Below are 60,860 nucleotides of genomic sequence, written 5' to 3'. Positions count from 1 at the left end.
CATTTTCTGTTAACCCATTACTTCATATACACGCCTTTTAACGCCTTTTTCACCCCCCCCCCCTTTTTTGTTGTCTCAAATGGTGAAAAAATGCATTATTTAGGCCCTTAACACTTGTTTTCGTTTGAGAAATGTTGTTAAAAAAAGTGACCAGTTTTTCGGCGCGGCCCCCAACCAAAAGATACATCAGGGGGTTGCCAGAAGGGGGATGTGCCCCCTTCTGTTTGGGGGGGTTTGAAGGGGGGCGGAGTCCCCCTCATCGCCAAGAAAATTTTGGACTTGTGAGAGGCTATAAATGACCCCAGATTGATCATTAGGTAACGTGTAACCAACGCTGAAAAGCATTTGACTTTATCTCAATCCATTGAGAAGTTGCAGCACTTTGAAATCAATTTTGATGGAAAAAATCAACGCAAAATAGTGATTTTTGGCAATTTTGAGATGACCCCTCGTTGCCATGGTAACAGAAAATTTAAGCCTGAGCATGTTGTTGCAAGGACAATGGTCCAGTCAACATTTGTGCCAAGTTTGATTAGTGTTGAAGCAGTTTTTATAGTATTATAGCAATTTGAACTTGTAACGGGACACTTTTCAATGAAAACAGCCATTTTTCACAAAATGCTCATGAAGCAATGGGTTAAGCAATTAGTTACTTTCATTCTCTTTTCTTTTCATAATACGTACATGCTTCAGAAACCTTTTTGGGAGCATTCGTCACTTGGGTGACAGCTCTTAATTAAGTTGAGTGGTTAGGATAACTGCAAGTTTTGCTTCCGTGTCTCTTTTATATTTTACGTTGTTACTAGAGAAAAATAGCTAAAGGTTGAGTGCCCTCAAGCTCAAATAGAGAAAAACAGAATCTCTAGTAAAATCCCAACACGGCAAAATTGTTAAATGTTGCAGGCTCGGTTTGATTGAGTCTGTTCATGGACGGTACTGGAAAGTGCAAAGTTACCGTCCACGCCCTCTAGCAACATTTAAACACAAAAATGGTGTATTTTTTTTATTTTAAAACATCCGTAGATGTCAAAGACTTTTTTAAATCATGCTCCGTTAGTGTGTTTCTATGGAGATTATAATTTTTGTAAGCTTTTTATTGATAATAAAATCAATTTATCAATTGTGATTAAAATGTTTTCATATAAAGCTGTCAAACGTTTGAGCCAAAAACTATGACACAAAAATGCCTAAGCACAGTCCCGCTGATTTTAAAACAACCCTCGAATAGTGTTTGTTTAAATTGTACGTAATTTTATTTCCATTTTAACATTTAAACAGGTGTTGACCGCTACACTGTCTTGTATATATAAATATATATATACTTTGTTAACAATTTTACTTCCATGTGGATGTAAACAGCAGGTTTAACAACACGCATCGTCTGCTACATCTGTGAATATTTCGGTGAGAATTTTTGTAATTTAACTTTCACACAAAATTTAAAGATCCTGTAACACAGTTTTGTTCATGGTTTTATTTCATAAATATGATGCTTAAATTAAGATAAATTTGTCAATATTGTAAGTTCCAATAAGCATTATCTATAAAGATATTCTCGAATTTAACATTTTATGTAAATAAAGGGGGGTCATTAGAAATTTATTTTCTATAAATTCTAAGTCAAATTTTCCAACAAGAAATGAATGCATATAATGTATTGATTAAATATAATGTGCACAAATATTTGCAGTACACATTTTACATATTCTTCGATGTTTGAAAATTGTTTTATTTGCATAATTATATACATAATATTTGTTTACAAGTGTGGTATACACACAGTAACAATATCAATCACAAAACATACAGGATCTTTAAACCTTCACAAAACCTGCAAAATTCACATGACAAACACGTTTCGTCTGCTACACTCGTAGGAATCAGAATTTGTGTGTTTATTTAATTAGCAAATGAATCGTTGGAAATATATAATTAGATAAATACATGTGGATATTGCTATATATCTCAATAGTAAGATCTGTTCAAAGTTAGTGGAGACATTTTAAGATTAGCTTCCCCATGAATTTCTTAGTTTAAGTATTGAATTGATTTTCTCCTGCGACCATATCCAAATGCCTCCTCAAATAATAAGTGTTAATTGTTTTCTTCAAAACTGACATTGACCATATTCATTTTCTTTTATTATAAATAAGTAAAATATAATAATCAGATGGTTCAATATTTCATTGATTTGTTTTGTTTAGTTTTAAGGCGCACCATCACAATTAATCTCATACGGCACCAAAACAGGAAAGATTATTTTAGTGAACTTCAGGTGTTACAAACTTTGTAACAATACCAGGGGGCAAAACTACTCCACCTACTGGAGCTAAGAGTAATATAGACTCCAGTAATTCGAACTTATTTAGTCGCCTGTTACGATCACGGAGGGATAAATGTTCTACAAACCCTTAAAGGCAAAATCTTTGCCTTAAAAATTATGCAGAACTCATTTTTCGTGTAATACCAGACTATATCGTTCAATAACTGAACAATGGCCGACCCTAGACCATTTCTACTATTGTAGCATTGACCTGCATGATGTTGTCTTGGCAAAAGGGCAACTTCACAGTATGTGGAGAATACGGTTTAAGGACACTCAATCGGTTTTCTTAAAAATAAGAAAACCCTAAAAACATCAACAAACTAACCAAGTAGCTCATTTGTTTTCAGGAGCGTTGTCTTGAAGAAATACGGGCATTTCATACCAGCCCAATGACGAATTAAATTCAAGTTATTTGTATCAATTTTTCAAAAAACGATGTCTCTGTTAAACTTGAATTTTATAAAACGCGTACGGTCACTGCAATTTGACAACAGTTTCACGCGTTTTGTAAACAAAATAACTTACCTTATCAGCTTGACACTTGTCATCCACTTGACAATTCATGGTCAACTAACATTTTGCTGGCTCAAATCGTAACATAAAGGTGCGTAAAATACTAAAACTAGCTTTCCATCACCAGTCACAATATTAGAGAAACGGCGACTGTCATATTTTGGAAGCATTTTCGGCAATTTTCGAGATATCAATACCCGTATTTGGGATATCAATTTGGAAGTTGTTTAAAGTGAAGTTTAACAATCGTATAAATTAACTCTTTTGATATCCGTTCGATGTGCGCTTTATTGTTTAGTGAAATTCTGACAATTTTTTGTCAATAATTAGTTTATGAATGATTTTATCAGGTGACAAACGATTATTTATCGAATAAGGAACAGAAGAAGATACCAAAGGAATGACACCAGTTACAATTATTTTTGATAAATCGCAAATGCTTTATGGTGTATTTTGTTGATGTCTCTATGTCAACATTCCTTTTTTCTGAATATCTTTATAATTGAGATTTCGCAAAACATCAGGTATTGCACCTCAACCACAAATATTTCTATATCACAGATCGAAAATAAATTAGTAGTCAATAAGTAAGCAGAACTCAGTTGAGACCTTCAGAACATTGGAACCCAAAGTGCGTTGATATGTAGCATATTTACGCACTTTGATGTCAATTTCTCGATTTTGACACTAAAGTGCGTTTTATCTCCAAAGTGCGGTGTGAAGTTTACCGCACGACCCCAAAGTGTGGTGTTACAATGCACAACCTGTTCATAGCTTATTACTACCTACATCACGATACCAACTAAAATATGAATGTGAAATTAGATTTCTCAATAATCTAAGTTAAAAATATTGCCCTACTGACTGACACTTATTATAGCAAAGTTATACATGCCTATGTATAGTTTGATTAATACAACATAGACATTTTAGAAATATTACTTAAAACACTTTCTTAATCCATATTAAATGTTGAATTCGGTTTAAACCGATGCTTGGAGCGTAGAAGGTAGCTTGCATTTTCAAAGACCAAGCATGAACAGGTTCAATCAAACCGAGCATGTTACATTTTCATTTTCGCTGTTTTGCACGTTCTTAAGGTATTATTCTTTTCTCTTTATCGTTATTGTACCGCTGGGATACTGTTAGTTAAGAGGTAAACAAGATCAACAAGGATAGGTGGCGTTCAATGAACGCAACCCCCACATGACCTACCAACAAAGACAAGCGGCCAGGAGCACCCCAAACAAAAACAGGACAGGACACAGGGCAGAGCACGGACAGGATAATCACTTGATAATAAATTAAATCCCATGTTGTAAATAGAACGCATAGTTAAGATTTTACAATCTCTAAATGCTGATAAAAATTTAAAGTCTAAAATGTAATTAGAACTTTGTATGACTTAACTAGAAGTTTTAGAAATTTAGTTTTGTACTGCCTACACGAATGGTCCGTGCACGTTGGACAAATATGGAATACGGCAGTATTCTATGTAAATAAAATAATGATATTTTAGACATATATAAAATGCAACAAAAAGAGATCAGTTTTTAAAGGATAGGATCTACATATTTTTAAAGCATAATTATAATTAATAAGGAACAGCAACTCTTAATAAAGATTGTTTGTGAATATACTTAGTCACCTCCCGTGATAACAGGTTACAGTTCTATAATTAGGCATTATCCACAGTTTATTTATAAAAAACAGATTATAGGTTTCCATCTAAGTTGTTTGACTTAGGCCATCCTTAAAAAAATGTTTGTTTGCAGTAACGCGACCGACTCACAAAATTTGCCCCTACTCAAAAAATTTTTTTTATGGTCTGGATAAAAAATTATTTTTTTTGATTCAGAAAATTATGCCTTGTGCTTTGTTTTGGTTCTTTTAAAAGTTAATAGAAGAAATAAAATGTAGGTCTTATTAAATTAGAATTCAGTTATCATTTTATTAATTGTTACCAGATTATCAAAGCATATATTGTCCAGCATTTTGAAATTCCATGTTTATTTGGGAGTACAAGTCAATAATAAAAAAAACGACCTGCCTACCCACCTTGAAAATTCTGGGTCGGGTTACTGCAAACAAACATTTTTTTAAGGATGGCCTTATTTTTAACTTTATTTGAGGACATAATGTTTGAAAGATTAGATATGAATGCAAACCGTACTGTTTATAGTGTTGAGAAATACATGATGTAAAGATAAAGCTAAATTGATTTTTATCTAAAGTAAATGTCTTTTCTGTAGCCCATGTAGATAGTGTTACGAAACTGGTTAATTGTTAAATAACAACCGGGGTAAATCCATTTGATAATATTATAGTTTATCAGGCACATGACTTGTCTAAAGCTACAGTCTCACTTACATCCCGGCAGAGCCCCGGCAGAGCCCCGGTAGACGTCCGGGGTGATCCGGGAACGACCGGGGTACGACCGGGAACAACCGGGGTACATCCGTAACTCTGCCGGCAACGTCCTGGATGATCCGGGATGATCCGGGAACATCCGGCATTCGACCCCGGATGGAATAAAATATTTAATATCACCGGGGTGGTCCGGGATGATCCGGGAAGGTATAGCTTTGCCGGCTTCATCCTTAGCTCTGCCGGGAACGACCGGGGTTATATCGGAAAAGCACCGTACCTCTGCCGGCACAAACCGGGGATGATCCGGGGTATGATATAGCCGGTAGAGCTACGGTAGAGCCCCGGTATATGCCGGCAGAGCCCCGGTAACTACAGGCAGAGCCCCGGAGGATAAAGGTAGAGCTACGGTTGATCCCGGTAGAGCCCCGGCAAAGCCCGGATCATTTCAAAAGAATAACGACAATTTGTGATGATTGCACTTGTTTGTATTAAAAGCCTTCCCATTTCCCTTCTATCCAGTATGGCATAAGGATTTTTCAGAAAATCATCATGAATTACTATTCTGAAACAATAGATATTATATTAAATAAAAATTATGTATCAATGTTATCATTTTCGGGCGTTTTCAATCCACCGGGGTTCTACCGGGGCTCTGCCTGGATCGTCCTGGGCTCTGCCGGGGCTCTGCCTGGATCGACCGGGGCTCTGCCTGGGTGAACCGGGGCTCTTCCGGCGTCATCCGGGAACGACCGAGGAAGCACCGGCATGAACCGTAGCTTCACCTGGGCTCTGCCTGGATGATCCGGAGCGCATCCTGGGTGGTTAGTAGGGAACTACCGTAGTGCTGCCGGGGTAAGTGTGACCGCAACAATAATTTCATCCCGGATCGTCCCGGATCATCACGGTAACTTACCGGGATGGTCCTGGGCTCTGCCGGGAGTAAGTGAGACTGAGGCTTAAAGTTACCCACTTTTCTGATCTCTACAATAAGCGGTTATTTCTTGTATGTTAAAGCGTGATGCGTCGATTAAAAATATAGATGTAACAATGTTACACGCGTCGATCACGGAGGGTAAACTATCACCATCACTACCACGAAGCTCGAACCCAGTGTATAGGCTCGACTAGCAACTTTTCGGGCCTTTCCGTCAGTCTTCGGATAAGGGTTATAATTGATAAAAGCACAGATGTTCCGCTGCGGAGTAAACAGTTTCGGAATATTTCTTTTAATAAAGTAGCTAAAGAAGAAACTTTAGCTCTATCGTTCAGGCGGGAATGAGTCAATTTCACGATATTTCTTTCGAATGCGCGGCCAAACGGTGCTTCCTTGTTTTCTGGGTGTTGTTCTTTTTTTCTTCTATTTTTTGTGGGGTAAGGGTGGTTCGATAGAGTTAACTTGCATTGCGCTCTGTTACCGTTCTGCTAAGCGCCCTCTGGCCGTCTCTGATAATATGAACTTTGAATCATGATAGCCAACCTAACATCAAATTTTAAGTTTTCAAGTACAATAAGAGGTAATTTGAACTGGTGCATAAAAGCGGCTTTTATATTTTCGATGACTCATCATAAATATTTTCTGTCACATTTCTGTATGACATTTCATTATTCTTTAATGTTATATGATGCATCTAACAATCGGAACATCTCGGTTATTATCAATAAAAATTTCTTATCTGAAGTATGACGAAAAAGGCCGAGACGATGCCATAGTGTCACTAATATATTCCAATAATATGTAATACAAAGTGTTTGCGGTTTTTCACGTGTTTTTTTTTTTTTTTCTTTCTCTACATTTTTCAAAGTGGGTCATAATCTTTGTAATTGATAACGAACTAATACGTATCAGTAACTCATACACCAAATCGTTACATTTATCAATTAGATGTAAAGAATTGAATGATAATAAATGTTTCATTTAAAAGTCCCTATGTTTTTACGTAGTAAAGTTTACTCTCCGAAACTAAACCTGTATAAAGAGAACATTTTGTTGAAGTATTTGAGTAAGATTGTCCGTGGCACCAAGATGACCTATGTATTTATTTATTAATCTCGTGCGCACGAGATAACTAAGTCGTACGTATTCGTAAAGCCTCAACAGACGGTAGGATTTAGTTGTACAGCACTAATTAGAGATAAGATGCACAATTTTACAAAGCTATACAACACTTGCCTTCAGACGGTAATTCTACACTGTAAGAATCATCTGAGGTTTCCCCTAAAAAGGATCCCTTTACATTGATTCTTTACATACTTTACTCACTCAATACTTCTTTCAACATGAGTAATGATTGAAACACCTCCATTTAAAAAAATATATATATATATACATATTTTTAATGTGAAGCCTGATCGAGACTCAAACCTGGGACCCTCGGAATACCGTACTGCGGCTCTACTGACTAAGCTATCTGGCCGCCTACAAACTACTACCTCCCCTCCCCTAATTATTAGAGAACAATTCAATACCGTGACAAAATCATTTTCGGAATAATTTGGGATTCAAACATAGCACAACGTTGGGTCTCCTGAAGAGTTTTTCAACATCATTTTTACCCCATCTTACTACTATGTTTACCTTTTAGCCCTAATTGTTCTGGAATTTCATTCATTACACCCATTATCAAGAGATAATTTGGTTATCTGTTACTTGTCATTGTGGGAGGTCTGTAAAAATCGGTACGACAAGATTTTCAAAATAGAACATGTCCTATCCCTTACATCTAGACATAAGGTGTCCGAAATCAAGAAATAGTAGCCTTCACACATTAAGAATTGTCTGTACATCTTAGTTTTAATTGGTGTTGTACTTCAAAATCCTACCGTCTGTTGAGGCCTTAACGATATCTTACGCACAGCTGAATTATATAGTATCTCGTGCGCCTTAATTATGTCGTGCGCATGACATAGTATCTCGTGCGCACGACACAATAACTCATGCGTAAGACTTCATTCTCTCGTGTGCGTGACTAAGTAATTCGTGCGCACGACATATCTCATGCGCACGGCAGGGTATTTCGCGCGCACAAGATAAGTAAAAACACAAACGTCACTTCTTAGCCACCATACAAATTTCCTTTATCATTATATGTCGTAATCTTTATCATCTTAAAACCTTGAAGTAAAAGATACTTAGCGAACTTCAAAGGGACATTTTTTGTTGAATTTCACTTCGTAATGTTTAAAAATGGCTTTGGTTTACCACTTTATAATTTGATATTGGATAAATAATAAATGCGTATGCTGCAGTATATATATAGACATAAATAGGCCAAATACATGTATATTATGTATACCATATAATGTTCATGATCTAAGAATATGAGTACGTAAACATTTAAATCGAAAGTAATCAAGGGTCACCAAGGTAATCATCGAGTTATCTGTCCTAGACTTAAACGAGTTTACTTACATGTATTTCATGGGCAGACAAAGGGTATGATATTTCTGTTTTTATTATCATTTTTATTATTATTATTATTATTTTCATATTTACTATTATCATCATCATTGTTTTTATTATTATTATTATTATTATTATTATTCTCATATTTACTATTATTATTATTATCATCGTCATCATCATCATCATTAGCATCATTATCATTATCATTATTATTATTATCATTATCAATATCATCATCATCATCATCATCATTATCATCATCATCATTATCATCATCATCATCATTATTATTATTATCATTATTTATTATTATGTTTATCTGTTATTGTTGTTGTTGTTGGTGGTGGTGGTTGTGGTGTTTTTGTTGTTCGAGCTTTTTGATGTTTATTTATTTATTTTTTTTTTTGATTAATTAATCAAATGACCTTGGTCATCAAGGTCAAATAATTTAATTTGCATTAGCTTATGTTACTTATCTTATTTTTTTAATTCTCATAACTTCTGTTATCAATTTAAGGCTTTTAATTCATATCTCAAAATTAGATACTCAACTCAACAACTCAAATAATTTTATTGGCATAAAACAAATAACAAGTTTATAGACATACAAAATATAACCAGTTCAGTGATAATAGAAAGACATGCATGTAATTTATATCATTTACATAAGATTACTGTAAAGACAAATACATAGTATTTTTTTCTAAACATTTTACGAAGGATTAAAGCAAAAAAGGGTATATCTTCGTTTCTATGAAGACTTTCAGATAATAATTTTCACTGAAGACTTGTGGGCATCTGTTTTAGGTTAGAATGCACAAAGCGTCACCAGAATCGACGTTTTCAATATTAAATTAGGTCCAAAGAGAAGTTGTCTCCAGTTTTCCTGCTACCCCGAGTGACTGCGTCGCACGATATTTCCATCAAATTGTCCATCAACAGGCAATATCTTTACATGTGCATACTCAGAAAACACATCGCTAGCTAACTGCATTTCGATATTCTAACATAAATGTCTGTAATCTTCAAAAATTATGAAAAGCTCACCTTGTTTATCTTGTCACACGTCAAAGATGGGTGCTCACAACGAGGAACGGAAGTTGCTCACAACATTTTTACCGATGGACATTTTTCTCTCGTTGTGAGTTAAACGGGCGTGATATCGGATTGTTGCAACCACACATAGATAAACCCGTGTTTTTGCAAAATACTCTTTATTTGAAATGCCCAGTTACCCTCGTAAACATTACCTAGCTCGCAATCAGTTTTCAACATTATGTAAACCTTTTTTCTGAAGTGACGACTCATCTTGATGTAACAGGGTAGAATTTATAATAAACTCCTGGCGTACGTTCGTCAATTTAATATAATACGAAAATAACGCCTAAAAACATAAATACATGATTATAATACAAGTTAATTACAACATTCATAAAATACAACAATACAACAATTGAACGATGCAAATAAGAATTATTTCAAGTAAATGAATAAAATGAAAATTATCTTACCATACAAAAAGTAAATAACTTTATAATAAGTTATTTCCTATCAAAAATTCTATGAAAAAAACTTATATAATCAATGAAAGTACAACTGTTTATCTAAACTCGTAAGAGAATAAAGTCGAAGTGAAGTGGAGAAGGAAAGTTCGCGGGAATTTGGAAGAAAGAAATTGTTAAAAACCAATCTAAAACTTTCTGTCAAAACTCTTTCATACAACGTACAAAACGATTGGACATACAAAAACAGATTACAAAATTGCACGAGATACAGATATAGTTGAATTGTTTCGGCCGTTTCCGTGAATTTCCGCTAATAAGCGTACGCTACGGAACCATCCGATACAATACAATAGCAGACGATAACAGACGCCACGGAGACAAACGATAATCGACGCATGCGCAGACATTAAGAATACTTTTCCCGCGACTAAATTACGAACAGTACACGGCAAAATGAACAATTAATATAATAAATAAAACGACCCGTGACATTAATGTAATATTATCACCCAGTATTCAATCATATTAATCTTACGAATTACGGACATAAGTATTCTAGCTAATTCTCCATAGAGTGCATTTAAGTTTGTAGATTTTTTACACTTAACATACGGCGCAGGAATTTCGTGTGTACATGCTCGATATCGTGAGCAAGGTGCATACCCCATAATTCCGATCCAAAATTTAAGATGGGCGATACCAATGAATCAAATAGCTTACATTTCTGATATATTGGCAGTTCTACGTTATTTAATATTGTAAAAAGATTGTGTAGCGCAGAGCCAGCATGCTGCGCAATATTTTTCTGTGATCGATACAAATTTCCATTTTTTAAAAAGTTAAGCCAAGATATTTAAAAGAATTAACTATTTCTATAACTTCATTATTTACATAAAAATTATAGGTAGTATGTCTCCTCTTTTCAAATAGCCTTTGTTTTAGATTTGTTTATTTTTAAACCCCATGTTTACCCCAAAATTAGATAAAAGAACCGACATCTGGATAATTTGACCCTGTCCTTGAAAAGACATTGACCGTCAAGGTCAAACTATTGAATTTTGCTGAAATTGTATAACTTTATGTGTTATATATCCAAGGATGAAACTTCTTTATCTAATTCGTGGAAACGAGATAGCATCTTGTAGGAACGAGAAAATATCTCGTTGGAACGAGATAATTGTGTTGTGGGAACGAGATAATTATGGTGTGGGAACGAGATATAATATCATTAAAATCAGATCATCGTTTTTGCTTCGTAAAGTGTAATGAAGGGTCATTTAGAATATGATTTAAATTGAGATTTGAACGAGATAATATCTGGTAGGAACGAGATAATATCCTGCGTGAGTGAGGCAATTATGTCGTGGGAGCGTTATATTATCTCCCGACTACAAGTGAACATGTCACCTCTGTGCCACCGTAGTAAATATCGTCGCAACATATTTATAAATAAGTACATGTGCATTGGAAATTCTAATGCGCAAATACTCAACAATTTCCCATTTTTCTATTTTTAGAATCTGGGTTTACAATAAGTATGTGTGAGATGCGAAGTTCAGTTATACACTTCTTACAGACTCCGGATTGTTCACACGTCATGCATGAGTCTCCGAATACCTGATCTATAAAGGTAATTTGATTAATATAAAATTTCTAGCAGTAGTAGCCTCTGTAGTAATGATTTGATGTGTGTTTATAATATATTTATTATGTCGGTAATGTACGTAGATATTATATATACTATTAAATTAGGTGATCATTTTCGCTTGGTTACTCAACCTTCCAAATTCACTACTTTCCATTTATCATCGAACACCCAGAACGGACGGACTAACCTGGGCTAGAAACTAAGCATGTAAACAAATAGAATTTTAAATGCTTACTTTTTTCCATTATTTCGTGTTAAAGTCTACCTAAATTGAGTAAATTTCGCGGGGGAAGATTACAAACATTTCGTGAAAGACCAAAAATTGCTCAAAAGTTAACTTTTGTATTAATAAATTAATTTTAATTTAAATTGTTTTGAAAAGATGTTGTTTTTTTTCATATGCAATCAAAATAAATATTGCTTTACTTTTTAGAATTATAATCATTGAGTACAAACATATTTGGACGGATTATACAGTGACGCATTCTTAACATTTTGTACATACATGTAATCTAAAATCTTGAAAAGCGTACTTTTAAAAAAAAATCTAACATGCATATATGTATAATGTCCCTTTCAATCTCAATCTTCAAATATGTATTAAAAGATTTATTGTGTACTTTAAAGATAAACTATGCTCAAATATGATGTTAGAAAATATTGATAATTGATACACAGTCTCTTTGTAAATATAACTTATCAGATAAACACGTTTTGACTTCACACGGAGTAGATATGTTATGATTTAAAACTGTACACTTTATAGGTCGTCACAATAGTCATTAAATAAACCTTGCTTTTTTTTTTAAAGAAAGTACCAACTTTGCTCGATCCGTGATAGGGAACGCAGCGTCCCTTAAATTTCATTTACAGTATTATCTAAATACTTCTATGGCTGTTTGCATATACCATAGACTTTCCTGTGTACATAGTATTAACTGAAGCAGGTGAATCATTAAACGCTGACTCTGAATATTATGCTCACGTTTAATGGCAGATATTTTCAGTCTATGTATCATATTCAAAACCTTTAATGAGAGGTGCCCGTACACCCCCACCCCTGGATGATAGAATGTCAGGGTGAGAAATACGTGCAGCCTGACCGTGACTCGATCCCGAGTTGTTGTACATATTTTTCATCGGAAATCAACATATCTATTTAACGATGCACATTTCACTGAAGAATATAAAGTTGAGACCCCACCCATCCCGTGATTTATTTATATACGGTACTTATTATAAAACCGGCACTTTATGAGAAAAGAATTTCCAATATTCAATGTCTCACTCAACTAGTCGATCATATGGTAGATTAACCTTCCAACCATATATACTCCTAGATTATTATGAGTTATTGTAGATGTGTTCCGTTAAGGGAAGTGGACCATCAATTAAGATGTGAGTATAGTAGGAACGAGTTAACATCTTGTGGGGACGAGATAATTATGTCATTGGAGCGAGATATTACCTCGTGACCAAGAGACAAATACAAATGTGCACATGTCACCTCTGTGCCACCATAGTTAAGATGGTTGCTCTTTTATTACGTGGCAGTCTGTAGCTATAAACAAAATTATAAATAAATATGATAAGGTTAATTTGAACGTCTCCAAATATTGTGAAATACTGAAGGACTTTCCATGTTCTATTTTTAGAAACAGGGATTTCACTTAAAATGTATATTATCTGAAATATTCCGTTCAATACCCACCATATAGTTCACTATCCGACAACCTACTTAATATAATCCAGTGCGTGTGTATTTATATTCTTATTGATATTATAAGACCGATGAAGTAGATATAAAGTTGATTATTGGAAATGGATTTCATACAAATCAGGTTATCGTTGTTGCTCCGTAAGCGACGGGTACAGTCGAAACAACTCGACGATTATTAATCCTTTTCCACGGTATAGGAAGGTACACCGGATATAACCGTGTTTTGAGTCAAAACTAAGTCGGAGGAATTTACCGGAGGTAAGAAAAAAAATCTAATTCTCAGCTCGTATGACACAAATTTAACTTGAGTTTAATTTTATATTTCCCTTAATACATGCCAGATATGATATACGTACAAATATGAACAATTTGACGTTCTATTGTTTCACGGAAGAAATTATTTCCAAAGTACATGTACTAAAAAATCTAGTTTCTTTATTAATCTCGTCCAAATATAAAAATTCTGAATCGGCAGTACTGGGTGTAGTACTTTAATGTACTGGGTCTAAAAAATACTGTAAATGTATTGTATTGGGATTAAGGCGTTGATATTTTTTGCTAATTCATAACATTCTAATTCATACTCGATCGTGTTTTGATAATGCCGAACAGAAGCACATAAAAAATCGGCAGACTAGAACAACGATAACAAAATAAAAACAAACAAAATAAAATCAAATTCTAACTTATTCTTGATACTTGTAAATATTCAATATCTGGGAAATATAAAATCAAACTCGGGTCAAATTAGTGTCATGTGAGCTAAGAATTAGATTGTTACTCAAAACACAATTGTATCCGGTGTACGATCTTATACCGTGTTTTTTTTTTTGAAATTGGCGGAAAGTTGCGATTGGCAAAGGGTAGTGGAGCGTCAGTTAGGATATGGTTTTATCGAGGCTGTAACAGTGTAACATTTCATTATAATTATTAAGATGTACGTTTTCAAAATGCTAAAGCACTATTTTTTCCTGCTGTATGTCAGATTTTATTGAATTTTATAAAAAGAATAGCGTAATGATCACTTTCTTAGCATATAAAGGTCTCATTGGCCTCCCGTGCACCAATAATAGTAAACATTACAAAAATCGACTACCAAACATATTTAGTATCATTCAGTGAATTACTGAATTCAAACTTTATAGGTAACATTTTGATAGATAACCTTTAACGACATGTTCGGATTCCGTACTCTCAGTACCTGCGAATGAACCCTCATTAAGCGTAGAATATATGCATACATATCTTTAAAAGTTAGCCAACCGATTTCCGCGAAAGTATCCGTAATTGTACCAGATACCTACGGATAATTAAAATTAAGAAAACCTTTGAATTGTTTTTGAGAACATGCGATTACTACTGTTTTAATAGCTGTGATCGACAAATAGCTATATTAAGCGACTTACCACCATCATAACCTTGTTTGTTACTAGAAATAATAAATAAGACACGTTAGAAATTAAAGTGAAGAATATACATTGAGTAAAAACGAATAGCTCACAGATCTCCATATGAATGCAAAGAAAACCTCTTTCAATTTTTCTTAATAAAAGGCAGTGTTGCTTTTTGTCTGTTAGCCCACGATTTAATTATCTCGTTCAAACGACTTAGTAACTCGTGGTCACGACATAGTATCTCGTGCGCATCACTTAATTATCTCGTGCGCACAACTTAGTAACTTGAGCTCGTAGTCACGACATAGTATCTCGTACGCACCGCTTAATTATATCGTGCGCACGACTTAGTTACTCGTGACTACGACATAATATCCCGTGCGCACGAGATAAATAAAAATACACACATGTCACCTGGCTTCTGTGTTACCGTATAGGACTTGCTAGAAATCTTTTTGTTTTTATTTTCGAGTGTTTACCGTATCCCTCTATCAGTTATGGAAAACAGTGTGCTGGAATGTTGTCTGAAATCATCTGGGGGTTTCTTAATTTTGATATACCGTGGGAAGCTTGTACATACGCATTATCTCGGCGAGATCGGTGATATTGATAAATAACATAAATACCTGAATCGGGCACAAAAACGCGAGAGTTCCGTATCCTTAATGACACCTTTAACGACACACTTGGCTGACGACATGTCTATTCACACATACATATATGTAAAATATGTTACACATTTTAGATTTGATATCAATATTGTTATCAAAATGAAATGAGTTGAAAACTAAAAGCATTATTTTTAAAAAGAAAAGAGGATGTATTACCTGAATGTAAACTAGTTTGTGATTACTGATTCAGTATTTGGAACTTTGGAATGAACAAAGATTGCTTGTATATGGGCAGGTACGGCTTATTGGCCGATAAACTCCAGCGAGCCACATTGGTAAACCAGAGCAAGAAAAATCTAAGATGATATACTTTCCGTTTAAAAGGGCAAACTGTGTCATAAATTAGAATTTTCATTTTTCCATGGTATAGTTTCAATCCGCTGGATTTAACGTATTTTCAGCATTTATACGTAACATTTTCATTATTTGGTCGTCTTTAAATATAATTTCTGGTATCATTTCAGTTGATGTTTAGGCTTGGACATTTCAAGCTATGGCGCTAAGTAAACAACTCTGTAGACGAGAGCAAGGGTTCAGCTACCCAGTTGCTGACGACCAACGTTCGGATTCGTTTTCTGAAGTCTTCGACGAAATCAGTTTTTGTGTCAGACCGGAAGAAGACCGTGAGATAATAAGCAATCACCTTCACGATGATACAGATGATTCATCGTCTGCTAAACCAACCGTTAGCTGTGCAAAATGTGTGGAACATGTACGTGTGGAGAGGGTGTCACAAATTCGGAGAGGCCATCATATAACTATGCCTGGTAAAACAGTTGGGAACAAGTATGATTCTGAACGCCGAAAGCAGAAGTGGATATACATGCACCATGCCATTGTAAAAGATATCATAGCTAAGGATGACCGGAGGTCAATCGTGGAGCTGAAGTTAATCCACATGTGGGAAAACGAACGCGGTGAGCTTGGGCTTTGTGAAACGGAGACGCAGTTCGCTCTTGCAAATGACGAGTTGTACATAGTAGAATATAAACATCCGAGATTTACGCGAGAACAGGTGGTAGAAAGAGCGGAGAAAGCGCTAAATGACCGAGAAAATGCTCGTAGTGAATCAAGATTCATACGGTTTAGTTGTTACAATGTGGTCACAACAAACTGTGAACATTTTGCCACTTGGTGTGTGGTAGGCTTACAAAAGAGCCACCGAGATTTGTATTTCTGGCAACAAATAGGTCAGAAAATCGTTGCAATAGGCGAGAGTTCACAAGTCATGGAGATGAAGACGCGTCTTGTTGAAATATTTGGAAGTGCAAGCAAAATAGTAAAATGCCTCAAAGTTCTGTTCGATTCTTCAGATGAAATTACGAAAATATTGGGTAACAGCATGCCGAGTGCAACAACAATATTAAGCGTCACTGCCGCCATTTATGTATTATATTGCATAATTATGACTATATACTTTAACTATAAGTACGCCAGGAGTGAAATATGTGGCTCATGTTTTCGGAACAGTATAATGGATCTTTGGGCTAGGTGTTCTTTGTATGGAATCACCTCTATAGCCACGTTTTTCATATTGAGTAACGGCGTATCAATTCCGGCTGTGGTGGGCTGTTTCGCGCTGATAGCGTTGTCGGTGGTTTGTCAACATTACATCCCAAATATAAGAAAAGCACTGATGGCCCCATACGGGTGCAGCAAGACCGCAATATATCGGCTTGATGACATAAATATCGGAGATATTGTCACCATACACTACTGGGGTCTACCCCATGACGTCATTGTTACGGAAGTTCACACTAATAGTAGAGATAAGAAAGGCAAGATTCGAGTTGTTCACTATGCTTTAGACAAACTGTTTTCCACCAAAGAAGTTAAGGAAGAATATTTTACATTTAGATCGGTTAAAAAATCTTTTCCACTATTGCGCCGTCATGAATGTGGTCATTTGAATTTGTTCCCTCCTGAAATTGCTGTCCTGAGGGCAAAGCAGAGAATAGGTGAAAGGAAATGGCACTGGACTAAAAACCGTTCCGATCACGTTTGCTACTGGGCGAAAGTAAAGCAATACTTGACAGCAGATGAAGCAGGCGACACGTCACATGGACCGTCTGCTTCTCTAGAAGGTCAAGGTCAATCGAAACATCCAAGTACCTTGTTTATGGGAGAGATGGAGGCACATCTCAGTAGCGACATAGAAATTGGAGACGCTGTAAGAGTTAAAGGTGTTGAGGGAATACTTGTATACAAAGATTGTGGAGAAAGGAAAATGAAATTGGAGATTATCACTGTTAAAGATTCCGTGAAAAAGGTGAGGCAATTTGTAAATCTCAATACTGACAATGTTACAGTTTTGAGATACCATCCGGTACATTGTCATCCGAAACCAGTGCGAGTTGATCGGGCAAGATTGATTAGAGGCCAGAAAATCCCGTTGAAAAATTTTATGGATTTTTGTTTGTTGCTAAACAGTTAACTTTAAGTGACTTTTTATACAGATTCTGTTTTCGACAGAATTAAAGAACTACTATTAAGCAGCTCATGCCAATGTATCTATCTACCAAGCAGGACGTATGGGCTAATCTATAGCGGAAATGTAAATTGTGACAGTCATGCGCAGGAATGTACGTTTTAGAACGGATACCTAAATGCCTTTGGCTTAGTTAAACGAAAGTACTATAAATATATTTATTGCATTATTATCCATTAGTCTTTCATGTTAGAATATTTTTTCATCATTATTTATGACTATAATATCCATGAATGAAGATTTTGAATATTGTCAATACTAAACAATTTTTGTCCTTTTCAATCCTGTTTATATAAGGTTGTTGTATCATAATTGTTTATGTTTGTATTATATGAAATAAATACTGTTTAAACCAAACATTTTTTTCTCTCCAAATGCGGGTAGGTTAGAATGTTTAGATTTCACAATAGTTGTCAAAGTGAACTCTGAAAACGTTCAATAGCAAGACAAATGAATTACTTAGACTTGTTTTACTCATACAATATCCACAATATCTGTTATTGTAACTTCCAGGGTTTGTTCGTGTGACATAACTTGTTTTAAAACTACTTGGTGATTCTGTCGGCGTCTAAATTTCGTTCAACATATGATGATATATTTAAAGGGATACTCAGGCAAATTAGTGACAAAAGTATCAAAATTAAGTTATGTACTCGAATCACGCTAAATTGACATTTGTAAAAGTCCCAGCATGAACTTCTGTATAAATTCTATATATTTTGGGTTTGAAGGACAAAAAATGTATGTTGAATGAAATTTAGACGCGGACAAAATCGCCGAGTAGTTCTAAAACAAGTCATGTGACTTAAACAAACCCTGGAACTTACAATTACAGATATGGTGGATATAGTATGATTGGAACAAACCTAAATCATTCATTTGACATGTTCTCTAACGTTTCCAGTGTTCACTGTGACAACTATTGTGAAATCTTAACATTCTAACCTGACCCGCGTGGGTCAGGTTAGGAAACCACCATTTTATTCTTTTTAGGGAGAACAGTTTTGTTCCTGTGACTGCAAAGTGTATTCATTTTGAAGACATTTACAGGTTAATGAATGAAAAAATTCAAAACGTGGAAATTAAAAGTTTGCCTGTGTCTCCCTTTAAGCTTCAAACCCAAAATATATAAAATTTATACAGAAAACGGTGACTTAACAAATGTCAGTTTAGCGTGGTTTGAGTAAATAAGATCATTTTTATATTTTTGTCATTAATTTGCCTGACTATCCCTTGAAATGACAAAAATACAAAAAATGATAAACTCACTCTCCAAAGTTAGACTGAATATCATTATATAGATGTTTTTGGTTGTTTTTAATTATTGTTATTTTTCAGGGAATCTGTATAATTATATGTTTCTCATTGTTCGATAAGTGTTTGTGTGCATTTGTGCTATGAACCTTTCATCGTGTTTTTGTTTATCTTTTATATATTCTTTGTAGTTCTAATCAAATGCATGTAATATGCCATGATTAAATAAATAAACTATGCTAAACTTTAACGATTGTCGCCTCTTGACGTTATTCGTTTCATAAAATCTTACTGTTAAAATTAATGCAGATTTTTCTTATTAAGAGCTTATTAAGTTCGGTAATTCAACATTTTCTACTGCAGTAACTGATATTTTGCACTGTTCAATGAGAAAAACAAGAAAATCATTGATGCAAAGCATCAAAGGCGACGCCAAAATTTTTTATCAAGTCTTGCACCTAAATACTTAACAAAAGATGTGTATTTTATATCAATACCATTACATGTGACCTGGAGGCTAGGACCCTGTTTAAGTTGAAACTTAAACCAAAAAGAATAGACTCTGTCTTGCCAAGATGGAAAGACAATTTATAGTCAATTAATCAATCACTAATAAGACTCATGCCATAAGAAAAAAATTCTTCAGATTTATTTTACCAGATACAAGGATACCTGAGTCATCAGCATATAATAAAAGCTTACTGCTTAGGGTTGCAGACATGTCATTGACATATATAATACATAAAGGAGGACCTAAAATGAACATCAGGGTGACACCATAGGTACTCGTAGCAGTAGTAGAATAATTGAGTACAAGCCACATCCACCAGCTGCTGACCATCAGAGATAAGGCTTGAACCATGTAAGAATGTCATTACCTATGGCAGATGCTTAAAGTTTCATGGAGAAGAAGTAGAAGAACTTCTTCATGTGCAATTTAGTGTCAACTGTATCAAATGCCTTTTGTGGATCTAAAAGTATCATGCATACAATAAGCCTTTGTCCATTTCAAATTTAATACAATCTGTTAAATAAATCAAAAATGTGTCACTTAAAATCGCTTCTGAACCTTGATTGAAACTGCCTGACCATGACTAGAACCCATGACTGTCAGAAGACCAATTTAGCTATCCGGCCGACTACACATTTTCTCTTTAATAGTGAACAGTTCTAAACCATAACATATTTCCCCACTATATTGATTTGTGTCCTTGAATTTCTGATGTTTATAGAGCATAGTGAATTAAACTTGGGGGTTATATGCAGTCACAGGATGAGAAAAACTTTCAACTTGACCAGAACTCGAACCTGTGACCCGCAGAAAAATTATACCACGGCTATAGCGATTGAGCTTTCTGACCGCTTACACATTTTCTCCCCCAAATAGTGAACAGTTCTATACCGTGACAGATACTTTTAAAATTTTTAATCAACATGTAACATGTAGAATTATTCTTAATTAAACATATAAGAAAAAACTTACTCATAGTCTTAATTAAAAATTGTATAATTATCTTTAATAAAATAGGGGTTAGACAGTAATTGGTTGTACCATTATTTATAACAGGTCAATTTGAAAGTGAACATAACTGTACTAATACATGTACAATATCTAATTTTTTGTACAGATAAAAAACTAATCTTTTTCTTGATTGAATTTTTTTGGAGGCTGATTTATGCCATGTTGTATTTTGCATCAGGGGGCACCGGGCGAAAACATTAACATACAACAAACAATATTGTGATATATTTTCATGTTTTCATCTGGCGCCCGGTTACTTTTTGTACTTCGTCGGTTTTTATGTGCAAAAAACCACTTGCTATAAAATTAGTGCACAAATTTATTCAAGTGCAAGCAACAATCTACTCTATGAAAGGTCTGTATTCGGGTTGTCTCTGCCCGAGACCTGGAGGTTAAGACCGGTGTGCCTCCATTACAAAGACAGGAGCTGCCCTTTTCAAACTATGCACATGTTAGAAAAAAATAAAATAACAATTCAGAATTTGATTTTTTGAGACTTAATAAATTATATTGCCTGATCCAAGTTTTAGGACATTTTCTTCCCTTAAAGGACCAGCACTGACCTACTAGCACAGAGAGTTGAAATATATATCTATATTGCCATGAAACCGTGTGGAATTCCACCATGGACCCTGCCATCACTAGTAATGGACACTTATTTAACCTCAATTCTCGATAGTTCATTATATAACCTTCCAAATCTCAGAAGTTCAGAAGATAAACCACAATATCCAGGCTCAGTCACCCTTTACAATAATCCTTTTACTCTATTATAGAAACTATAATAACCTGTAGACTAATCAATGCATGTATTATCATATATAAATTTAAATGCAAGTCCCATCCCTTTTATAAAAAAGTCATAACGGTAAGTATTTAAAAACAAAAATATTTTAAGTGTCATCATATCTATATACTAAGATATACATGTATGCACATAACATTAGACTTTACTATAGAACAACTTACTGCATATATGTCAAGTTTTAAATTGATTACTTAAGTATGTTATCCTTTATGTTATCCTTTCTCTGTTTCAATATATGGACATGAACACCTATATACATAGCTTTAATTTTCTACTTTTCATTTTTACCAAAGATTAGTGATTAGAAGATTCCTGTAGAGAATACCTCTAGGTATGTACTAACTGAACAAACAGTATAAGGTATATAAAGCCAGTCAAAGAAAATCATCAATATTCCTCAATGCTTTTGATGACCTTACAACTGGTAAATTTTATTCATCAAAAATAGTAAGTACTACCTAAGGTAGACAGAAAAGAACAAATAATTCAGTAAACATGAGTTACTTCCTCTTAAAATAGAGAAAACTTGAAACCCAAAAGAACACCCTAAACAGCAAAATTATGAAATGTTGCAGGGTCAGTTTTATCAAGCCATGCAAAGAAATGGTAAAAAGTATTCATAAAAAGTTAGATGGTCATGTGACAGCAGTAACTGAAGAAAATCGGATAGATTTCACATCAGGATGCTGGTACACTTTGTAAAACAATCATTTCTGCGCAATTATAGATAAACGTAATATGGATAAAAGCAATCGGATAACCGTAAATTAAAGTTCAATTACCAATCCTTATACTCATTGCAGGTGAACGTTCTTCTTGTAGGAAAATTAAAAAAATATACAAATTAATGAAAAAGAATACGGAATCAATGTACACCACAACGATATTTGAAATCCGGGTTTTAGTATTGCCAACAAAGCTAAGGGACAAGCTGTTAAACTAAGCTTGCAATTTCGTGAAAATAATATCACAATGCACATACTTTTTACAGTGAGTTATTAAATACAAATATAACAACATATTTGTTTACTTATTTTTACGAATCAAAATAAAACTAATTAACACAACATGACATTAACTGATAATACTAGTAATAACACCTCCTTCCATAGGCCAAAAGAAAAAAGCATTCCATAAGAGACGACGCCGCTCACCGGCGTCACCAATAACACCATTATGGGGATACTGTAGTATTTTCGGCTAGGTCAAAACACCCTGTGTTGGCTAAGAGAAACCACCTGTATAAGGTTGTAAAGTACTCGAAAAATAATCACTGGACTTAAATAAAGTAAAACAACAACTACGACAACTAAAACAAAAATAAAAAGCTAAAAATGAAAATAACAAAAAACTAAAAAAATAAAACTAAAAAATAGAAAAACGAGCAAAATTCGTTGAATTTATATCCCCTGCCGAGTACTGGTTATTACTAACACAACAACTGAAGACATACGGCTTTATTTATATATATTTATCATAGCGTAAACAGTAACAATTTTATACATGATAAATATTCAGGGCACTTACAGAGCCATAGTTCCGTGTTAAATAGTAATATCTGGACATGCCATTGAAATGTAAATTGCCTTTTGTAACGATGGTTCCAATAAAGTTTTGTTGAAATCAATACAGCAGTTGCAAAGAAATAGCAATATTGCTCTATATGCATACTGCATAACAAATCAAGGGCCATAAGTCTGTAATGAAGGGTCTTGTCTGAACATGGCAACAAATTGTGCACATCTCCTCTTGGTAGTAATGTTTACCATAAAATTTAATTGAATTCCAGTCAGTAGTTGCAGAGAAGTAGCGTGGAAACAATTATTGCTCTATATGCATACTGCTTAACTAATCAAGGGCAATAACTCTAAGTTTAAGTGTCTGACCAGAACAAGGCATTATTATGCGAATCTCCTATTGGTTTTGAAGGTTCCCATAAAGTTTGCCCTATATGCATACTACATAACTAATCAAGGGCCATAATTCTGAGTTAAAGTGTCTGACCGGAGCAAGGCGATGATATGCGCATCTCCGGCTGATATTGAAGGTTCCCATAAAGTTTCCTTGAATTCCAATCAGTAGTTGCAGATAAGAAGCGCGAAAATTATTATTGCTCTAGATGCATGCTGCAAAATTTATCAAGGGCCAGAACTCTGAGTAAAGGTTTCTGACCGGAACAAGGCGACGATATGCGTATCTCCTGTTGGTATTGAAGGTTCTCATAAAGTTTTGTTGAATTTCAGCCAGTAGTTGCAGAGAAGAAGCGCGGAAACGATTATTGCTCTATATACATACTGCATAACAAATCAAGGGCTATAACTCTGAATTGAAGGGTCTGACCGGAACAATCCAACAATATGCGCATCTCCTCTTGATTATGATGATTCCCATATTCCATCCAGTAGTTGCAGAGAAGTAGCGCGGACACGATTATTGTTCTATATGCATACTGCAGAGCTAATCAAGGGCCATAACTCTGAGTAAAAGTGTCTGACCAGAACAAGGTGACGATATGCGCATCTCCTGTTTGTATTGAAGGTTCCCATAAAGTTTCGTTGAATTCCAGCCAGTAGTTGCAAAGAAGTAGCGCGATAACGATTTTTGCTCTATATGAATACTGCATAACTAATCAAGGGTCATAACTCTGAGTTAAAAGCTTTCACTGGAACAAGCTGACGATATGCGCATCTCCTCTTGATATTGATGAGTCCCATCAAGTTTCGTTGAATTTCAGCCAGTAGTTGCAGAGAACTAGAGCGGAAATGAAATTCGGACGGACGGATGGACAATTCTACTGAGTTGACATTATGGTTTTTTTCTTTGATCTCCTTTGATCTCTAAAACCCAATACGCATCGTATTTGCACCCCATAAGCAACCTGATTCCCCACAAGTACCGTCTGTACGGAATGAATATGGATATTCACCCAATAACGTCACTTGAAGTTGTACGGACGGACGGAAAGACAGACGGACGGATTTACGGACGAACAACGCCAAAACAATATCCCCTTCCGAATTCTATCGGCGAGGATGATTAAAAATATATTTTTCAGTGACGGCACTCATCTTGTTTTTAGTTTTAAATATCCATACCACAAAAGAACCAATTTCCAGCACCATAAGTGATATAATTCTATGAAACAACTTCTGCAGACAAACAGTCTTTAGGAGACAAAGATTTTGGTTGTTACCGTGATTTGTTCCTTTAGTATATTTTGAAGTCCTAATTTTGGAGGAAATATTTTTTCTTTCTTTTCAAATATATCTTGTATTATAATAATCTTAACATTAAAATAGAAATAAGCATGGTATACTTGCTATATAAAATGTTTTTTTAAGTGTAACCTACACAGCTAGGTACATTTATTATTTAATTGATTTATTAACAAAAACTCATGGTTCTTAAGGGCATAACAGTGAACAAACAAACAATACAACAAATAATAATACAAACATGGCATAGAAGTAAATAATGAAGATGACTTAGTGAAATTTCATCATTACTACTTTAACAAAAATGGCTAGATTAAATAGTGTATTACTGTTATCACAACAAATACGAGCCTGAGAAATACTAGGAAACATTGAATAGTAATTACTGATATACTTGTGTCTTTTATGGGTAAAATAACTATAATTATCTTATTATAAAACGATCATTGTTTGACAGGATGCAGTACATAAAAAGTCACACTGTACTTTTTGTACCGCGTCCATGATTGGCCTTAGATCGGACATTTTATATTTGTAATGTGTTTTCTACTATATAGAATGCTAAGATCAGCTTCATCTTTAAGTATTTTAATGAAATGGTCTAATTATATAAATGATATTACAAATACAAAGGAAAGAAATAAATAATGAACATTATGTTGTGTATAATTTCCAATTTATGCAAAATCTGTATCGCTTTGAATGCATAAAACGTATATACATGTATCATCATGGCGGGTTAGTTGATGGCATTTTTGCTCATGTGTTTTGCAGGAAATACCGCGCTTTCATAATCCATGCGTATTCGTTATCGTCGTCGTCGTGCAACAACTTTATTGAAGATCATTTTTCATAAAGTTTTTTAAAGGTATCAACAGGAAAATTTCATATGCGTCCACATCATGACACGATGCAGTTGCAATACAAGGGGCATAGCTCTTGTCGCTATATTTTCGGAGTAATGCTCCTTTTTTAGAAATTGCGCATAAAATAGAAAGATTTTAAACTTTGAAACGTAAACATAAAACTTAGAATACTTGACTATCACGACAGGGCAAAATTTGAGACAAAGGGCAATTATCTGAAAGTTATACTTTAGCAGTTATCCCTCCTTTTTATTTAATAATTTTGTCAAAAAAAGCTTATTCAGTAGAATAATTTCAAAGCTATGATAGATATGAACATGAAACTTGGAATACTTGATTATCACGACAATGCAAACTTATCAGACAATGAGATTCTCCTACTTACAATATTTTTGGGAGTTGTGTTTCTTTTTATCTAAGAATATTTATAAAAAGAATTAATAAAACATTTCGTTTTGGAGAATAAAATTTGGAACATCTCGGATATATTAAGAAGCACTGGTGAGCTGTTTCGTCTTAAAGTGAAATAATCTACAGCGGAAAGTCTGTGATACAACAACTAAGTATGTTGCTAGCGTGATCCTATATTACATATATTTATATAGCGAATCATAAAGTATTCTAAAACAAAATATTGTAATTTATCATATAAAAGATCATACTAAATCAATTAAAAAACTTAATCAACATGCTTTCTCATGACATGTATTAAATATACCTAAAGGATACATTTTTATTGTTCTTTATAAATATTTCGAAGAAAGGAAAAGAAAACGTATGGACAGTCTGCTCATAGTTGACCAATACTATTTCCAAATATGATGATTCAATGATATTTTGACAAACAGTTCGTTAGAAAGAGTCTCTCTAAGAACTGCATTGATTACGGAATCTTGTATGAAATAATTGATCACTATCTTGCTTCTGTTAGAATATTTCAGCTTTGGTTCGAAACCTTAAATGGACTTATTTCGAAATCGCCTACCGCTGAACTTATATTAATTTTGTTTTCATTACCTCTAGTACGTATCTTAATTCTTTGCGCTTAAATAAGTCAGACGGGAGAGTTTTATTCTGTGAAACCTTCACACCGCGAAAATCCTTAAAGGTGATAGGGCATTGAATGCGTATCTAGATAGAAATCATATCAGGGGTTTACCACGATAATGCAAATATAATCGACGTGTTTCTTAAACACTTTGTAGTGTTCATCAAAAGAGAATAGGATTCCAAATATTTTGTTTATCCAGAATTTATTTTAGTTCGATTGTATAGGAAGAAGCTTAAATTATGTTCCGTCTTAAAGTGACATTCCCTTTAGGCTTTTAACAAACGATCGAAATGTAAAAAGATCTGCGTCATACATTTAATCAACATCCTTCAAAATGTAGTGCAACGGGAAGGAAACCCAGAGTGAGTATACTTAGAAATAAAATTATTAACCTCTTAATCTTATGAAATATTCAGTTCAATACCACTCTTATTACAGACTCCATATTGTTCACTATCAGAATAGTTATATCTGATTCAAAGAGGTAATTTTGTTAAAATAATCCAGCGTGTGTGTTTTAATTAATATTCGTATTAATATTATTAGACAGGTGAAGAAGATATTTTACTGGAAATATATATCATACAAATCAGGCTCCATTGAGTACCTTACAACCAGAACAACTCGACTATTATTCTTCCTTTTTTACGGTATAAGAAGGAACACCGGATATAACCGTGTTTTGAGTTAAAACTAAGTCGGAGGAAATTACCGGAGGTAAGAAAAAAAACGTATTTCTCAGCTCGTATGACAATAATTTAACCTAAGTTTGATTTTAGATTCTTTTTAATACATGCCTGATTTGATATATGTACAAATATGAACAAAACAAAAATTATGATTTGACGTTCTTTTTTGTTTACGTAAGAAATTATTTCCAAAGTACAAAAAAAAAATCTAGTTTCTTTTTTAATCTCGTCCAAATAATTCTGTTCAAAATATTCTGAATGGGCAGTTTTCCTCATACAAATTGTTGTTAATATATCTAAACTGAAATCAACAATCCACACGGCAAGTGTACTGCGGGTATAGTATTATTTTCGTTTACTGGGTGTAGCAAATACCATGAATATACTGTTTAGGCATTATATATTCATACTCAAGGCATAAATCAATATCAGTTTCTGACTTTTTGACTTAATATAATTTAAATCATTGTTATATATAAACATTAAGGAATCAGATATAACAAATTTGAAGTGGCTTGATAAAATCTAGTTTCTAAATTTTACTTAGCTCCCATAATTATTTATATTGGGACATCACAATGGACAACGCTGGAAGTTCATTGTTTCAATCTTATAAAGCGTGAAATCAATATGATTTTGGATCATCTTAACTAAACAATTTGTATAGTAAAAACGAATAGTAGAAATCAAACCATATGATTTTCATTTAGAATGGAATCTAATTGTTTTTCTCATACTTATCTTACAAAAAACGCAATTTTTCACAATAATATAAAATGAACTACTTTTACGTGTACATTTCACAAGAAAACCCTGTTTTTAAAGAACACCAAAGGATGTAGCAAAATGGGTATTTGTCAATAGGTGGTCTTTCTTAACAGCTCATGACAGCATACACAATCGTGATCATTGTGTATTCACAGCACCAAAGGCACGTGTAAAAACGGTAGTGCAAGGCTCTTATAATATGATTCTATTGAACTCGTTCTACTTTTATACTACAATGAAGATGATGAAGGCAATAAATCATTTTCACTGCTCATTTTATATATTTTATACTCAGTACAGTTACTTATTATACCCGCTTTACATTTTAGCACATATTTGAGCCGTGACATGACATTTCCAACATAGTGGTCAAATTTGACATTTTCCTTTTTTCAAAGATTCTCAAAACGCAATCTTTTCTGATTTATTCAAGACAAATTTTTATTATTTTTGGACAATGAAAACTTGATTTATAACGCTTTTGAAAATTTATTAGTGACGACGTTTAATTTGACCATACACACATCCACTTAAAAGAGCAATTGTCTTTTAACCATATACTCTTATAGAGTGTTCGTTATATTAAACAATGATACCAGCGTGATGTAATATCTTCCTTATTTAGTGTTTATTCTGATTTATTTAATGTATATCAGCCCATATATGGATAATTAGAAATACTTGGAAAACATCTTGACGCTGGAAATAAAATAACATTTGAAAAAATAAATGTGATTATTGATTAATCACTTAAAGTAAGTAAGCTCTGAAAGTGTTCCCTGTTGCCAGGACAATATAACAAGTGTCGTTAGAACATATAAAATAAGATTTGTCAGCTCATTAATTTCCTTGAAATTCTCTTTCTTATAGATTTAAAATACGATTGAGTTTAACTGCGGAATAAAGTCATTATTGCGGTGGAAAAATATTTCAGTGAAGTAACGATTCATAAAAATATCACTTACCCCGACATGAATATATATTTTACAATTTAACAATAACCGCTTCCTTTGATTTATCCGACATACAACTTTATTAGCAGTGTCAATCATAATAACGTACATGCATGTAAGTCCTCGTACTCCCGGCCTTAAATTGTATCAGACTAACTGGACATATGTAACATTAATGAATAAACATTAAAATAGATCTGAAATATTATGATTTTGATTGGAAGATTACCTAAAAATTCGTTGACCGTATAACAGTAATTATGCAATAAACGTGGGCGGGTATGGTAAGTGCAGTTCTAATTTTCTAATGACTAATGAAAAAAGGAATTATCCTTCGAATGATAACTTGATTTGATTGAAACATAAATGACTTTCAGGACTGATTGCCCCCAACAAGTATGTTGATACGACTTGGACGTGTGAAGAACATAATCATCACATACCATAAATTACGTTCACAAAGATCAATTAAGTTTTATTACCCGTAATGATGAGGCTTTCGGCATAACTATATTTCACAGTGAGAAAGACACAAACACACATGTCCGAGTGGAATCTAATTGTTAAACTTTTTCTCATACTTTATCTTAAAAAGATATTTTTTACATTAATATAAAACCACATTGACAGCTTAAAATAAACTTCAGGACGGCATATTAGAAAATAAAATTGTGATCACAGTGTAATCACAGCACCAAAGGCACGTGTATGTGTATTTTCCTCCGCGAGCAACGGTGATTATTTTTAACAAAAAAAAAAGAATTCACAAAATTCTAACCTTTTTCTTGATACATGTACTTGTAAATATTCATTATCAGGCACGTATTCCTTGAAACTTGTAAATATTCATTATCTGACACGTATTTAGTGAAATATAAAATCAAACTCGGGTCAAATTAGCCTCATATGAGCTGAGAATTAGATTTTTCGATTTAGCTTTGACTCCAAAAGGATTATATGCGCTGTACGATCTTATAACGTGCTTTTTTATAGGGTTAACGCACGTTTTTTCGTGTTATAACGTCTGCAGAGTCCCGAGGAACGGTTGCTGCCCGAGGCCGGTAGGGCGAGGGCTGCAACAGTTCCGAGGGACTCTGCAGACTTTATAACACGAAAAAACGTGCGTTGACGCTATTATAGCATTTTGTTAAACATTCATGATGTACTAGTATATTTAATACAAAACACATACATTAAATCCTTGTGCTTGGACGTTATTTATCGAATTTTACATGTTTTACGTATGCGTTTTATTTTTCCGGGGCCAACTACTTGGGAAATTCAAATGCTCAGAACCGTTCGAAAAATCGAATTTTAATTGATTTAACAAAGCTTAACATTAGGGATTTTATTAACTCAAGAAAAAACAACATTAAATTACTCTGCCCAAGACAAGACATGACCCTCAGAAATTCCTAGAATGATTTCAGATTGACGGTAGAAAAAAGACCAGTGACATCAGAGTCGTTTCTTTTCAAGCTCACAAGTTTATAAAAGAATATCAGGTACTAAACATTATTCTCTCAAAGAAATATAAAGAACATTTGTCAATATAAACATAAATTAAACAACATTTTCTCATATTAATTTTGTGTGATCTTGTTTTGTAAGTTAATTAAACTGAATGACATTTATTTGTTTACATTGACAACTGTCCATTTCTTAGAAAAGGCGACAACCAAGATTAGCGGCTATGTCTATACGCCGTATTTCCGGCATAGTTACTTGAATGCTGCCGTTATGCAATTGAGGCCCTCGAATCAATAATTTCAATATAAAGCTTTGGCAGACAGGCCAAATCGTCATTGTTTTGTTTGTTTACTTGGCCCTGTATGTATTACGCATAGGTAAGTCCGGGCTATAACAAGGGCGCGTGAATATGTTAACACATGGTTTTGGTCCCGTTATGACATGGGCAAAAGAGGGGAAAATAGCCGATTTTATGCTATAATAAATATTGACGGAAGTTACCGAAAAGTTTGTCAAAGGGAAGTGGAGCGTCATTTAGGATATGGTTTTATTAAGGCTGTAACAGTTTTACATTTCATTACAAATACTTACATGCACGTTTTTAAAATGCCATTGCTAAAGCACCATTGTTTGATTTTTTTTCCTGATGTATACAAGACCAATTATATTTAACACCTGTAACAGAACACACTGAGAAATACTATGTGGCTATACCACGTGACCTTAAGCATTCAATATATTGAGTATAATTAATCTTTAATTATATATATTTCTAAGGACAGAGGACTACTGTGACACAGAGGTGACTTTTGTGCGCTTCTATTTATCTCGTGTGCACGATATACTATGCCGTGGCCACGAGTAACTAAGTCGTGTACACAAGATAATTAAGTGGTGCGCACGAGATACTATGTTGTGATCACGAGTTACTAAGTCGTGCGCACGAGATAATTAAGTCGTGGGTACGAGATAATATGTGCTCGTGCGCACAACTTAGTACCTCGTGGCCACGACATAGTATCTTATGCACACGAGTTACTAAGTCGTGCGCACGAGATAAGTATGTGGTGCGCACGAGATACTACGCCGTAGTAATGTGTTACTAAGTCATGGGCACGAATTAATTATCTCGTACATACGACTTTATAACTCTGGCCACAATCTAGTATCTCGTGCGCACGACATAATTATCTCGTGCGCACGACTTAGTAACTTGTGGCTACGACATAGTATCGCGTGCGCACCACTTAATTATCTCGTGTCCACGACTTTAATATATCTCGTGCGCACGACTTAGAAACTCGTTGCCACGAAATAGTATCTCATTCGCACCAATTGATTATCTCACGCGCACAACTTAGTAACTCGTGACCAGGACAAGGTATCTCATGCGTACGACCTAAATATTTCGACCTAATATATAAGTTACTCATCGGCACGACATAGTATCTCTGGTGCGTACGACTTTGTAACTCATGGTCACGACATAGTATCTCCTCTGCACGAGATGAATAAAAAACACACACATGTCACCTTCACTGTATAAGACTTGTAAGAAATCTTTTTGTTTTTATTTTTGAGTGTTTACCGCATCCCTCTGTCGCAGTTATGGAAAACAATGTGCTGGAATGTGGTCAGGAATCATTCAGAGGGTTTCTTACATTTGATAAACCGTGGGTAGCTTGTACAAATACGGGTTCTATACGCATTATCACGGCGAGATCGGTGATATTGATGAATAACATTCCTCGCTATTTCAAAGTTGATTACAAATAACATGCGTAAGGCGACAGCATTGGCAACACGCGAGTCTATTCACACATACATATGTTAAATATGTTACCCAATTTTAATTTGATAACAATATTGTTATCAAAATGAAATGAGTTGAAAACTATAAAAAAAAACATATTTACAATATATAGTTTAACATATTTACAATATTAATACGGTAACATTTTCACTATTTGGTCGATGTTAAATAAATTTCTAATATGATTTCAGCTGATGTTAAGGCCTGGACATCTCAAGCCATGGCGCTAAGTAAACAACTCTGTACGCGGGAGAAAACATTTAACTACCCAAGTAATGACGACCAACGTTCTGATTCATTTTCTGAAGTCTTCGACGAAATCAGCTTTTGTGTCAGACCAGAAGAAAACCGTGAGATAATAAGCAATCACCTTGACGATACTGATGATTCATCGTCTGCTAAACCAATTGTTAGCTGTGCAAAATGTGTGGAGCATGTACGTGTGGAGAGGGTGTCACAAATTCGGAGAGGCCATCATATAACTATGCCTGGTAACAAAGTTGGCAACAAGTATGATTCTGAACGCCGAAAGCAGAAGTGGCTATACATGCACCATGCCATTGTAAAAGATATAATAGCTAAGGATGACCGGAGGTCAATCGTGGAGCTGAAATTAATCCACATGTGGAAAAATGAACGCGGTGAACTAGGGCTTTGTGAGACGGAGACACAGTTCGCTCTTGTAAATGATGAGTTATACATAGTTGAATATAAACATCCAAGATTTACGCGAGAACAGGTGGTAGAACGAGCGGAGAAAGCGCTAAATGACCAAGAAAATGCTCGTAGTGAATCAAGATTCATACGGTTTAGTTCTTACAATGTGGTTACAACAAACTGTGAACATTTTGCCACATGGTGTGTGGTAGGACTACAAAAGAGCCATAGAGATTTGTATTTCTGGCAACAAATTGGAAAGAAAATTGTCGCAATAGGCGAGAGTTCACAAGTCATGGAGATGAAGACGCGTCTTGTTGAAATATTTGGAAATGCAAGCAGAATAGTAAAATGCCTCATAATACTGTTTGAGTCCTCTGATGAAATTACGAAGATAGTGGGTAACAGCATGCCGTGTGCAACAACAATATTAAGCGTCTCTGCTGCTATGTATGTATTATATTGCATAATAATGACTATATACTTTAAGTATAAGTACGCCAGGAGTGAAATATGTGCCTCGTGTTTTCGAAACAGTGTAAAGGATCTATGGGCTAGATGTTCTGTGTATGGAATCACCTCTATAGCCACGTTTTTCATATTGAGTAGCGGCGTATCGATTCCGGCTGTGGTGGGCTGTTTTGCGCTGATAGCGTTGTCGGTGGTTGGTCAACATTACATCCCAAATATACGAAAAGCTCTGATGGCCCCATACGGGTGCAGCAAGACCGCAATAAAACGTCTCGATGATATAAATATCGGAGATATTGTTACTATACAATACTGGGGTCTACCCCATGACGTCATTGTTACGGAAGTTCACACCAATAGCAGTGATGAGAAAGGCAAGATTCGAGTTGTTCACTATGCTTTAAACAAATTGTTTACCACTAGAGAGGTTAAAGAAGAATACTTTTCATTTAAATTGGTTAAAAAATATTTTCCTATCTTGCACCGTCATGACTGTGATCATTTGAATTTGTTTCCGCCTGAAATTGCTGTCCTAAGGGCAAAGCAGAGAATAGGTGAACGGAAATGGCATGTGACTAAAAACCGTTCCGATCACGTTTGCTATTGGGCGAAAGTAAAACAATCCTTTACTACAGATGACGCAGACGACACGTCACGTGAATCGTCTGCTCCTCTAGAGGGTCGAGGTCAATCGAAACATCTCAGTACCTTGTTTATGGGAGAGATGGAGGCACATCTCAGTAGCGACATAGAAATTGGAGACGCTGTAAGAGTTAAAGGTGTGGAGGGAATACTTGTATACAAAGATTGTGGAGAAAGGAAAATGAAATTGGAGATTGTCACTGTTAAAGATTCCGTGAAAAAGGTGAGGCAATTTGTAAATCTCAATACTGACAATGTTACAGTTTTGAGATACCATCCGGTACATTGTCATCCGAAACCAGTTCGAGTTGATCGGGCAAGATTGATTAGAGGCCAGCAAATTCCTTTGAAAAATTTTATGAATTTTTGTTTGTTGCTGAACAGTTAACTTTAAGTGACTTTTTATACAGATTCTGTTTTCGGCAGAATTAAAAATCATCTGTTTAGCCGGCCATAAGAATGTAACTACCCACCAAGCAAGACGTATGCGCTGATCTAGCGGAACTGTCAATTGTGATGCGCAGTAATGTAAGATTCCGAACTGATACCCAAACGCCTTCGGTTAAGTTAAACGAAAGAACTATAAATATCGTTATTGCATTATTATCCATTAGTCATTCATGTTAGAATATTTATTCATCATTATGTATCAATGTATTTGGTGAAGTGATACGATAGAAAAATAAACATAGTTATTGCATTCCTATCCATTAGCATTTCATGTTAAAATATTTATTCATCATTATTTATGACTATAATACTCGTGAATAGAGTTTTAGAATATTGTCAATACTAAACACTTTTTTGTCTCTCCAAATGTGGATAGCTACTTGCATGACTTAAGGTTAAACATTTACCGATTGTCGCCCCTTGGCGTTATTCATTTAATCAAATTTTAAGTTTCAAATGCTGATTTTTTTTATTTAGAGTTCATTTGTCCGGTAATTCAACGTTTTAACTGCAGTTAAAGATACTTGTTTTTCTGTTCAATGGGTCACATGAGTCTATTGTAAACATTACCTTTATTGGCTTGGCTAAACAGCCTGTGTTGACTAGGAGCTGCCTGTATAAGGCTTTAAAGTACTCGAAAATCAATCACTGGACTTAAATAAAGTAGAAATAAGAACAACAACACTAAACAAAAATAAACTAAAACAAAAAATTAAAAATACATTCCTCAGTGACGGCACTCATCTTGTTTTCAGTTTTAAATATCCATACCACAAAAGTACTAATTTTTCAGCACCATTAGTGAATTAATTCTACGAAACAACCTCTGCAGACCAACCAACCGTCTTTATGAGACAAAGAGTGTGTTTGTTACCGTGAGGTGTTGCTCTTGTATATTTTGAAGTCCTAATTTTGGAAGAAATGAAAATGTTATTATAAAACGGTTATTGCTTGACAGAGTGCAGTACATAAAAAGTCAAACTTTAATTTTTGTACCGCGTCCATGATTGGCCTTAGACCGGACATGTTATATTTGTAATGTTTTTTTCTACTATATAGAATGCTAAGATCAGCTTCATCTGTCAGTATTTCAATGAAATACATATGTAGTCTTTTTATATAAATGAAGTTATAAATACAAAGGAAAGAAAAGAAATCGATATTGTAATTTTATGTTGACTGTGTATAATTTCCTATTAAAGCAACATCTTTATCGTTTTGAACGCATGAAATGCATAGAGTATCATTGCGGGTTTAGTTGATGGCATTTTAACTCGTGTGTTTCGCAGAATATGCCGAACTTTTATGATCCATGTGCCATCGTAATCGTCGTCCTCGTGCAACCACTTTATTGAACACCATTTTTCAACACTTTTTCAAAAGGTATCAACACGGAATTTAATATGCTTGCCGATGATGACACGATGCAGTTGTTCACAAGGGGCATAATTTTGAAGTTGTGCCCGATTTTTGCTATGAATCTTTGTAGAAATGACAATGCAAACTTATCAGATACAAATGTAATTAAATTCTCCTATTAACAGTATTTCTGGGAGCTGTGTTCCTTTTTTCTAAGAATGTTTATAAAAAAATAAATTTGTTATTGTTAGAGCGATAAAAAATACCGCATGCGGTTCTCTTGTTTCGTTTTAATATGAGAAAAAAGTATTTGTTTCAGTTGAAAAGAAATAGAATGATTAATAAAATGGCTGTCATTGTACCTTTGAGTCTTGTTATGAATTTTAAAAAGATAATTTCATTTAAGTAACATTGTGCCCATCTAAGAGTATACAGTGCATGAACAGATAAAAGTCAAAATATGTTTACGTCGGGCCATAACTCCTTTCAATTTAATAATTTAGTTCGCAAAAACGATAAATTACTCGCGTGGCAAACTGCAATTTATGTAAATACCAATCGGCCTTTACCAGTAACGTTCTATTTATGAAAAATAGTCGGACACTCTTCATATTTCTCGCAGATTCATAATTTATCCTAAACATTTTCCAGTATCAACTGTTGGTCAATTATATTGTAACAGTCAATATTTCGAAACATATTGTTTTATTAGTGTCTTGATAAAGCACTTGTATTTGTCTCGAGTAGGCTGTTACCAGAGTTATTGTTCTTTATCAATATTTGGAAAAAAACTTAAGGAAAATGTGCTCATTGTAGACCAATCCAGTTTAATAACTACATCAATATATGGAGATTCAATGACATTTTGGTGTACAGTTCGTATTAAAGAGAAGTGTTTTAAGTGTATAATCTTTCATGAAATAATAAAATTTTTGCTCTTGTTACAAAATATCTTCGATGCTTCGAAACCTGATATGGACTTTATGTTGATTTTTTTATTACCTCTTCTACTTATCTTTTATGAAATAATAAATATTTTTGCTCCTGTTACAAAATATCTGCGATGTTTCGAAACCTTAAATGGACTTTATGTTGATTTTTTATTACTACTTCTACTTATCTTAATTCTTATTGCTTTACCAAGTCAGGCAAATGAGTTTTATCCTGTGAAACCCTCAAACTCCGGAAAGCCCTAAAGAGTGTAGGACAGTGAACATATCAGGGATTAAACAAGATATAACAAATATAATTTACGTATTTCCTAAACACTATGTAGTGTTCATCAAGAGAGAATAGGATTTCAACGGATTTGGTTTATCCAGAATTTATTTTAATTCGATTGTGTAGGAGGAGGCTTAAATCTTAAAGACACACTCTCGAACCCGTTCCTGGAACCAACAAGAACTGAGCAATGAGTGTGGTTTCTTGTTTAAGAAAACAACGGCTCTCTCCTGATGAGGTTTGAGCCCATGCGGGCAGCGATTCTATGGTTATTCGTCCGACGCAATAACCACTCGGTCATGCAGATACAAGGGTTTATTAAAGTGTGGTTGAGACAGGACCGTCTTTAAATGTTCTGTTGAAAATGGAAAAAATAAATTAACAAATATGGTAGAAACTACGGTGGCAGAAAGGTGGCATATGTGTGTTTTTATTTATCTTGTGCGCACGAGATACTATGTCGTGGCCACGAGTTACTAAGTCGTGGCCACGAGATAGCTAAGTCGTTTCAACGAGATACTATATCGTGGCCCCGAGATTCTTAATCGTGGCCCCGAGATTCTAAATCATAGTATGTCGTGCGCACGAGATAAATAAAAACACACACGTGTCACCTTTGTGCCACCGTATTTTTTAGAAAAAGGTGAGATTTATTCATACATTAACAGCACCCATGTATATAAAATTATATAAACGCCACGATTACTTATGAAAAGAGGCGTTACGAACATGCAGTTTTATAATCTACTTTAACCACTAAGCAAAGTTACTATCTAAGTGCCTTTATTATAAAATGTATGCATACTGCAAAGTACAATGAATATTGACTGTTTTCACGTGAGGATTTCCCTCTAAATTTTCTCTCTTAAGCAGGCCGTATTGTATATAATTGAAATTATATTTTGCAACGGTTGAACCGGGTAATGCTCCCCGACTATGTTTTGGACACAGAAAAGAATATCTTTTATAGATTAAGAGTTATGTCCCAGACAAAATTCAAAGTGTGATAATTCCAAACTAAGGCAAGGCAGAATTACTGTTCTTTGCACTGTACTTCTACTAAATGAGATTGATCTACCGACTTGCGCGCGACACGTCGTCTCAATATGGTGATCATTTCTGTAAAATAGTTTTAAAATCCGTCTTTAATTAACAAAGTTATGGGCCGGACACGATTTTGCTGCAAGGTCATGCTGTGACTTTGAGCTTCAAGGTAGTGACTCAAATGTTGCGCGCGACACGTCGTCTCAATTTGGTGATCACGTCTGTGAAATAGTTGTAAAATCCGACTTCAAATAGCAAAGTTATGGGCCGGACACGACTTTGCTTCAAGGTCATGCTGTGACCTTGACTTTCAAGGTAGCGACCCAAATTGTGCGGGCGACACGTCGTCTTAATATGGTGATCATTTCTGTGAAATAGTTGTAAAATCCGACTTCAAATAACGAAGTTATGGGCCGGACACGATTTTGCTGCAAGGTCATGCTGTTGCCTTGACCTTCAAGAAAGCGACCCAAATTTTGCGCGCGACACGTCGTCTCAATATGAGGATCATTTCTGTGAAATAGTTGTAAAATCCGAGTTCAAATAGCGAAGTTATGGGCCGGACACGATTTTGTTGCAAGGTCATGCTGTGACCTTGACCTTCAAGGTAGCGACCCAAATGTTGCGCGCGACACGTCGTTTCAATATGGTGATCATTTCTGTGAATAGTTGTAAAATCCGACCTCAAATAACGAAATAACGAAGTTATGGGCCGGACACGAATTCGGGACGTACGGACGGACTGACGAACGGACGTTCTCACAGGACGGTCATTATGTGGCTACTCTATTGTTATCTCTCCTGTCCTTTTTAGCCACACAAAAGAAAATGGCCACATTAAAGCATTATAGAATGAATGGCATCAAAGAGAAAGAACAGTTACATTTTGTCCCTCTAGCCACATAATTACTGTCCTGTGAGTGCGGAAGGACGGACTGACTGACGGACGGAAGGACGGACAACCCGGCGACTTTATGCTCCCCGAAAAATCTTAAAGGTTGTTAAACTTCAAAATACTTTCACTTTCTATTTCGTCTTAGTTACAACAAAAACATCGAAATGTAAATAAATGCGTCATACAAAGTCTAACGGGTGAGTAGACATAAAATTATGAAACTTTTAATCTTATTTATTGCAAAGATTACTTTCGCAATAAGATCTAGTACAGTAACTTTATAATTCGCTTTATCTTGTCAAACTTTACATGGGAATATATTGTTAATGCATTGAAGTTGAGAATCAATCTTATTGTACATGCCGTATATAATAGATATGTTGCCTCTACAAACTCATATGATCTAAAACAAAAATGTACATACAGTCTACAGTTATTTAAATGCTGGCCTCTAAGTTAACATACAATGGGCGAAAGCATTTCCTCTGACTATATAAATATAAAAAAAGAAAATGTGCAGATTTTGCCATGCTTATCCATAACATAGTTATATATAAAGTTTCTGTTATTTATAAATGTGTTCAGCTGCTAGATGATTCAGGCACGACGCCAAAATCCTGGCATCATATATTTATTGTGCAAGCAAAATAGGTCTTCATAGTAGTAAGGTACATGTATTATGAACAACATTAGTTTTGCTTGTCAGATTTAGATCTATTTGTTTGCATGTTTCATTGATTGTTTTTGTTTGTTTGTTTTTTGTTTTGCAGTACAACACCTATTAAAACTAAGATGTGCAAGCAAATCTTAATGTGTGAATGCTACTTTTTCTTATATTCTTTCAACTTAATACTAGATTTACAGGATAAGACATGTTCTATCTCTTAATACTTGTTGTACAGACCTCAAACGATGACAGATGACATATTTCCCATTTATCCCCTGATAATGTGTTTAATGAATGAAATTCCAGAACAATTAGGTCTAAAAGGTATACATAGTAGTAAGATGGTGAAACACTCTTCAGGAGACCCAAAGTTGTGGTAAGATCGAATCCCAAATTATTCAAAAAATGATCATATCATGGCATTGAACTGTTCTTTCTCTAATCAGTGGAGGTAATTTGTAGGCGGCCGGATATCTAAGCCGGTAGAACCGCAGTACGCTATTCCCAGGGTCCCAGGTTTGAGTCTCGGTCGGGCTGCACATTAATCTCGTCCTGTGACAATTATAGACTTGAAAAAATGGAGGTATTTCTGAATCAATCATTACTCATGGAGAGAAAAGAATAATTTTATTGAGTAAAGTATGTAAGGGATCAATTTGGAGGGGGCTGTTTTTTAGGGAAACCTGATGATTCCTACAATGCAGAATAACTGTCTGAATGCAAGTGTTGTATTGCTTTGAAAATTGTACAACATATCTCTAATTATTAAAATGTTATTGTACTCAAACAAGAGGGTACCAATATGTAAATATAAATATAATATTTTATGGTTTAACATACAATGTTATGCAAATTATCAATAAGAAGCGTTCTGTAGCGTAAATCATTAAATTCTATAAATAGAACAAAACCAATTGCAACTTTTCGGCCCTTTTCGCCAGTCTTTGGATAAGGTTATTGAGGATGTTCACGATTGCGCGCAAACGTGAAATACTAAGTATTATGACATGTTAAACGTTGCAATATTCAATAAATTAAAATTTTTGTTCTATATCCAATATTTATATTGTATAACTCTAATTTTATATTCTATACCATAATATTTATTCAATCCTGCTGTATATTTGTTCATCATAAAAAATATTTGTGTGTGATAATTTTCTATATGTATGTTCTATATTTGAAAATATATATTGTATAATGTATAGATCTACTGAGAAATATTTATTCGATAATTTGAATCATGGGATAGAACACTTAGCATACTAAGCCCCGGCTATAAAGTAAGCACGAATTTCTGATACAGCGATATCATCCTGATAAACTAGGCTATAGTGTAGTAGAAATGATCAGCGTCCCTGTGAATGTCACTTGTAAATAGTGCATATGCTTAATCCTCCTCATAAATAAATATGTATATGTAAAATGGAAATAGATTTTTAAGTCTTCAGGAAATGCAATCGTAAAATAATGGTTTTTCATATGCCTAATATACGCTTCTGTAAAAGCTTTGGCCAGTGTGATAATAATTGCATTAATATTGATCATTTTAAATTCCTTAGAGTTGATTGCACAGTCCCGTAGCTACTGTCGAACATCGTTTATAAAGTCCGCAGTCAATCGCCTACCACTTTTCAACGTCTCTCCCTGCGATTGACGTCGCCAACGTCCTTGAAAATTTATTCTTTCTGCCTCTCCTTATTTTTCTTTTCCCAATTTCTCAATCACCATTTCTTAATCATTTATTTCAATCAAAAACTGTGCTGTGACAACCTTAACCTTTTCGGTTTTTTTCATTATCGCTTAATTACTTCTATGTTTTAGACAGTTTCTCGATTTACTATTGACACAATTTCTTATTGACCGAATTTCGTGACGTTCCGACGGCATAATTTAAACGCGAGGTTTTCTTTTACAAGTGGCATATGAATTGTGATTGCAAAGATTAATGTTGTTTAAATGAAGTAATTTTTTCTGACAACGTGGCAAAGTTCCAGCGTATTTTGAAATCTAATTGTGTCATATTGTAAAATATACGCTTCATAAAGCGCCTTTTGTCCGCCAAATTTATGCGCTGCGCCGGGTGTGCGTTGCCATGTTTTTTATTTTAATTCGCTGTTACGTACAAGCGATTTGCGTTATCAAATTAGATATGGTACAGTTTTCCGATTAATTGTGATATACAACAATAATTGTTACTTTGAAAATTCTCCAATTGACAGCCCCAGTTCGGTTTATTTTTTATAATCCCTCGTATGTTCTGTAGACTTTAAAATCTTTTTTCCATTTTTAGACATGCATATTTATTTATAAGGAGGATTAAGCATATGCACTATTTGCAAGTGACATATACAGGGGCGCTGATTATTTCCAATACACTATAGTCTATCAAGATGATAACGCTTTATCAGAAATTCGTGCCTAATTTATAGGCGGGGCTTAATATGCTAAGTGTTCTATCCCATGATTCAAATTATCGAATAAATATTTTTCAGTACTGTATCCAATACCCGGTAAATATTTTAAATTATACAATATTTATTTTCAAATATAGAAATATATACAGAAAATTATCGCACACAAATAATTTTTGATAAACAAATATTTTAGTAGGATAGAATAAATATTATGGTATAGCATATAAAATTAGAGTTATACAAAATTAATATCGGATATTATATAGATCAAAAATTAAATGTTATTGAATATTGCAACGTTTAACATGCCATAAAGGATATTTCATGTTCTATTTTTAGCATAATGACATTCTTTAAACTGACTCAGGACTGATCACACGAATTATTTGACTATCGGAATATCTGATTCACGAAGGTAATTTGATTATTATTATGTTTAACAATAACCTGTGCAATAATGAATTTAATGTGGTAAATAAGAGCGCCTTAGATTTAGATAATTGTATATGAAGATGATTTGAACTGCCGTTTGCATACCAATAAATATATCGTAATGTATCCAAAATGTCGCCAAAAGCCTGGTTAATTTGTCAACCTTTCAAAGAAATATAATCATCACGGGGGAGGAACTGTTACACGAGGGATGGAGTTCTTATGATAACTTGTCAAAAACTAATTCATAGGCCATTTTTATTGCCTCTTGCCCAAAATCTGGTGGTTTTGAGTATATACAAATGTTTTCCGACGAACTCCGTGACAGTAATCATAAAAACCCTGACAAGTTATCATAAGAAGAACCCCATCCTTCTTGTAACAGTTCCTCCCCGTGATCATAAGCTATTCGTGAACCTCGATATTCTCGCTTGACTGCTTTAGGTAGGTGTTAGGCCTATATTTTCGTGGGTCAATATCGAATGCAATATTAATAACATTTTGTTATTTAGCTCGTGGTTCTTGTGTTTCTGTAAACAATGCAATGATTTAAAGCGTCTGCACACGAAGGATCTACTGTAATCTATTTTTATTGTGAAAGAAAAACCAATGACTGTCCTTCAACATCTTCTGTATTCTCCAGACCAAGTAGCTTACTAAGACCCTGGCGGTATTCGTGCCCACAACGGTGAGAGGCAAGTGGTTAAGAAGCTTAACCACTCTGTCATGGACGCTTCGTTTACAGCATGTACTCCTAATCTATATTTCCTTTTCTAATATATATGGAAAGTCCTGAAAACTAATGAAAATATCAAGGACATATTGCATGAAATAATTGTACTTACCAATTTTAATCCGCCGGAATCAATAGAATGAATTTAATTAAGGAAGAGCGTAAATATTCATAGAACGACAGCTTTTATTTGTAAGTGTTTAACAGATCAAAGGAATGCGATTAAGCTATCTAAGTACTAATCGAATCTAATGACTTATATGTCTTTGTGCACAAAAACACACTTTTATGTAATTCAATTCGTTGCTTATAACGATTGAGAGGGTGGTTATTCATTACTAGAAACTTTAGTTAAAATATTTAATTTATTAAATGGACAATTATTGTAAAATTTTGGTCTAGAATTGGGAAAACCCCAGGTACAGTTATGTATGAAATTATGTATCTAAAAGAACAGAATGATAATTTAGTCGATGCATGGACATAAAATATAAAACTTATGTTAAATTCGCTTGGTTTTCTGTTAAGAATTTTTTTCTTTATTTTCAAACAATATTAATCTGAAAATCAATGGGTTTTTTTGTGTCTCACTGTTATTTGCCTGTAATAATGTAGCTATGTTAAATCCATTACCATACTTTTCTGTACTTAAATATTATGTATGTTTTGTACATGTATTTATTACAAAATTTGTAATTGTATATGCAATGTTTTAATGTTAAATTATAAACCGCCATTCATAAAAGTTGGCAATGAACGTGTAAAATGTTTATGCCAATAAACTATTTGACTTGACTTGACTGTTCATATTGGATTCATACTGGTACAAAATGAAAAGTTATTTTTAATAACATAATCATTAAAAGCAATTATAACCTCATTTTAATATTATTTTCCTGGAAAAAAATGGGAAATTTACTTTCTGTAAATGTTTCGGCCTTAAACTTACAATGGTACAGAGATTACATGTGTTTGTTTTTATTTATCTCGTGCGCATGAGATACTATGTCGTGACCACGAATTACGTAGTCGTGTGCACGAGATAATTAAGTGGTGCGCAAGAGAAACTTTGTCGTACGTACAGATAACTAAGTCGTGACTACGAGTAACTAAGTCGTGCGCACGAGATTCTGTGTCGTGGCCACGAGTAACTAACTGGTGTGCATGAGATAACTGACTGTTGCACACGTTAATTATGACGTGCACACGATATAATATGTCGTGCACACGAGTTATTAAGTCGTGAGCACAAGACAATTAAGTCGTAGGCACGAGTTACTATGTGGTGCGAACGAGATAATAAAGTTGTGTGCGCGAGATAATTAACCAATCAGTCACGATTAAGTTATCTGTGCGCACGTCAAAGTTTCTCTTGTGCAGCACTTAATTATCTCGTGCACACGACTAAGTAACTCGTGGTCACGACATAGTCACTACACATATGATTTTTTTAAACTTAATTATCTCGTTCGCACCACAAAGTTAATGCTCACGACTTATTAATCTCGTGACCACGACTTAGTTACACTACACATATGATTTTTTTTAATTAATTATCTCGTTCGCACCACAAAGTTAGTGCTCACGACTTATCAATCTCGTGACCACGACTTAGTAAAGCGAGCGCACGACATACTATCTAGTGCACACCACTAAATGAGCTCGTGCGCATCACTTAGAAACTCGTAGCTAAGACTTAGTTACTCGTGCGCACGACATAGTATCTCGTGTTTACTACTTAATCATCTCGTGCGCAGTACTTCGTAACTTTTGGCCACGACTTATAATCTCGTGCTCATGAGGCAAATAAAAACGCACCAAAGTCACCTCTGTGTCACCGTATAAACTGCATCAATTATCATCCTCAATGATTCAATCGACCATCATTAATAACGATTACGGATAGGAGGTCACCATAGCAATGTCATTGGCAGCTTGAGCGTTCTTGAAAGTGGATCAGTTTGGGGGGTTTAACCGTGTACATGTATACGTAATTTTGACGATGTTAATTAAGGTATTACGGATCAACACCATGTTAATTTAGATATCAACGCTTAAATACAAACACGTTAGAATCTTGCATGTTCATAATATCGTCATGCATAATAAATTGTATCATAGTTTGGAGACCTTTCTTTTGAAAATGTGTCAGGGTTAAATTGTATACATATACATGCACAGTGCGTTAACTGGAGTGCGTGTATTAGTTACCCGCACTCCAGAGCATGCCCATTGATTGGCTCATTTTTGCTGGGGTTTACATATTGTGACGGCAGTGAAAGTGATATCGACAGAAATGTCATATTTAGATGCTCGTTCATTGGTTCATTTTTGCCGGGGTTTCATATTGTGACAACAGGGAACGTGTTTTTATGTTTGACTATGATACAAAAGAGAAAGAACACCAACACACTCGGTAATCTGATTAATACTCGGGGGGCTACGCCCCCTCGGTACAAAATCAGATAACCTCCCGTGTTTTCGGTGGCTCTTTTCTTTTTACTTATTTGTCTGAACTTCTCAACGGATGATTTGCTTTGCTTTGTTTGAAATAGTTTAAATTCCCAAAATCCCAAAAACAAAAATTTATGCGTGGGCTGATTTATGCAATGGTCGTATATTTGCTAACCTCTGGACCCGCCAGTTAAAACACCGAAATAAGACAAAGTTTTTCAACTTTATCGTTACGTTTCGCTCATTTACGAAAAATACAACACCAATACCAATTTTTGTTGTTAAAATTTTTGTGTTTTTCGCCTTTTCGCGTTTTCCGCAGGGCAGGCTATGTGGAAATCAAAGAGAATTTACGAACAAAGTTTTGATTACTTTGTTGTATTTTTAGTGTACTTTCGTTTGCGGGGGACCCGCGGAAAAGCGGAATTTACATACATATGCCACAAAAATCACCCAAACCATCCCAAAACAAACCCGATCAAAAAACTACATGTTTTTGCGAAATTTTTTGACGATGTTAACTAAGGTATTACGTTTTCAAATTTTTTTTAAATTTATATTGAAAAAAATATATAAAAATCTAATTTTAAACCCCAAAATTTTAAAGCATACATTCTATTCGGCCCTTGGGGAAATCCCTTTTTTTAATAGGGGTTGTTAATTTTTTTCTTTTTTCGGGTCGGGTTAAGCCCTTTGACGTTCCCAAGAAACCTGGGGAAACAAAAGTAATGGGCTAAGAAAAACAATTTTAAAAGTCGAGTGGAAGCGGGGAAAATATCCTGAAAAAAGGAAAAGGCCATAGTAAAGAAAATTTTTTTTTGGAATTTTTTTGACGAAATAAAGTTTTTTGTTTTAGCCCGGGGAAAGGAAAAAACCAAAATGAGATAATTATTTTTTAAACCCAAAAACGATGAAAACAGATAAATTTTAATCTTTCTAAAAAAACCAAAAAACCGGGTTTGTTTGTAAAAAATGTGTAGGGGATGTCCCGTGTGGAAAGGGGGTAAACCAAATTGGGAAGGGGGCCCAATCATAAAAAACTATCCCCTGGAAAAAAGCTTTTTGGAAAAAACCCAAATTTTAATGACCCAAAAAAAGGGGCCAAAAAGCAAAAAATTTGGAAATTTTACATGAAACCAGGGCCAAATTGTAAAAAAATCATAGCAAAAGGAAAGGGACCAAAAGGGTTCAATTGTGGGCTGGAAATTTAACCCAAACATGGGGGAAAAACGAACAGGGTTTGGGGGTTTTGGGCTTTGTGAGTCAACAGGGAAAATTTCCTTTCCTTGAAAAATACGATTTTTGTACATAGTAGAATTTTAAACACCGAGATTTAGGGCCGCGATCAGGGGGAAAGAAAAGGCGGGGGAAAGGGCACTAAATGCCCGGGAAAATGCTCGTAGGAAACGAAAAATTGAAAAGGGTTTCAAAAGGTTCCCCAATGGGGGGGTAAAAAAAAAAACTGTGAACTTTTTTTGGCACTTGGTGTGTGGTAGGATTAAAAAAAGGCCAAAAGAGATTTGTATTTCGGGCAACAGAAAAGGTAAAAAGGTTTGGGAAAGGAATAGGGGGAGAGTGCACAAAAAAAATGGAAAGGGAAAGGCGCGTCTTTTTTTAAAAATTTTTGGAAAAATCCCAAGAAAGGAAATAGAAAAATTTCCCTAAAAAATTTCTTTTCGAGTTTTCTAAATAAAATTAAAAGGGGAAAAATTTAGTGAGTAAAAATTTTTCCCCGGATTTGCAAAAAAAATATTGAGCGTCATTTGCCGCTATTTTATGTATTTTATTTTATTATAATGACTTTATATTTTAATTATAAGAAACCTAGGAGTAAAAAATTTTTGGGGCCTTTTGTTTTTTCAAAAACAGTGTAATGGATTTTTTGGGGCTAGGTTTTCTGTGTTTGGCACGTTTTTCTTTTAACGGGATGGCACGTATAAAATTTATCTACTGGGGGTAGGCTTTTCGCGTTGTTTAGTTTTGTCGGTGGCGGGCCCAACATTAAAACCCCAAATATAAAAAAAAAGGGCTTTTGAGGGGCCCCTAGGGGGTGCAGCAAAAACGGCAATATTTTGGGGCTTGTTTGACTAAAAAAATCGGAAATATTTTTTCCTATCCCAAAAATTGGGGGTCTACCCCTGAGGGTCATTTGGACAGAATTCACACGAAAATAGTGATAAAAAAAGGGCAAAAATTCAAAGTTATCACTTATGGCTTTAGGACACAAAGCTGTTTTTACCACCAGAAAGTTTAAGGAGGAATACTTTACATTTTAAAGTTCGGTTTCAAAAAAAAACATGTTCCTATAATTGCCCGGGTTCATGAACTGTCGAATCATTTGAATTTTTGTTCTTCTCCCTTGACCATTGCTGTCCTAAAGGGCTAAGCAGAGAATAGGTTTGGAAACGGAAATGGGCACTGGGGACTAAAAAAAACCCGTTTCCGATCCACGGTTTGCTACTGGGCGAAAGTAAACCCAAATTCCTTTTTACTAACAGATGAACGCAAACGACACGTCACATTTGGGTGTTCTTCTTCTCTTAGAGGGTCGAAGGTCAATTTCGAAAACTTTCCGAGTAACCTTGTTTAGGGAAAGAGATGGAGGACAAATTTCAGTAGAGACCATAGAAGTAACGAGACGCTGTAAGGGTTAAAGATGTTGAGGGAATACTTGTATACAAAAATTGTGGAGAAAGGAAAATGAAATTGGAGATTATCACTGTTAAAGATTCCGTGACAAAACTGAAGCAGTTTGTAAATCTCAATACTGACAATGTTACAGTTTTGAGATACCATCCAGTACATTGTCATCCGAAACCAGTACGTGCTGATCGTGCCAAATTGGTAATGGGCGAGAAAAGTCCGTTGAAAACTTTTATGGATTTTTGTTTGTTGCCGAACAGTTAACTTTAAGTGACTTTTTATACAGATTCTGTTTTCAGCAGAATTAAAAAAACTACTGTTTAGCCGACCATGCGTATGTAACTACCCACCAAGCATTGCGTTTGCGCTTATCTAGCGGAAGTGTAAATTGTGACTGTCAAGCACAGAAAATTTTAAAGCTTCCAAAAACAAATCCCAAAAAGGGCCTTTCCCCGGCTAATTTTAAAACAAAAAGTTCTATAAATATGGTTTTTTGCATTTTTTTCCATTAGTTTCATTTAAAATTTATTTATTCTTTCAAAAAATTATCAATGTTTTTTTGGAAAAAGGGTGATAGGGATAGATCTAAAAAATTATAGTTATTGCTTTTCCTATCCATTAGAATTTCATTTTTAAAAAAATTTAAATTCGCCCTTTTATTTATGACTATAATCCTGTCCCACGATTTTTTCAAAATTTTATTGTCAATACAAAAAACACTTTTTTTTTTTCTTCCAAATGCGGCTGGGCAAACATCCCGGGGGCCTTAACGTAAAACTTTTTACCGTTTTGTCGCCCCTTTTTAATGTTATTCGTTTAATCAATTCTAAGTTTCAAATGCTGATTTTTTTATTTAGAGTTTATTTGTCCGGTAATTCAACGTTTTAACTGCAGATAAAGAGACTTGTTTTTCTGTTCAAGGGGAAACATGAGTCTATTGTAAACTTTATCTTTATTGGCTTGGCAAAACAACCTGTGTTGGCTAGAAGCTAGGGGAAACCCCGCCTGTATACGGCTTTAAAGTACTCGAAAATCAATCACTGGACTTAAATAAAGTAGAAATAAGAGTACTCGAAAATGAATCACTGGACTTAAATAAAGTAGAAATAAGATCAACAATACTAAGAACAGAAATAAACTAAAACAAAAAATTAAAAATACATTCCTCAGTTACGGCACTCATCTTGTTTTTCAGTTTTAAATATCCATACCACAAAAGTACTAATTTTTCAAAGCACCATTAGTGAATTAAAATTCTACGAAACAAACCTCTGCAGACCAACCAACCGTTCTTTAGGGGGACAAAGGTTTTGGTTGTTACCGTGAGGTGTTTGCTCTTGTATATTTTGAAGTCCTAATTTTGGAAGAAAAAGAAAATCTTATTATAAAACGGTTATTGCTTTGGCAGGATGCAGTAATACAAAGTAACACTGTATTTTTTTGTGCCGCGTCAATAATGGGGCCTAAGACTTGACATTTTATATTTGTAATGTGTTTTCTACTATATAGAATGCTAAGATCAGCTTCATCTTTCAGTATGTCCATGAATTGATATATTCAATAAATGAAATTATAAATACAAAGGAAAGAAATCAAATATTGAAATTACTTATGTTCTCATAATTTCTAATTAAAAGCAGAATCTTTATCGCTTTGAATGCATAAAATGTATATATATCATCATTGCGGGTTTAGTTGATGTCATTTTAGCTCGTTTTATTTTCGCAGGAAATGCCGATCTTTCATGATCCATGTGCCATAGTTATCGTCGTCCTCGTGTAACCACTTTATTGGGACGACCATTTTTCAAAAACTTTTTCAAAAAAAGGTATCAACACGGGAATTATTTAATATACTTGCCGATGAATGACACGATTCAAATTGTTTTCACAAGGGGGCATAATTTTTGAAAGTTGTGCCCAATTTTTTGCTATGAAATCTTTGTAGAAACTGGCCTATAAAGAAGAATTTGATTTTGAACTATGAAAACGTGAACATAAAACTGAAAGAATACTTGATTATCATTTGACAAGGCAAATTTTTGTAAGACAAAGGGGGCAAAAACAATACAAATGTATCTGAAAGCTATGTTTCCGAAGTTCCCCCCTTTAATATAAGAAATTTTGTCAAATAAGTTGATTCAGTAGAATGGTTTCGAAACTATGAAAGATATCAACATGAAACTTGGAATACTTGATTATCACGACAATGAAAGTTATTTTCAGATAAGGGCATTATCCTATTAACAAATATTTTGGGAGTTATGTTCCTTTTTTACTAAGAATATTTATAGTAAAAAAAAATGTTATTGAAAGATGTTGTCCTAAGAGCGATAAAAATACGCATGCGGTGCTCTTGTTTCGTTTTAATATGAGAAAAAGTATTTGTTTCAATTGGAAGTAAATAGAATGATTAATAAAATGGATGTCATTGTACCTTGGAGTCTTGTTATGAATTTTGAAAAAAGATCATTTTCATGTAAGTTACATTATGCCTATCTAAGAGTATATTGTGCGTGAACAGATAAAAGTCAAAATATGTTTTACGTCTGGCCATAAACTCCTTTTTAATTTAAACAATTTAGTTCGCAAAAAACGATAAATTACTCATGAAGGCCAAATGCAATTTATGTAAATACCAATCGGACTTTACAAGTAACGTCCCATTTATGAAAAATAGTCAGACACTATTTTCATTTTTCTGGCAAATTTATCCTAAAACATTTTCCAGTATCATCTGTTGGTCAATTACTATTATTACAGTCTATATTTCGAAATATATAGTTTTAGAGAAACAGAACATTTATTTTTTTTTTTAAACGTGTCTTGATAAAGAAAGCACTTGTATTTGAATCGAGTAGTTTTTGTTACCAGGTTAGGATGTCACAAGCCAGGTAACGCCGAGTTTAAAAAAAAAATCCATAAGAGGCAAAAATAAGATAAGTAATAGATCAAAGACCCTTTTTATTATAAACCTTTTTCAAATGTAAACTATGTTTTTCAAATCATAATATAAAATGTATCTGGAAAATAGCCATAAACGTCATTCCGCCATTCAGGTTTTATATTCTATTGCATGCATGTGATACATAGAAAACATGTTAATGTTTATCATTTAGTAATTCGGATTTTGACAGAAATCTATGAAAGCTTCTAAATTCCCTTTTTGCTATACTTGGTTAATATAACTTATCAGTAACCCAACCCTCTGTGTATATATATACAATGAGCTTTTATAATTTATGGTAATATGTTTATAAAAGTTTATATCAATATGACAAATCATTTTATAGATTTACAGATCGGAAATGGAAATGATATTGAAACAAGTCATTGATTATTACAATCGGAACATCTCGGATATTTCTTTATTGAATATTTGGAACGTCTTTGGACTTTATGTTGATTGTTTTTATTACCTCTTCTACTTATCTTAGTTCTTAATGCTTTACCAAGTCAGGCATGTGAGTTTTATCCTGTGAAAAAACCCTCAAAACCCCGGAAAGCCTGAAAGAAGTGTAGGACAGTAAATGATTATCTAGATTAAAAAAAACATATCAGGGTTTTACCATTTGAATAATACAAAATATAATGTGCGTATTTCCTTAACAACTATCTAGTGCTAACTTTATTTGTCATCCAATGAAAATGCTGTATTTATTAACAAATTATGTACGTTTATTTTTTTCATAGAAGAACAAAAGTCATTTCTTTTAAACGTAAACGAATTTTCCCTTTCCCTAGTTTGACTTTTATTTTTCCAGAGTAAATTCATAAAAACCCTTTTATAAAGGGCCTTAATAAAAGGTGATAAGAAAGGGCCAAAAAAAAAAGCTTGACACTAAAAATTTTTTAGTATTCAAACCGAAAACTTTTTTCTACAGAAAATTAAAAAAAAAAATTTTCCCCGTCGCTATCCCCCTTCCCGTTTGAAATTTTTAAATTTTTGAACACCCCGGGTGAAAAACTAACCCATTAACCTAGTGTTCATCCCAAAAAGAGAATTGGATTTTTAACGGGTTTTGGTTTAAACCAGAAAATTTTTTTTTGTTTTTGATTGTGTAAAGGAAAGGGGGCTTAAAATTCTTATAAAAACCCCAAATTTTCGAACCAAAAAAGAACTGAGTTTTAAAGGGTGTAGTTTCTGTTAAAGAAAAAACAACGGCTCGCCCCCTGATGAGGTTTTACCCCACGCGAGCAGCGATCCTTTGGGTTACTATCCAACTCGGGGCCATGGGCAGGGGTTTATAAAAAACAGAGAAATTATAAAAGAATAGTTGGAAAAACAGGAACCATCTCTTAAATGTTCTGTTAAAAAATGGAGAAAATTAAAAATTAAAGGGAAAATATGGTTTAGGTAGAAACAGATTTTTTTTCCAAAAAAAATCCTTTAAATGAAAATTCAAATGAAAATCTGTTTGCCCTCTTTCCCACTAACAATACACACAAAAAGGGGACACTATGGAAACAAAATAACATTTGAAAAGACGCCACAAATTTATCTTAGATCAGTTATATTTTTTTTAAACGAAAAGATTATTGGAAACATAAAATAAGTTAAAATATGAGTCAAAAAAATTTTCGCAAAACAGGGGAAGTAAAAAGAGTATGTCTCAACTCACACGATGCTGATTTACTGCAGCATGTACAGTATAAGACTTAAAAATTTAGATCTCCGTTTATATTGTTGGTTATAAAGATTTTTGAGAGGTCATATGACCCTATATAAACGATTGTTTGGAAATATATAACCCGCAAAAAAGTTATATTTTCAAATAACCATTTATACTCGGCCATATGACCTGTCAGAAATATTTATAACGAATTTATAATGTGCAAGCATCCTTTTTAAGCGAACATGTGTGATTTCTGCACCAGTGTATATAAAAAACTATATAAAAGTCACGAACTAAGAACGATTATAGCGCATTGAAAAACTTTACTATCTAATTGTTTGTGTTATAAGATATATGCATACTACGCACTTATAATAATATTTGAGTATAGTACAGTGAATATTGACGGTTTTTTCGCGCGGGGAATTCCCTCTATTTTTTTCTCTCTTTAGTAGGCCATGTTGTATATAATTGAAATTATATTTGCCCATATGAATATCTTTCCATGCATTTAATTCAAATATATTCTTAAAACGTTATATAAAAAATCTATTATTTAGCTAAATTAAAATAATAATTATTTATGTCAATGTTAACAGTTATAAACAAATCTCAAATGTTGTTAAATAAAGTTACTTTCACTTTCTATTCCGTCTTAGTTACAATGTAATTAAGCGATCTGCGTCATCCATTCCAATCTACATTCTTTAATCACGGTGCGTAATCGTTTTCGGGCTGATTTGGAATATTTTATGGGTTGATTAAGATAAAAATGGACTTTTAGCTTGACACGAGGTAAGAAAACACATTTACATCTCTGTTAGTCTTTGAGTATTCTACTTGCACGGAACATTGCAATGTTTAAGGAATTCATATACAAACTTTATAAGGTTTGTTAACGGTCTTTTTATCAAATTGAAATCGAAAAACAATTTCCCACATGTCAGTGAAGTAGTAGTAAACACTAACATAAAATTGCCAAAAAAAGTCATTATTGTTTTTGATTTTTCAGGTATTTCATTGACGATTTTATAAAAATATAATTATCTATTAATTCTATATCTATGTCATGTTAAACAGTTAACAAAAATCTCAAAGGTTGTTAAATTAAAAATTCCGCCTTTAAGTTACTTTCAACTTTCTGGTCCGTCTTAAAGTTTACAACAATAACATCGAAAATGTAAAACAATTTGCGTCATACTAAAAAATAATACATTCAAACATATAGTGGGTAACAGGAAAGGAAACTGCAGAGTGAATATAATTAGACATAAAATTATTAAAACAGTTACTTTTATTTATTGCAAAGATTACTTTTCAAACGATTAGTAAAGTTAACTTTACAAAATTCGCTAGTCAACCTATGCATGAAGATTATATTTGTTTAAATTTTTTCGTCGTGTCGAAAATATTTTATCTCTCTTACCCCAATCTTATTGTACAGTTTTCATGTTTATCTCTATACCGCTTTTCATGTATCGGTAAAAATGAGTAGCGGAGTCCCTGTTTAATCAGCAAAAAAATTTTTTCGCGATGACAAAAAAAATCGCCAATAAATTACGCCAGCTTTACGCTGCTTTACGTAAAATTATAATGCAAACTCCTTACTTTGAATTAATGGGCTGTTTGAAAGACCTGTTGCAGAAAAGTGTAGTCTAGATCTATATTTGGATTTCAGATTCGTCTATTGTACGGCCATTGACATAATCATGAAGGTTATTATAAAGCATTTGTCAATAAGCAGTATCTAAAACCTGCATAACTTTATATCCATATCACTGTTAAAAGAAAAGAATAGATTTCTATATATAATGTACTTTTTTGAGCGGGAAAGATATAATTGTCATGACGTTATTTTTGATTGACGTCACATCTGGCGTCATATTGGTGTGAAATACATTCCTTTTTTTTTATTCAGCCTACAGTTAATTTAAATGCTGGCCTCTAAGTTAACATACAATGTTAAGATTAATGGGCGGAAGCATTTCCTCTTACTATATAAATATAAAAAAGAAAATGTGCAGATTTTACCATGCTTATCCAAAACATAGTTAGATAAAGCTTCTGTTATCTATAAATGTGTTTAGCTGCTAGACGATGCAGGCACGACGCCAAAATTCTGGCATCATATATTTATTGTGCAAGCGAAATAGGTAGTAAGGTATTATGAACATCATTTATTTGCTTGCCACATTTAGATCTATTTGTTTGCATGTTTCATTGTTGTTGTTGTTTTCTATGGGTTTTTTTTTGTTTGTTTGTTTTTGTTGTTGGTTTGTTTGTTTGTTGTTTTTGTGTTTTTGTGTTTTTTGTGTTTTGTGTTTTTGTTTTATTGTGTTTTTTTTAATTATTATTATTATTATTATTATTATTATTATTATTATTATTTATTTATTTATTTATTTATTTATTTATTTATTTATTGTTTCAGCTATACTGATTAAGAAAGGCCTTGTAACCCTCCGAGCACGAGAACCACATACTGTACAAAGTAAGGCGCTTTTATCTGTAAAAGTTTATTATAAAAATTTTGTTGTACTCAAAAAAGAGGGTACCAATATGTAAATATAAATACAATATTTTAAGGTTTAAAATACGAGGCTATGCAAATTATCGATAAAAAGCGTTCTGTAGCGTACCTTAGTTTTGATGAATCATTAAAATTTAAAAATAGAATACAAAAACAAATGTAAACGCGTAAACGTGAAATACTTAGGATTTTCCATATTCCCAATTTTTTTCCTAAATAAAATTTCTTTAAGTTTACCCGGGGGCGATCACCCCGCGGGAAAAATCTGGTTCACGAAGGGAAATTTTATTATTTTTATGTTTAAAAAATAAGGCTGTTTTCCCAATTTAAAGAATTTAAATGTGACGTTTTAAAAAAGAGTGCAAATTTGATTTTAATTTAAATTTTAAATATCAAAAAATTATTTAAATGCCCGGTTTTTTCCCTACCAATTTAAAAAATATTACATTTTTGGGCAAAATTTTTAAAATTTTCCGTAATGATCCAAAAATGTCGCCAAAAAAACCTTTGGTTTTAAATTTTTCAACCTTTTCAAGGAAAAATAATCATCGGGGGGGGAAATTTTTTAAAACGAGAGGGTGGGTTCTTATGTTGACTTGTAGGAGTTTTTTGTTTTATAAACTGTCACGGAGTTTTGCGGGAAAAAAAAATTTTTTATAACTTTCAAAAATACTCCTCAAAAATTGTAATTTTCATCTTTAAAAGGTGAGTTTTGGGTGCTGAATTAAACACAAAATACAAGATGTTATCAAAGTATCATAAGAACGAACTCCATCCTTCGTGTAACAGTTCCTTCCCCGTGATCATAAGCTATTCATAAACCTCGACTTGCTCGCCTGTTTTAGTTAGGTAAGGCATATAATATTCGTGGGTCAATATGGAATGCAATAATAAGTCTTCGCTCAACCTTTTTAAAGCCCTTAATAAATATTAATTCTTATAAACGAAATATTATTTCGTAACTACGAAATAATAATTCGTAAATACGAAATAATATTTCGTAAAAACGAATTAAAATTTTTATAGGGTTTCAAAGAGTTTGGTGATATTTTTAAAGAAAGGCCTTGAAACTAAGTTCCGGACTAAATATAAGGCATGTTAATGCAATATAAATAGTGATTTTTTTCTTTCCAAGTTTTATATATATAAATTAAAATAATCGCCTGTCAATAGCGTTGCAGCCACAGCCGTGATAGTACACGCGCTAGGAAAATGGGATCCTGTGTTTCAAATTCCAACACGGATAAAAAAAATTTCTGTTTTGTTTTGTCGATAGTATTGAGTTTTGAAATAAAATTTTGTTTTTATGATCGCATGGTACCCATACATAAATTGTAAGGAAATATACTTTTTTATGTGAAAATCTGGAGCCCTCGTGTGCACGACTAAGTATCTCGTGTGCATAACATAATAATATCTCGTGCGCACCACTTAAAAATTTCGTGGGCATGATTTATTAACTCGTGACCACGACTTAGTTACTCGTGCACACGACATAGTATATTGTGCGCACCACTTAATTATCTCGTGTGCACGACTTAGTAAGTCGTGCCCGCGATATAGTATCTCGTGCATCACCACTTCATTATCTCGTTTGCACGACTTAGTAACCCGTGGCTACGGCATAGTATATCAAGCTCACGAGTTAAATAAAAACGCACAAATGTCTCCTCTGTGCCACCGTTTAAACTGCTTGAATTATCAATAAACCATCATAAATAATGGTCACATTGGCAATGTGTCATTCCAATAACCCAATCTTGAAAAATCGTATATACGTAATTTTGACGATGTTAAGGTATTCACATCCCTGTAAGGAATTACGGATCGGGACCGTGTTAATTTAGATATCAACGCTTAAATACAAACATGTTAGAATATTGTATTTCATGATATAGTCATGCATAATAAATGTTTAATGTACGTCGTTTGTAAAATGATACTCTGTATTAAACGGATGATTTGCTTGCTTTGTTTGAAATAGCTTTATTGCAAAATCCAAAATAACTATGGTGGCTGTTTAATGCCATGTCATATTTTTGCTTCTCGGGGCGCCAGAGAAAAACACAAAAATACGATAAAGTGTTCACTTTATCGTACATTCGCTCCGCGGGGCACCTGACGAAAACACGAAAACGAAAACATACAACATAGTGACCCATATGTCGTAATTTTGTGTTTTCGCCTTTCGCTCCAAAAGGCACTAGGTGAAATCTCGAAAATACGACAAAGCAACCACTTTGTCGCATTGTTTCCCTGCTTGGCGTTATGTAAATCAAGAAAATACGACATACAGATTACTTTGTCGTATTTTAGTGTATTCGTTTGGCGACCAGCGTGGCGAAAATCAACAATGCACAAATCAGCCACCATACAAAACGAACTATCAGAGTGACATGTAACTTTAGTCAGATTATATTGAACAATAGATCTAAATTTAAGCTTAGTTAAAGCATACATTCTATTCGGTCTTAGAAATGTATTTTTAATGTGTTGTGATTTTTTTTCTATTTTCAGTCGGTGTTTAGACCTTGACGTATCCAGTACCTCGTAACAGAGTAATGGCGCAAAGTAAACAACTCTATAGTCGAGAGGAAGCGTGTAGATATCCTGAACAAGACAGTCAAAGTGCAGATACCTTTTCTGAAGTATTCGACGAAATCAGTTTATGTGTAAGACCGGAAGAAGATCGTGAGATTATTAGTTTTGACCCAAACGATGATACAGATGATTCATCGTCTGCTAAACCAACCGTTAGCTGTGCAAAATGTGTGGAGCATGTACGTGTGGAGGGAGTATCACAAATTCTCAGAGGCAATCATATAATTATGCCTGGTAAAATGGTTGGCAACCAGTATGATCCAGAACGCCGGGAGCAGAAGTGGATATACATGCACCATGCCATTGTAAAAGATATCATAGCTAAGGATGACCAGAAGTCAGTCGTAGAGCTGAAGTTGATCCACATGTGGGAAAACGAACGCGGTGAGCTTGGGCTTTGTGAGTCGAACACGCAATTCGCCCTTGTAAATGACGAGTTGTACATAGTGGAATATAAACATCCAAGATTTACGCGCGATCAGGTGGTAGAAAGAGCGGAGAAAGCACTGAATGACCGGGAAAATGCTCGTAGTGAAACGAGAGTGATACGGTTCAGTTGTTACAATGTGGTCACAACAAACTGTGAACATTTTGCCACTTGGTGCGTGGTAGGATTACAAAAGAGCCATAGAGATTTGTATTTCTGGCAACAGATAGGTCAGAAGGTTGTCGAGATAGGCGAGAGTGCACAAGTCATGGAAATGAAGGCGCGTCTTGTTGAAATATTTGGAAATGCAAGCAGAATAGTAAAAGGCTTCAAAATTCTGTTTGATTCTTCAGATGAAATAACGAAAATAGTCGGAGACAGTATTAGTGCAACAACAGTATTAAGCAGCACTGCCGCCATGTATGTATTATATTGCATTATTATGACTCTATACTTTAAGTATAAGTACACCAGGAGTGAAATATGTGCCTCGTGTTTTCGAAACAGTATAATGGATCTTTGGGCTAGATGTTATGTGTATGGAATCACATCTGTAGCCACGTTTTTCATAATGAATAGCGGCGTATCAATTCCTGCAGTGGTAGGTGCCTTCACGCTGATAGCTTTGTCGGTGGTTGGTCAACATTACATCCCAAATATAAGAAAGGCTCTGATGGCCCCATACGGGTGCACCAAGACCGCAATATATCGGCTTGATGACATAAATATCGGAGATATTGTCACTATACAGTATTGGGGTCTTCCCCATGACGTCATTGTGACGGAAGTTCACACAAATAGCAGTGATGAGAAAGGCAAGATTCGAGTTGTTCATTATGCTTTGGACTCGCTGTTTACGACCAGAGAAGTTAAGGAAGAATACTTTACATTAAGATCGGTTTCAAAACATGTTCCTATCTTGCACCGTCATGACTGTGATCATTTGAATTTGTTCTCTCCTGAAATTGCTGTCCTAAGGGCTAAGCAGAGAATAGGTGAAAGGAAATGGCATGGGACTAAAAACCGTTCCGATCACGTTTGCTACTGGGCGAAAGTCAAGAACTACTTTACTGCAGATGCCGCAGACGACACGTCACATGGATCGTCTGCTTCTCTAGAAGATCAAGGTCAATCGAAACTTCCGAGTACCTTATTTGTGGGCGAGATGGAGGCACATCTCAGTAGCGACATAGAAATTGGAGACGCTGTAAGAGTTAAAGGTGTTGAGGGAATACTTGTATACAAAGATTGTGGAGAACGGAAAATGAAATTGGAGATTATCACTGTTAAAGATTCCGTGAAAAAGCTGAAGCAGTTTGTAAATCTCAATACTGACAATGTTACAGTTTTGAGATACCATCCAGTGCATTGTCATCCGAAACCAGTACGAGCTGATCGGGCCAGATTGGTAATGGGTCAGAAAATTCCGTTGAAAAAATTTATGGATTTTTGTTTGTTGCTTAAAAGTTAACTTTGGGTGATCGATTACTAGAGTTAGTGTGTTCGACATTTATGTAGCGGAAGTTTAAACTGTGACAGTTTTGCGTTGCAATCTTAGTTTCTTAATCGATACGATAAATGCATTTTATTTTATGCAACGGTTGAACTATATGTATATACATAGATAATGTTTATGTATTTACTGTGCACAGTTACTCATAAAAAAATATATATCATTGGTTATATGACTTCATGTACATGGAGTGTGAATGAATAATGCTGGTGTACATGCAATATATCATACAACGTGGCTTGTACATAACTGAAGAGACTTTGAACCATTAGCTCATTGAATCAAGAAGCTTTGAATCTACGCAGGTAGCGATCCTTAGATTACTTATCCGACGAATTAGCCACACCAGTATACAGTGACCCAATGTTCTAAACTTGGCAATTATCACCTCTGGATTTTGATATAGTAAAAACCTAAGGTATCATTTGTCCGGTGAAGGCAATCATTTTGTTTTCAGATTTGAATGCCCATAGTGCAATTTAAAGGGACTCCACTGAGTGTTTTTGACATAATGGGTCTGGATTTTTTTCTGTAATCTTAAAAGTGCATTTTATGTAGGTTTTGGCTAATAACTTGTGATCATTCGCTCATACCGTTTTTCTGAAATAATTATTTTAAATGTTAAAAATGACCCTAAACTGA

General features: G+C 34.2%; 3 protein-coding genes across 6 annotated transcripts; all 3 read left to right on the top strand.

Moving 5' to 3' along the window:
• Positions 1 to 11,634: 11,634 nt before the first annotated feature.
• Positions 11,635 to 18,403, top strand: LOC132716821 (uncharacterized). Of its 4 annotated transcripts, none has more exons than XM_060700158.1 (2): positions 11,635 to 11,747; positions 16,015 to 18,402. In XM_060700158.1, exon 2 carries the CDS (start codon positions 16,044 to 16,046, stop codon positions 17,982 to 17,984), a length of 1,941 nt encoding a protein of 646 aa, XP_060556141.1. In that variant the 5' UTR covers positions 11,635 to 11,747; positions 16,015 to 16,043; the 3' UTR covers positions 17,985 to 18,402. The 4 variants fall into 4 exon arrangements, with proteins under 4 accessions (XP_060556141.1, XP_060556144.1, XP_060556143.1 ...); XM_060700161.1 differs by lacking the exon at positions 11,635 to 11,747 and adding an exon at positions 13,494 to 13,516 and having other exon boundaries at positions 16,015 to 18,403; XM_060700160.1 differs by lacking the exon at positions 11,635 to 11,747 and adding an exon at positions 13,500 to 13,520 and having other exon boundaries at positions 16,015 to 18,403.
• Positions 18,404 to 27,175: 8,772 nt separating this feature from the next.
• LOC132716820 (uncharacterized) lies at positions 27,176 to 35,654 on the top strand. Its single transcript, XM_060700157.1, has 2 exons — positions 27,176 to 27,471; positions 32,639 to 35,654. The coding sequence occupies exon 2, from the start codon at positions 32,668 to 32,670 to the stop codon at positions 34,603 to 34,605; it is 1,938 nt and encodes a 645-aa protein (XP_060556140.1). The 5' UTR covers positions 27,176 to 27,471; positions 32,639 to 32,667; the 3' UTR covers positions 34,606 to 35,654.
• Positions 35,655 to 55,066: 19,412 nt separating this feature from the next.
• Positions 55,067 to 60,393, top strand: LOC132716819 (uncharacterized). The gene is made up of 3 exons (XM_060700155.1): positions 55,067 to 55,308; positions 55,579 to 55,638; positions 58,195 to 60,393. Exon 3 carries the CDS (start codon positions 58,239 to 58,241, stop codon positions 60,174 to 60,176), a length of 1,938 nt encoding a protein of 645 aa, XP_060556138.1. The 5' UTR covers positions 55,067 to 55,308; positions 55,579 to 55,638; positions 58,195 to 58,238; the 3' UTR covers positions 60,177 to 60,393.
• Positions 60,394 to 60,860: the final 467 nt, after the last annotated feature.

Source organism: Ruditapes philippinarum, unplaced genomic scaffold (assembly GCF_026571515.1).
Source record: "Ruditapes philippinarum isolate M1 unplaced genomic scaffold, ASM2657151v2 ctg638_1_1_1_1, whole genome shotgun sequence".
NCBI lineage: Eukaryota > Metazoa > Mollusca > Bivalvia > Venerida > Veneridae > Ruditapes > Ruditapes philippinarum.
Note: the sequence above shows the minus strand (reverse complement) of the source record. Positions and strands in the feature narration are given on the sequence as shown.

Bases quoted from the DNA above. Each gene is read 5' to 3' on its own strand.
- LOC132716821 (XM_060700161.1), top strand. From the start codon at position 16,044: ATGGCGCTAAGTAAACAACTCTGTAGACGAGAGCAAGGGTTCAGCTAC.
- LOC132716820 (XM_060700157.1), top strand. From the start codon at position 32,668: ATGGCGCTAAGTAAACAACTCTGTACGCGGGAGAAAACATTTAACTAC.
- LOC132716819 (XM_060700155.1), top strand. From the start codon at position 58,239: ATGGCGCAAAGTAAACAACTCTATAGTCGAGAGGAAGCGTGTAGATAT.